The sequence below is a fragment of the Cavia porcellus genome, unplaced genomic scaffold (genome assembly GCF_034190915.1).
Source record: "Cavia porcellus strain 051 isolate PalLab524CR breed Dunkin Hartley unplaced genomic scaffold, mCavPor4.1 scaffold_30, whole genome shotgun sequence".
Classification (NCBI taxonomy): Eukaryota; Metazoa; Chordata; class Mammalia; order Rodentia; family Caviidae; genus Cavia; species Cavia porcellus.
This window is the reverse complement of record NW_026947513.1, coordinates 7,171,021-7,231,968: the sequence shown is the minus strand read 5'-3', so window position 1 is coordinate 7,231,968 and position 60,948 is coordinate 7,171,021. Positions and strand designations below refer to the sequence as shown.

Here is a 60,948-nt window from a genome sequence, read left to right as displayed (position 1 = left end):
TCATTTTTAAATTTGTACTTTGCATTATTTATACTTGGGTTTCTCATGTAAGGGAAGCCGTGCAATATTTAATCTTCTGTGTCTGATTTATTTCACTTAACATTATAGTATCCAGGTGCATCCAATTTCCTACAAATGACTCTAATTTATTCTTCCTGAAGGCAGAGTAGTACTCCACTGTGTGCATCTATACCGCATTTTTGAAATGGCAGAATCACGGAGGGCGGTGACTTAGCCTCGGCTGACACACCGCACAGGGACTCATTCTCCATTCTCACACACTCCTCAGTGCACCTCTTCACCAAGGGAAGACCAACAGCCAAGGAAACAACGGCCGTGATTTCCTGCAGCCCGAAGGAGTAGGATGCTGTTATTTGCACTGGGTGATGTTCCGATGACTTGCGTGGTGGTGTTTAATCCAGCACTGGTGCTCAGCAGGCAATCAGACTGCATCTGACACAGCCTGCTTTTCAACCGTTGGATGTACTCACTTGACTTTGGTAGTTGGTTAGCATTGCCTTGGTGACACTGATTAAAACTGCCAAATGTCTCATGGCATTTCTTAGGTGTCCTCATTAAAAAGAATAGAAATGTATTTGACTCATGGTCATGGGGGCTGGGAGTCCCAGTGTATGATGTAGGTGAGGGTCTGCATGCTGTGTGATAACACGGTAGAGGGCATCACATAGTGCACTAATGCTAGCTTGGATCTTCCTCTTCTTATAAAGCCACTAATACAGACATGGAGGCCCCATCCTTATGACCTCATCTAATCCTGATCACCTCCAAACGGCAGAGATGTATGGATTTGGGAGTAAAGTTTCCAACCCATGAACTTTAGGGTAGGAGAGGTACATTCAAATCATACCAAGTCCCCTCCTCCCCTTATTCCAATGCTTAGTTTGTCCCAAACAGCTCACAGAGTTTTGTATGTATGTGTGTTGGGGCGGGGGTGGAAATCCTGCTGAGTCCCAATAAAATGTTTGCAAATAGATCTGCTGTCTGTAGGGCTCACAAAGGCTACCGGCACCACAAAACTGCTAGCTGATTAAGCAGCCCAAGAAAAATGGTAACAATTACTGAAAACACTGCCTTGCTTGTACCTATCTTCCCTGTTCTGAGTCCCTACATGCATACAATTGATGCAGTCCTTTCTGATTACTCTTCCTTGCTCATTAAAGCATATCTTACTCAACTGTGCTTTTTTCCCCTTTGTTTTTGGATTTTTTGAGGCAGAGTCTCACTATGCAGTTCAGGCTGGATTTGAACTAACTGTGTAGCTGAGGCTGGCCTTGAATTCTCGATAATCTTTCTGTCTCAGCCTCCTGAGTACTGACTACAACTGTGCTTTTTTAGCCTAGTCCTTTTTACCCTATGCACTAGAATATATTGTTTTTGAGGCAGAAAAAAAAAACAGGTCCCTGTTATACAGCAAAACCCCATAGATATATAGTGTCAGCAAAGCATGTCCCTCACACACACAGTAAGAGGGGACACACTCAGCCTGTATTATGTGGTGTTTTCACACTTATCACACGTACCTTCAAATCTGAAGTCCATTCTTGCACACTGTGATTATCAAATGACATAGATGTTTTGATACTCAATTCAGTTGTTGGAAAGCTTCTTAGCATGTTTTGGATATGCAGTTCTTGGGCATGCAATTCTTTTTCAACTAGAAATTTTATAAACTGCCAATTACAGATAAAATATTTCATAAAAGTTTTATGCTATGAATATTGGGGACACCAGCAAAGACTCTGATTTCCTGTTTGGTGCTATAATGCAAGGATGCAGAGAAAAACTCCAAAACAAGATAAAATGAAATAGGGAACTGGAATAGTCAGCGGTGAGCCGACAAAGACCCCCAAACCGGCCAGATGCACAGCATCTCTTGGTTGTACAATCAGTAGAATGGGGTGAGGAGGCCCCTGAGGTTGCTGGGGGTAAGATGCTGACACAGGCAGGACCTATAAAGAAGAAACAAAACATTCTTACATCAAGAACAGAAGAGACCAGGAATAAGTCATGGTTATTGACTAACTCATTTTTTAAGTAAAATAAGCTACAATTCTGGGAAAAGAATTTGGCAAGGGTCACTTATGCTTGACTGCTGTGTTATCTCATAGAGAGCCTCACAGCTTTGGGGACCATATCTCTGGTCTCTGCTATGGCCATTGGCGGGGCCAAAGGATGTTAACCTGTGCTGAAGTGTTTCGTGAGTGACGTGGGTTTCAGCCTGACTTGCTTCTTAAAACAAGCCACGTGTTGGTTAACTCTTTACAGGCCACACTGCTGACAGCCAGCTCTGGGCATAGTTAATAGGGTGGACTCCTGTATATGTGTATAAATACAGAACTACCTCAGTTCAGGAAATTAATTCTTTCCACGATTCTAGTTGCAAACTTAATTGGACAAGAACTCAATCAAATTCAATGGTTAGGTTCGATGTTGACTTTATGGAGAAATTTGATTCAGCACTCATCCAATTCAGTTTGTGACCAGAATAATGGAAAGAAGTTCCTGAATCAAGATACTACTAGAATTGTTAGTATAAAATATACCACCATATATTATACTATAACTATAAAATTCATTATTGTATTTCAAGGCTGAGTAAGAAGAAAATAAAATACCTTGATGAGTTTTGTATTGATTACAGGATGAATTAAAATACCTTAGCTATATTATGGGCTCAGTTGTGTCCCATCAAATCCACATGGTGAAATTCTAACCCCAGGTAACTCAGAACAGCATTGCATTTGGAAATAGAGTGATGTCAAATGGAAGGCAGTAAGATGATCTCATCCCAGAGCACCAAGGGCTCGCAATCTAGGGTCCTTAGTAACTGTCTTCATCCAGGAGGACAGGAATCCTCAGTAAGCAGTCTTTACAGACTGGGACTCTTACTAAAACACCTAGAGAAGACAAAGACGCATTCAGAGAGAAGATGGTGTGTGAAGACAACGAACCCACCATTTCCAAGCCAATGAACCCCAAAGCTCACCACAAAACACCAGCAATGGGCGAGACACTGGAGCAGATTCTCCTTCTCAGCCTCAGAAGCAACCAATCTCACTGACACCTGCATCTCGGACTTGCAGCCTCGAGACCGGGGAACAATCCATTTCCAGTGCTTACGGCAGCCCCAGTGAGCTCATACATTAGGGTTAAATAAAAGACAGTCCTGAAGCTGTAATTGTTCTGTTTTCTTTTTAAAATTGTGGTTACAGAAAGTTTAAAATTACGCATACAGTCTGCATTTTACTTCTACTTGACAACTCTTTTTGCAGGAAAAAAATGTATGGTGTGGTAAGCATGTAAGACCACGAGATGTGCGCTCCTTGCAGGTGGTGTGATTTATACCTATCTGTCCTCCTCCGAAGCCCCGTGTGCTCACACTCACGGCTTGTGAAAGGTGGTTGAATCCTCTAGCTAAAAGTGCTGTGAGCAGATAGAGCCTGGTTGGAAGAGGCAGGTTCCCGAGGGTTGGCCTGGTCCCTTGGCTCTCTGCTTCCTGTCTGCCATGATGGGCGCGGCTTTCTGGCCCTGCACCCCTCTGCCATGCTGTTTTTCCTTGGGAGCCGGCTGACTGCACTGAAGCATGCGCCAAAATAAACTTCTCCTTCTTAAAGTTGTGGGCATCAGAAAAGTGACTAAGACTAGGGTTATCCCTGAGAAGTGATGCTTAGCCTGAGATCTGGAGATCCATTGAGGCTTAAGTGATGGAGCGGAGTGGGTAAGATTCAGAGGGGCAGAGAGCTCCAGGCAGAGGAAAGGACCTGTACAAATATTTAGGCAGAGTAAAGCATAGCTCTTGCCTGAGTGATCCCCAACCCCACACAATGTCGCAGTGACAACATGACAAAAGTTGCCCACATAAAATTTTCCACTGGCACAAAGTTCTTAAACTCCTGTAGTGTAAATGATTCCCTGCTATCCCACCCCTGGCTGCTGGGGGGCGCTATAGTACAGAATCATGGGCATGGCATTGAGAGGAAGAATCTAAAAAATGTCCACAGCTTAGAAGGAACACTGCGTACAACAAAGGGCTTAAGTAAGTAATTAATCTAATTATTTACTGACGTAAATAATTCAGGTGCACTTGGAAGATGAGCTGAGCTTGTCACCAAATTGAATGGTTTCAAGTTATGAAACATTCTCCAGTGACTGCAGGAGGGAATGTGCTCCCCTTCACTATCAGGGCGTCCTTTTCCTGCCAGGCAATGAAACCAGCTCTTGTAGGATTACTGGGGACCACAACCCCACAAGAATTGTAATGTCAGGCTGGCCAGACTCTATCTCTGTTCCCTGAAAAGGGTTCCCTCCTCCACCCCAGCACAGCGTGTGAGCCCAGCACTCTGGCTGAGAGCATGACCAAGCCTGAGCTCAGGAAGGTGACGGACGGAGTGAGAGGAAGAAGCAGGAGCGGGTTGACGTATTTCCGCCTGAGCCAAGCCTGCCTTCGTGTGACTGTCCCCTAGGGAGCTTCCTCATTTTCCCCGTGAGGTCCATCTCTGCAAGATTTAACAAAATATCTTGTCTTCAAGATGTTCTGGCTCCTCAAAATTAGCAGGTCCCAGGTCAGCCTGAGAAGACACCAACCCAAGGGTGTCTCAAGAACTCTACATGCACTGGAGCTTAATGCAGACCTTCCCTTAAGGCCCAGCATTCAGGAAAGCTTTCCCTGTGCGTCAGCCTTCACCTGCTCTGCAGTGCTGAGCGGTCCCCACAGTTGGCATAGCAGAGATGGCATAGCTCATTCATTTGCTTAGCATTTATATTCCCTGGGTCTCGAGTCTTCATTCATCTTCCTAGCAGGGTTTACTGGCCCGAACCTGGCAAGTGAGGGTTGTTGAATGGATATGCAGGATGGGCTGCCACTCTTCCAAGGGCAATGAAGCCTCAGTCCCTGCCCTCGAGTTTACCAGCTAGGCAGAGTTTTCCCAGCAGCTCTCAGACTGCCCCATGGCTAACAAAGTCGGGTCTGAAGTTTATCAGTGTCCTCTTTGGCTGGAGACAGTGTGACCAGGGGACCATGGAGAGACAGCTGGGACAGTCACAGTCAGAATGACAGAGAGGAGCTTGCCGCAGGACCTCCCATCCCTCCCAGCTCTTGGGAGCCCTTCATCCGTGCAGGAGAGGAAGTAGCCCTTCCCATTTCTGCTCAATCCCAACCTCGTTATCCCTGGGGCCTTGAGTGTCAGCAGGGGAGCTTCCTGTCACCTGGCCCTGGGAAATGGGTCAGCAGCCAGGACAGAGTGTGCCGTCCTCTAGCACTGGGAAGCTCTGCCAGAAGGGACCCCAGAGCAGCCACCCAGTGTCGTATAGAAACCAATCACACCTGGGCTCAGGGCCTTTGTAAAACAGGAACTGTAGCTGTTCAGTCTCTTAAGCAGGAGAAAGTGATCTGGTCCTACACTCCCACTGCCACCAAACCCTGGGGACCGTGATTCCCCAACCGCTCGGGCTCTGCTCCGACAGCCTGGGAGCTGCCTCCTCCAGTCCCTCTACTGAGAAGGCCCAGCTCTTCTGCTCCTACTTCCTGCCCATTTTACCCAGCGTCCACAGCACCACCGAGGCAAAGGCTCAGAGTCATGGGGCCTGGGGCTTCCAGGCCATGTGGGACCAGAGGCCCAGCGGCCTTCAGCTGACTCATCCAGAGCCCAGCAGTTGGTGCAGGACAGAGCCAGCTCAGGTGCTTCCTCTGCTCTCTGCTGCTTCTGTGCTCTCTCTTGTGTCCCTCGCTTCTTCCCGGCCCCTTCACGGGCCAGGGCCTCCTACGCAGCTTCTTAGATGGTGACCTTAGAAGAATTTCCATCGCAGCCTGTTCTCCGGCCTTTCTGCTCCATAGAGAAAGAACCTGGTGGATTCACCTGGAGTCTCCAGCTGGGAAAGGCCGGAGCCCTGCCCAGGATTCTTGGATTCCTCCGGGTTCGGTCCTCAGTGTCCCTCAGCTTGGCTCCTGCTCCAGGCCCACAGCCTTGGGGTGAGGCTGCTTGGTTGCTGTCACTTGTCCCGGGTATTCTGGGGGTTTTCTCACAGGCTGGGGCGTGCTGGCCGTGCCCGCGGCACAGTCCGCCCACTCTCTCCTCTCTGCCATCCTTCCCACTCCCCCTTGACTTCTCCACCCCTCTGCCTTCCCTGGAAAAACACCTGCTTTCTTCTGCCAAACAACCTTTGGGAGACGTTTCTAAACCCCTTTCTTTTCCTGAATGAATAAACCGGTCTCCACTTCCCAACCCAGCAATGGCCTCTTCACATGTCTGTTCAAAACCTCATCCTCTCCCCAGCCTCTTGTTAGCAGTACAAATTCAAATTTCCAAGTGGCACCTGGACATACCCACTGAGTGCCCACAAACAGCCAACTCAGAGACGCACCCCAAGCCTTCTTCCTCAGAGGCCCCCCTCTTCCTCATCCTTGTTCTGCTGGGTGCCTGCCCTGGCCCGTGGTGTTCCTGCTCTCAAATTTGCCCAGAATAGGATACAACAGAGGACTGAGAATGGGCTTTCAGATCACACAATCCAGTCCTGTCAGCTTCTGTCACTGCCCATGCAACCTTAAGCAAATTACTTAACTTCTCTGAGCCTTAGACCTGTGTGTTGAGGATAAGGACGCCTCCCAGAAGATCCATTTTAAGTCTTAGCTGAGATAAACTTAAAGAGCCCAGCGCATGATAGATATTAGAAAAGTGTTAGCTATCATTCTTGTTGTGCTTAGCAGTTGATAGCTTTCACAGCTGCTTTAGATCCTACACCTCCTTCATCGTCCAGCCCCAATGATAGCAGCCCTGGGAAGCCAGTCTTGACTCTGTGAATTAAGAAAAAAAAATCACTCTTTTTGTGTCTTTTCTTCGCCAGTGCTGGGGATCAAACCCACGACCCTACCTGTGGTAGGCAAATGCTCTGCCTCTGAGCTACATCCCCAGCCCTCTATTTTGCCTGTATGACGTTCTGGCTCTGTGATATCAACTCCTGCAAAGTAGTAAATTCATAAGAAAGAATCACTGCTCATAGACTCTTGGAAAGACATAAGGATTTTCTGAAACAAATTTTCCCGAATTCATCTCAGGTTTGGTCAATAGATCAAGTCCAATTGTCTTGATAAATTTCAATAGCAATTGTCTAACGGTTTTGACTTGGGTTGGTGACTCATACACATTTTTTTTTTTTTTTTTTTTTGTGGCTGAAATGCACACACTTACAGGCAGGGCTTAGCTCTCAGCTCTTTCTCAGGGTTTGATTGCCAGACTCAAAGAGTTCAGCAGTATTTACTGAAACCGCACTGTGGATATTTATAGAATGAACCAAAGAGCAATAAAAAAGTGGATTCAGTAAGAAAACTTTACCAACTCCCACGAACAAGTGGATTTCTAGGGAAAATCATGCTAACGTTCTCACGGGCCCAAAAAAGCCCAGAGACTCGGCACAGCCCTTCCTGACCTCCTGTTGGTTCAAGTTTGCAGACAGAGCCCAAACGTGGATTTCGTCTTTTGCAGCAGACCCTGTGGGTGGCACTGGGCTCTCTCCTCAGGAAAGGACCAGCCGTCCAGGATTGGGTAGGGTGCTTAGCTGATGTCTCCTGCTGTTAGCCCTTTCAAGCTGACATCCTTTTTCTCTGGGGACCCCGGGACTGTGACTGAGTGAGGGATAAGGAGGATAAGGCACAGCCAATTCCACCCCACATGGGGCTCTGCCACCAGGTGACCCTGCTGCAGCTCCCTGATGGGCAGGCAGAGACGTCACCTGGGGGTCTGCTTTGCTGTCTGTGGACTCCCCTGCCGATCCTGCGTCTCCTCTCCTTCTTTCTTAGGTGCTCCTCCCTAATAAGCCTTTCACATCTGACACCAGCTCAGCCTCTGCTTCCTGAGGATCCCAAACAGCCTGCCTCTGTGGGCCAGGGTTCCCTGGGGAACCTAGAAAGAGCCAGGGGGGTGGGTAGGGTGTATTCATGGTAGCTGAAGAGACCATCCCAGGCTGATGCACCAGGATCAACTTTGGCCATACCACTGGCATCAAAGACCTTTTTCAGTGACCTATTCATATCCCAGAAAGGACACTAGGACTCCTTTGTCTTTTTCTGGGGAGTCCAGCTGTAATTACATCTCCAAAATATTATAGTAAAATCGATCCGAGTGAATGCAATTCTCATAGCAAACTTTTCTGATTTCCCAAATGAATCTAAAACCAAAACATTATTGATGAATCCTATTATTCCTCTCAGAGGATAAAAAATAAAAATAAATAGTACTGTCTGGAATGATGCCTCAGGGAGCAGTCGAGGTGTGTTCTAGATGGTGAGGGCTGGAGCGGCTGGGGACAGTTTCTCCAGCTGGGCCTTTTCTGCTCCAGAGGCTTCGAGAATGAGCTCTGATCTCCAAGGGTGACTGTGCCTTTTCCTCTCTGCCCTTGTCAGCCTTCAATGGCTCTCTCCTGGTTGCTGAGGATTCTCACCTCCAGCCTGGTGTCACCTGCATGGGGACGGAGGACAGTAGAGGCTCCTATTCTGCCATTGTCCCTTGTACACCTGGCTGGTGCCTCCTGGGATGTGTAGACAGGATCACCGTGTACTTTCTGTGTCTCTGAAAGCCAAGACCCACCCCCTGAGGGTCCAAAGAATGGTCATATTTAATATTTCTCTTGGACAGATTCTACCACCCAAGATGCCTCTGAGAAGCTTGGGGTAAGACGGTGGTCGGAATGGCAGGGCTCCTGCCTTTTGGCACCTTGTGCATGGCAGGGAAACCTTCTTCCCCTCGCCCCATGTTCTTTAGAGAACCAGGGATGGAGGGGGAGAACCCTCTCCCTGGCAGTCTTTGGCATTTTGATATTAGCGGCCCTATCTGGGACAGTGATGTAACCTGTCCAAGCCTCAGTTTCTCCCTCTGAAATCTTTTTGCCCAGAGAAGCTAAGAAGGCCTTGTGAGCTATGAGTCTCCTGTGGCAATGTCAGATACTGTCATTGTCCCCTCAAGTGCTATGTCTCTTTCTAGGGAAGGTGAATGTCTCAGCAGTGCTCGGAGACTGAAATAGAAATGCCGAGAACTTATACATAACAGAGGGTCAGCTCTGTCTGCTACTCAGTAAAGTGGCCTGCTATGGACAAATGTGGGATTTACAGCTCTGCTGTCCTGTGACTGTGCCTGCGTGACGGCACTCCGGCCAACAGATGCGGCCTCTTGCCCTTCCTGAGTGATGGATCACTCACTCTCCTACCAAATCAGCAGTCTTTCCGAGCCACATAAATTCTAAGCTCCTACGTCATCTCAGAGCTCAAGAACAAAGAGACCTGAAGTCTACTTAAGGGACAAAAACGTATCTCAGTGCAGTGACAGCTAGCGAGAGCAAGCTTGTGCCCAGGGACAGGCTGAAGGCGGCAGGTGTCACCTTGTCCACCACTGGATTCCAGAGCCCGGGCCATGCAAATACTTGTTGAACAATTCAGCTCAGCTTTCCAGCTTTCAGATAACGGACGTGTTGGTAGCCATTGTTGATTTCCCTGTTGGCTGAATTCAAAGGCCTGTAATGCTTTCATTCTTTGGTTTTGATCAGTTTTATATTAGTTTGTCTTGTTTGAATTCATTATGTATGAAGATACAGACAACTATTTTGAAGAAAACAAGGGACATTATGGTAAAAACACTTTTGATTTCCTGTTGTCTTGTTTTGAAATCCTGTGTTGCTTGCATTTTTTTGTTCTTATCTACTTTGTTCTTTTTTATTTTGTTCTGTTCTCTTTAAAATAAAGAAATGTAAAAAAGATAAACAGATTCTGTGTTGGGGACGAACTGAGGCACAGGTGAGGCCAATCAGCCTCTTCTGACATAGAAGAGACATTTTACTGGCTACACTGTAAGCTTCTCTAGGAAATTTATCTTACCTACATCTATATCTATACCTACATTTGTATCAGTCTACACTTGTACCTGTATCTGTTTCCCCATAACAATATCTGCATCTATATCCTAGTGATTTATGGATCCCTGTGGTTCTCAGCAAACACGTGGAAGCTGAAAGAGTTTTGGCTCAGCTGGACACTGTAGCTGGAAAAGCCTCAGCCCGCACCAAGGAGCTCTATCTCCCCCACCCCTAGGAATCTACCCTCTGGCGCCAAACTGGTGCCAATGGGCTGCTTGTGCACCCCTAACCTAAGCTACATATAGGCCCCCACTCCACGTGTTCCACGGAGAGATCGCGGGGGGGGGGGGGATGCCGTGCCCAGGGGATGGGGGTGTCCCTCCCTGCATTCTCAAAATAAAGGTCATTTATATTTCATACTTCTTATCTTTTCAGCCACCTGCAGGTCCCCCACAGTTCTATCAGAGGCCAACTAACTCACCACTTGCTTAACTAACCTGTACTGCTCCTAAACAGTTTTCGCACTCTTCAGTTGATTTCATCCTAATAGCATGGTCTAGTCCCACTTTCAGAACAGGAAATCAAGGCCGGGGAGGTAAGTGATGAAACTCAGGACAAACCGGACTCTGGAACACATCCCATGCTGCCTGCTAAGCCACCTTCTCCTTCTGAGCAGCCCAGGAAAGGGAGGCGCTGGGGAGGCTCTGAAGATAAGCTCCACCCTCAACTCTTCCAGCAGAGCCAGGGGAGTGAAGAGGAGAATTCCACAGCAGGCACGCACGTGGCCACGGGAACCACTGGGCTATCTTTTGATTTCAGGAATTCTGCCTGGCGTCGCCCGCCTTAGCATTTGCATTAAACCTGAAAACTTTGTCAACACACAAGGGTACCTGGGAAGGAAGTCAAGTCCCAGCAAAGAAGCAGTCTGTGGGATGAATCGTGGGTTTATTTAAGCACTGCCTGCAAAACACATTTTGATGTGGGAGAGCTGAAGAGGGCGTAACATTACAGAATAACTCAAATGCTCTACAGCAAAAACTATAGAAAAAGTTATAAGCCACACTGAATTTGATTTAGCCTTGATTAAAATTAAGTGGAGACCAAAGGCCACAGTCTTCAGTAGCAAGAATCTTGAGAGGATATAAGACCTTTCGGAATGCAGAACATTGCATTAACCATGGTATGTGGATAAAAGAGGAGCTTAGAGGATATTTACCGACCCACTATTATAAATTTAAGTTAAATCTCTACTTATTTCATAATTTGTTCTCCTAAAATAGTCTGTTTGCCAAGAAGAACAAAGAGATTTCCCATAAAATTATTAAGTTGACTTGTAAACACGAGGCTGTGAATATTTGTTACATAGAGCACTGTGTTTATTTTAGGAGATTGGCTTTGCTCAGGCACCTACATTGTCTGTGACCTCAGCGAGGTACTGCTAACCCAATCTACCCAACTAAGAGACCGGGCACCTTCCCCAAGGACTGAGAATGTAGCTCAAGGCATTCGATTGTGTAGACATAAATAATGTGTAATATAAAGTGACTCATAAACCAGAGTGACATGAAAGTGACCCTAACTGATTAATACTTTAACAAAATACAGAATTCAGAACAAGTAGCAGAAAGCAGGTGACAAGGATGACAACATACAGTAAACTCAGATAAAACAGAAAATTAATAAAGATAGAAACAAAGAGTAGAGAAAATCAACAATAGCATAACTTGGTTCCTTTAGAAAACTAATAAAATTCACAAAACTCTGGAAGTTATTATTTAAGAGAAAAACAGAAAGGACAAAATTAGGAATACAAGATTTCAAAGTTTTTTAAACACAAGGAAGAAGAAGGGTACCATGAATCGAGGATAGAGGGAAAAGCACCTGGAGAGGTATAGCTGGGGACACTGGCTTTGAGTTTTCCTACTTTTTAATTTTGGTGGTGTTAGCTGAATGGATTCATTGAAATCTGTTTGCTCACAATAGACCAAAACCCATATCAAGACTAATTAAATAAATAAAGCCCACATGGAAACTAAAGACTAGTTATACGAGTATGGATTATTTCAGATAACCAAAACAGTTGAATATGTGGCTTGATTTGTGTCCTAAACAATTAGGATCCCTCTCCCATAAGGAAAGGGGTGGACCTTTTTTTGGATCTGAAGGAAAATAAAGTGACTCATTTCCATGGCAAAATATTTGAGAAAATCAACTTAGAGGAAGAAAGACTTTTGTCTCATTGTTGTCTATGGTTTGTTGACTCCAAAGCAGAAATATCATGGAGGAAGGGAAAGTGGAGGAAAGGTAGGTGGAGGTAAGTTGCTCACCTCATAGTGATGTAGGAAGGAGAGGGAGAAAGCGAGAGAGAAAGAGAGTGAGAGAGAGAGAGAGAGAGAGAGAGAGACAGAGAGAGAGAGAGAGAGAGAGAGAGAGACAGAGAGAGAGAGAGAGACAGAGACAGAGACAGAGACAGAGAGGATATGCCTCCACTTCCTGAGTTTCTGTTATCTCCCAATGCCATAAAATTAGATCTCATCAGTAGATCAATTCCCAATCACTTTCCAAAAAGCCCTACTTCAGAAAAGAGAGGCTGGCCCTCTTCTCTGTATGAAATTCTGAGATATTTGGGGAACATTTCAGATCCAAACTGTAACAGTGTTCTCAGGCACACAGTAACACAGCTTCTAGGCCGGAGGAAAAGAGTCTGCTTCCCAATATTTCAAGAAAAAGGCTCTTTCTAGGGGTTTTATTAACTCTGATTGCTCAGCTTTGGGTGGTGCATTCATCCCTGAACCAGGCTCTGTGGCTGGGAGGTGGAATATTCTGGAATATTCTAGTCTAGACAACTGGTACAATCAAAGATCAAGGCATTCATGAGAAGAGCCACATGGACTGAATGTTGGAGTTGTAACTCCCTCCAACATAAAATCATGCCCCATTGCCAAGAGAAGCGGCAGCTGACATGGGGTGATGAGACCCCCACAGAGGCCCATTACACTGGTGGGGAGGAAGAGGTGACACAGGGCACCAGGAACTGTGGCCAGGTCCTGAGTGCCTTTTGTTTGATGATGGAAGCTGAGTCAGAGAGCCACAGGCAGCCCTTCAAAAGCAACTGAATTCAAGAGACAAATTGGGCAGATTTGGAGTGAGTTCCAGACGCTGATACTCACTGAGTTTCTGAAGAAGGACCATGATGGGAAGCCAGAAACATCTACATGTGACCAGCAGCCAACCGCAAGAGTGGCACACTGGGGTGATGTGGTCAAAGGGATTGGTGAACTCTTTGGGAAAAGAAAAAGGACAAGACTTCCATTTAAAAAAAATCCCAGACACCCAATTTATAGCCACTCAAACCAAATACCTTTGCGGTTTGGGTGAAGTTTGGTTCAGTTATTACAATAAGCAGCAAGCCAGATGCACGTGACGTTAGGAGAGCTTTCCAGAGCTTTCCAAAGCTGTGAGAGGCCCACAGAGGGTGGGTGGAGTGCCCTGGAGAGCAGAGGAGGTGATTAACAGTACGGTGGGGCTTCTGATGTCCGCACGAGATTTATAGTTTGGTTTAGGACTTGAAGATTGTTTGTGATCTAAAAATGAATCCTCAAACTGCAGTGTTCTTAGATTCACATTCTTCAGTAGCATCTCTGCCACGCCTTGCGGACTGTACCTGAGATACTTTCTTCCTATTTCTGGTCTGTCACTCACCTATCCAGTCACCCAACCTTCCTCACACCGGGGCTTCGCATAGGGTGTGAGCCTTTCCTTCACACCCCATCTCCTCCCGACTGTCCCAACTGCTCATTCAGCTTGCCAACTCAGGTGGATGCCTCAGGGCATCCAAAGTCACTATCTCCAATTTCAAACTCTTGATACCACCTCTCACCAAACCCTCTTCTCTTCTAGAGTTCTCATCTTATGGAACGGCACCTCCACCACCCACTGGATGTAGCCAAGCCAGGAGACATCCTGGATATTTCATATGACTTCTCCTAAAACCAGCCTATTGGTGAGTTCACTGCTCTCTCCCTTAAAGTGCATCTGGAGTCCACACCTCCCTGCTGCATCTCAGCAGAGTCCCAGCCGCCACCTTTGCTCTCCAGCACTAGCTCAAACTTTTCTCTACTTGGGAGTCAGAAAATTGTGCCATTATGTCTCTTCTCTTGATAGTCCTTCCACAGTTCTTTGTGATATTTAGGATGACAGATGGGCTCCTTGCCTTGGCTTTCCAAGTCCTGCACATTTTGGCTGCTTCCCACCTTTGGATCTCATCTCCCCCTCATTCCCTGTGGTCTGACCACACTGGCCTTCAATGGGATCCCAAAAAGCACTAATTCTTTTTTCCAGCTGAGGACTTTGCACATGCTGGGCTTTCTGCCTGTACTGTCCCTTCCTTGCCCTCTGTCCCTCCATTGGCCTCCTTTCACTGGCCTGGGTCCATCTCTGCTATGGTTGTGTCTGGATGTCCCCCCAAAACCTAATGCAGTCATGGAGGCACTTTTCCAAAGCAGGCTTCTAGAGTTTGTGCTTGATTCATGGTCCAATGCTGGGATTATGGGTGTGAGTGCTATACTCCCTTGGGAGGGTAGCTTGCAGACAGTATAAGGGGCAGAAAGAGTCTGTGCATGCTCCTCCCTCTTTGCTCTGGTTATTTTTGCTGTCTTCTACCACCATTAACTGTTGCCCTCTGCCACCCCAGCCTGCCTTGGAGCCAGCTGAGTACGGAGTGAAACTTCTACAAACTGTGAGCTAAATAAACCTTTCCTTCCTTCAATTTGGGTGTCAGGTATTTTGTCTCAGCAATGAGAGAAAAGTAACCAGGACAATCTCCCTTCAAAGCTCTCAGGAAAGTCCTCAGCCAGACTGTCAGTCCCTCCCTACACCGGGTCCCCCCTCTCTTCCTTCATTGTTTGTATCACACACTTACCTGTGCACCCTTTTACTCAATGTCTGTAGCCAGTGAAGATGAGGACCCTGTCTGTCTTCACTGCTGCTTTAGTACTGATGTTAGTACCTCACAGACTCTCAGACATTGATAGATACTGACCTGGGAACTGACAGGCATCCTGAGCCATTGGCACAGCCAGAGAAATCCCACTGGAGGCCCAAGGGCCACTCTGTCTACACCATTTTGTCCTCTGTAGGAATGCGGGTTCATATCCTCAGGCTCAGCTTGAGTAAGTAAATCTGAACGAGGAGTTTCATATTTTCAAAAATACTTGCTATTTCCTGGAAACAGATTGTGTCTCTCTGATTATCTATTAAGGTTTTTTTCTAAGCTGCTGAAGATCTTGGAACCAAACCAAAGTCATCTGCATTTCCATTTTTGTATCTTAATTTATAAACTGCGCCTTATAATTTACAAGCACTCACTTACTTAGTGTCTTTAACGGAGTCGAAACAAATACCAGCTCTGCCAGCTCTGCCACCCAGCCTTCTCTCTGCACTGTGCTCAGGCACGGGCTGTAGCTCGGAGGGGTAAGGACAATCATGATGACAAGTCACATTTATTTAGGGATGAGAGAGAAGGTCTGTGTGTCCCAGGTGATAGAGTGGAACCAAGCAGCTAGAGATGGATGACAAGAAGGTTTTTGTTGGCACAGGCTCCCAAATTCCCCGTGCCAAGGGTCTTTCCAGTGACACTCTGAGTGGGATCATTCTTTGCTGTGTGCTCCTCCAGGATATTTAGCAGCATCTTTGGCTGTACCCATTAGCTGCTAGCAGCTCTCTCTCTACTGACAACAACAACATCTTTAGCTGTGGCCAAGTGCTCCGGGAATCACCCCTGATGGACAGCCAGAGCCCTAGACTGCCTTGACCTTGATGTAAATGGAGGAACCAGGGTCTGGAAAATCCCATTTCACAGTTAGGGAAACGGAGGCTCGGAGAAGTCAAATTTGCTCACAATTACACAGCAGTGAGCAGCAGGCTGGGATGTAACCCAGACCTACTCTTTTGGGCATCAAAGGGACCTTGCTCCCCTGGTCCCCTTACCTCACTCCAGAGCTTCCTGGCTCAGGGCCAGCAGGAGTGCTGCATCTGAGTGCCTCACCTCCAGCCCTGTGTGAAGAATGGCCCTGCCCTCTTCCGGCAGACTTCTCCCTGCAACCAAGCACCTGTCTCTGGCTCTCCCCAGGCTCAGTGGCCAGTTCTGGAGTATAAGCCACCCAGGAGGGTCCTGTGTGACACGGGGTGAAGGGAAAATATCTCTGAGCTCAATGTTCCCATCCAAAAAATGGGAAAACCCACTTGGGCACAGGAGTAAATGATGATGCTCACAGCCCACCGGCCATCCATGTCCAGTGTTGGGGAAATGGTGACCTCAGTGTCTGGCTCCCGCTGCGAAGTTGCCTCCAAGCTTACTTTTGATCCTGAGCCTCTTTTGATCAGTCTGGAGCCAAGCAGGCTGCTCGAGGGTGTCTGTCTAGCTTGCCTGGTGGCTCCTGGAAGGTCAGGCCTATTGCCTTGTTCCCTCCCACAGTGGCCAGCATGGCCTTTCCCTCCAGATTGCTGATGAAGATATTGCAGCCAAACCTATGACGCTGATGAGCTCTGCGGTCTAAGATTTGGCAGGGCCCTGGCTCTCTGGCTCTATCTGACATCAGGATGGGTTTTCCAGGTGTGCAGTGGGCTGACCCAGCCCGTGACTCCTCACTCTGGGCAGTACCAACTTTTAGCTGTCCTTCTGCTTTGTCATCTCCCTTTATATCCCCGCCGCACGTTTCCTTGTAATATTCCGGCTCATTAGGACAAACTCACGGAGTAGAAAAGGGGCTCGGAGGGCTGCCTATCAGTCCCCCTGCTAGGCTCGGGTCCTCACCCTGCCCAGGCCCCCAGGTCAGGCAGCATGCTTCCTGGGCTCCATGGCCTCACCAGGAAGGTAAGGACAGGATCTAAGATATGACGAATCACGCGGTGGCCACATGCATGGCGCCCGCCCTCGAGGTCCGGTAACAATTTGTCTCCCCCCTCGTTTAATCCGGGTGGGTGGGGTGGCCAGCAAGCCATCACACTGAGTTAGGGAAAACTTTCACAGGCTTTTGGGCAAGAAGGAGGGCCCAGAATAACAGGGGCGCGCACAGCTGTGGCGGCAGCTTAGCGATTCTACCTGCTTCAGCCGGACGAGGGGCTGATTTCGGGAACCCCGGGGGCTGTGGGACTGGGAGCCAGACCCCACGCCCCGCTGCTGGGCGCGGGCGCCTGGCAGCCTGTACCTGCCTCTCCTCTTTGCAATTAAGGCTGCTGAGCAACGTGGACTCAGGGCACAGTGCCCTCCCCAGGGATCCAGCAGTCTCCCTGCCCTTACTTTTTTGGGGGTCACTTCGACCCCTGCTCTAGGAGCCCTGCGTCTCCCCAAGCTTCTCCGCAGCCCGCGCAGGGACTGCGGGCATCGGATCCCGCGGGGCTCCCCCGGTGGGGGTGGGGGTCTCGTCTCGGCCGGCCCCTCCCTCTCCCGAGGTCTTGCAACTTTTCCCGGGGGTGGGGCGGGACCCCTCCCGCGCGGGGCGGGCTGCGGGCGCGAGCGCTGATGTCAGGCCGGCGCGGGTGCGGCGGGCCGGGCGCGCTGGGGGGGCGCCGCGTGGGGGTGGCGGCCAGCATGCTGCTCGGCTGCGGCTCGGCCTCCCACACCCGCGGCGCCCGCGTCCTCGCCAGCAGCGGCGGCGGCCGAGCAGCGAGCGGCGGCTGCATCTGCAGCGGCGGCGGGTCCGAGCGCGCGGCGCGGCGGCGGCGGGGCGCGGGGCCGGGGCGGGGACCGGGGACCCGGCATGGCGCTGCGGAGAGGCGGCGGCGGGGCGCTGGGGCTGCTGCTCCTGCTGGGCGCCGCGTGCCTGGTCCCGCGGAGCGCGCAGGTGAGGCGGCTGGCGCGCTGCCCCGCCACTTGCAGCTGCACCAAGGAGTCCATCATCTGCGTGGGCTCCTCCTGGGTGCCCAGGATCGTGCCGGGCGACATCAGCTCCCTGTGAGTGGGACCCCTCCAGCCCCCGCCCCGCCCCGCCCCACCTCACCCCACCCTGCGCCCGCCCGCCCGCCCGCCGCCTGGGAGTTGCCCCTAGCGCCCGGGCAGCGCCCCGACCACATCCTGGGTCCCTGGCTTTGCGTTGGGGTGGGGGCGCGCTACGGGACGGGGCATGGTGAAGGCTAGCTCCCGGAGAGGATAGAGGGACCCAGGTCCCTGTGACAATGTTTCCCCAAGTGTGGACCGCAGGCCACCTATATCAGACCCACCCTGGGCATTGGTGCCAGTGCAGAATCAGGGCCCATGGAGAGATAGGCGCCCTGGACTCCGAGGGTCTGCACTTGGCATCGTTGGGGTGCGTTAAAGTTTGAGAGGCACTGTATTTATGGGGTGGGTGGTTGTGTAGGGGCACGGGCGGGAGTAACGCAACATGACCGGGTTGATCACAACCGCAAATGGCGAGGCCTCACTGCCCTCCTGTCCATGGGGCGAGGTTAGCGCTGTGGCCACCTCCCGACCTCTCAACACTGCAGGCTGGGAAACGCCTGGGCTGAGGTGCAGCTCTGAAAGTGGAGGGATGTCCCACGTGGCCTGGAAGAGGTGGGCACTGTGGGCTTGGCAGAGATTTGAGGAATGCAGGGTGCCCAGCTAACTGCCAAGTGCAGGAAGTCAGCCCGACTTCTTGCCCTGAGTTCAAGAGGGCTTCTCATCGCCTTCCCCCAGCTGCCATGCTGTGGGCTGCTCTTTGGGCTCTGGAGTAACTGATAGAAAAGGCTTCCCTCGCCTTTCTGTCCAGCTGCTGACGGGTGCTTTCAACTTGGCCTCATGCTACCACTCAGGCCAAGTGGCTAGTGGCAAAGTGACTGTGGAAAGGGTTGTTGGGCCACCCCTGTACTGCCTGGACACACGAGCACTGCCAGGATGACTGTCTTGCTCCTGGCAGAGGCACTGGGATACCCACTGTGTCATACAGCAGGGAGTCCCGTGGATGATGCTGTTTGTACCTTCTGGATAAGACAGTCCTTGTGCCCATCCCAGGCAAGGCAGGGGCCTGGGCCCAGGAGAGAGGGTTGTGTGTGCATTTATAGGAAGTCAGGAGAGTCTGGCTGGAGGGGCAGGTGGAGGGCCTGTTTGCCTCTTACTCTTGGCAATTCAGGTGGGGTGGAGGTTTCCAGAAATTAGAATTCCCCTTGTTACATCCTTTAGACCAGAAGCTGCTAAATCAATCTGCATGTTAACGGAAATAATGTATCCAAGTCCTGCTGTGGCCAGAAAGGATAGGGATCCCGGGGGCAGAAACACAGCCAAGCCTCTGGCCCGGAGTTGACCACTTTTATCTGGCAGATGGCATCGCTTCCCACCGCATGGCTAAGTTGAAGTATCTTTGAGTTTCCCCCAAGGCTTTCACGGTGCATTTAATCAGAAGTGCTCAGAGTGTCTTTCAGAGATGTGCTTCTAAGGGGAATGCTTAATCCAACCCCAGAGTGTCATCGGCCAACATTAACTCTGGGTCTGCACAAACAGAATCTTGGGCAGAGGTGAATTAATTATCCATTTGCAGCCGGGGGCCTCCTGTAGTTAAGCAAAGGGAGGAGGGGATTGATTTAAGCTGCCTGAGCTCATGTCTGAAAGGAGCCAGACAGATGGTCAACTCTCTATTGTCCAGACCAGTTTTTCTGTAGATCAAGCGCATGGAACTTGGCTTGCCCCTGTCACTTCTCCCCCTGGGGAGATGGGACCAGCTGTGTGCATGCCCACTTCACCACCATCACCAAGGGAAGAAGAGCATGGTGTGCAGGATGGGGGCAGGCTGTCACCCACCGGCCTGGTACTTCCTGAAAGAGACCTAGGCCTTGTTTCGTCCCTCTCTTGCCTGTAGGAGCCTTGTCAATGGAACATTTTCAGAAATCAAGGACCGAATGTTTTCCCACCTGCCTTCCCTACAGCTGCTGTGAGTATGGACATTCTCTCTGTGAGGTGGGAGTCCTTATGAGGTAGTCTCTGTCTCTTTTGTGTCAGCCTTCCTAAAACATGAAGCTCCCCGAGCGGACAGTGGCCACTCTTAGTGCTAAGCTGCCCTACAGTGTCCCCGGCAAAGTATTGAGACCCCTCACTCCGGTTTCTTGACTGGTGTGGTACCTGGCTTCTTTGAATACCTGGTTACTCCCAGATGCAGTACCTGGGCTGATATTTGCATGGATCATGGCCAGAACTTCATCTCAGTGGACTGTCCCCAAGCCTTTCACTTTAAAAGAAGTTCACATATTAAAATCTTAGCATTCTTCTGAATGTAAGAACATGTCTAGTTTGTTGAGTACTTAAGAGTCAGGCAGCACACTGTGTGCTTAGGCCCTTCGAAGAAGATACTTTTATTTTCCTATTTGACATACAGGGAAATGGAGGCTCAGAGGAGTTCATTACCCTGCCCCAAATCACAGTGCCAGGGTTCTAACCTTGGTCCCAACCCACACTCACAGCTCTTCCAAGTCACCACGGTGGGTCCCCATGTACCCTGTAATCCAGGTCAGTTAATGTGTGCCAATGGGCAGAGAAGTCCATCTAAATAAACAGTGTTCATGCTTTTGTTCTTGAAGCATTATATGCTTACTTTTAACATTATACTTTTTAAAATTAACATTGACATTAAAATTAACATTGTACATTTTAAAATGTGAAATCTCTCTGAATTACAATATTATAATAAATTTTCTACATAGTGGTATGAATAGAAACACAATTTTAGATATTCTTTATTCAAACAAAGTGGTTACGATATAGATAAATTTCTACCAAAAGGACTTAAGTAGTTACTCAAAAAGAAAATTGCTAGGGATAGAATCTTTTGATTCTTAAACTTTTAGAATCTTAAACTTTTAAAATTTATTTCTCATGGGAATGTATATATGATAGGAAATTCTTTTGTTCCAGCTGTGTAACTTTGATCAAATCACTTTAACTTCTGTGGGCCCAAATTTCTCTAAAAATCAAATTGGATTAGATTCTTTTCGGTCTCTAATTCCATGATTGGGTGTGCATCAGAAAGCCTGCACTGACTGGTTCTTTGTGCCTAGCAACAGAATGTTTTCAAATAACAGTTATCAGTTCATACTGACTGAGACGCCAGGGGATGAAGGGATGGAGTGTTGGAGGTGACCAGAAAAAAGTCGCTTAAAAGGAGTCCACTCATCACTCTCTCCATCTGCAGCCTGTGAGAATCAGGTTGGGGCCCACAGTGCTCAAAGGCTGAGCCCCTGTTTGCCCATAGATCAAAACATTGCAAAAGAAAGAGAGATGGCTCTAGGTAGCCCAAGCTCCACGCCCTTACATGGAACTCTGTCTTCTTTTCAGATTGCTGAATTCTAACTCATTTACGGTGATCCGCGATGATGCGTTCGCTGGACTTTTTCATCTTGAATACCTGTAAGTGTCAAGGCTTGTCTATGTGCTGAGCCCCTGCATCTCAACGGAGCTGCTGGATGCCATCCTGCCTGGGATAGCGTCTCTGGGGTGCTCAAGAGTGGAGAAAACCCCTTTCCCTTTTCAGCTCTGACCTCTGATCGTACACTTGCTTGTAAACATGGGGGAGCAGGAGGAGGCTGGAGACAAGGAAAAATACTCATTCATTCTCTGAGATTTATTTTGTCATGTAGTAAGCAAATTGGAAACTGCATTGGATATTTTTACCTCTCATAACTAGGCATGGATTTGCTGATGAGCCAGAAATAGAGCAGAACCGTTCTAAGGGCTACTTATTTTTAAACAAAGTTTCCCTCTTTGGGGTACAACTGCACGCTTTCACCAGCTGCCCCACACCCTGTTGCAGTCTCTCATGTAAGTCCTGCCGAGGGTGTAATTGTATTTTACTTTCTCTTTAAAAAAACACCCCTTCCCCAAAGAAAGAAAACGCGGTTTCTCCTTCTTCAGATGCACTGCTTTCTGAGGATGAGCTGTGTCCTCACTGGGATTTCTGCCTTTTCTCACTCACTTTGTGTGTTTTCCCCTTTAAGTTCTTACATCCCTCCTTGTATTTTTGGATTTCTAATAATGTCAGTCCTTCAGTCAGATATGATTTCCTTACTTAGCAGTCAGTGGGCTTTTAAAAGCCCCACCTCTGCTTTCTTATCTGCAGTCAACAGGTAAACATTTATTTCAGACATGTGCTAGTTTAAGGAGACTCACTGCTGATTTTGGGTTGAGGAACGATGCTGCTGGACTTCCCTGTGGAGCAGAGGTCACGCGTGAACTCTCAGGGTCCAGCGCGCTGGTAGGCAGAATACGGGGAGAGGGACAGACCCAGCTAGGCTCCATCAGAACACATCAAAAGTGGTGGAGGGAGCGGGGCTAAGGCTCTGAGTTTTCTCCGATGAGCAGTTCATCTTCCTGCTCAGGTTGGTGGGGAGGAAGTGAATCGGTTCATGCTCAGGTCTAGTACTAGAAAGCTGCCAGATCTTTTAGAATAAGTTACCAGAAAGTGCTCAGTGCAGAAACCAAGAAACAGATGGCTCTTCCGTGGTATTGCGGAGGTGCCAAAGCCCTCCCCCAGAGCCCCCTTTGCATCTGATGCACCTTCATACTGCCAATGAAAACTGAGCTCTCTGTGGCCCTTAGGGGAGCCCTGGTGCATTCTCCTCATATCTTTCTCACAAAGAGTTTAAAGCACACCAGTGTTGTTGCAAGATTCCTTATGCAAGCAAGCCCTGTGCCATTTTAGCCAGAGGAAGGGTCAGCCCCTGTCAAGTTTATGATCCGTCCTGCCTCTTGGTCAGGCAGAGGTAGTGAGAGAACCCCTGCTGTGTCCCTGTTTGCTTTGAGATTAGACTGTGTAGGACATGAGGAGCTGAAGGTCATAGAGGCCAAGCATAATGGGATTGTCCCTCAGAACAGTATGACAGCGGCCTTCCCTGAAGGACCAGGCCACTAACTGAAGCATGAATAGCCAGGCGCTGGGCAGCGGTGTCTGGTCGCTTTTCAGTCCTGCAGAGCTGGGAGAAGTTCTGGCCTTGTCCAGAGCATTCCTCCCACTGCCGCCCCAGGGAGTCTTACTAGGACGCCACCCTGAGTTGGAACACTTACACTTCCAAGCAGCCTCTGGAAGGAGCGTGGGGACGCTCTCCGCTCTCACACACGCACTGTAACCCACGTGCAGTTTCGTCTTCAGAGATTTTGACATCCTGAATGCTTTTAGATTTGACTCCAAAAGCATACCTGTGTCCTTTCTTAGAGGTATTGAGTAGAGGCAACTCACTGGATTTGTACTATTCTTTCCCTTAGGTTCATTGAAGGGAACAAAATAGAAACCATTTCAAGAAATGCCTTTCGCGGCCTGCGTGACCTGACTCACCTGTAAGTCCTAAAACACCACTGTAGACCCGAGAGATGTGGAGTAAGATTTGCCTCCTGGAGCATCGTCCTCCTTTAGATTTCTGCACCGTTTCGTTCCCTGAAGGGAGCTCACTGCCAGGTTGCCCAAGGGAGTTTTGTGCTGCGCTGAGACGCTGCTGTGGGATGGGCACACCAGGGTGTTCTTATTTTCTCAGTGCTCCAGGTCTGGTGCTGGGACCACGGGCTCTGGGCTGCCAGGGCCTTGAGGCTGGTGGCAGAGATGGGAAGGCAGGTGGCAACCAAACCTTGTGCCCACTTGGTGCCAGGCTCAGGGCCGGGTCCCTGGGTGAACCTTCTTCTCTTACTTCTGTGATCTTCTGTGAGTCCCTGTTTTACAGATTTGAGAACTGAGGTTTAAGTGACCCACTGAGGAATGTAAAATGGAGGATCTGAACCAGGATGAGGTGGAATAGAGACATTTTCATGATTTTTCTCATTTGAATGCAAATCACTTTTTCTTTTATGTTGGATTAATCCTCGCCTTCTGCTAAGCTCTCTGGTTCCTTAATAGCTTTCTGGAGACAAAAAAGAATTAAACAAATTGATTTGATTTGGCATATCAGAGTGAAGCAAGTGCACACTTAGCGACTACATAGAACTAGAAAAAACAGTGGCTGTGTTTATAGAAATGCAAACACAGTGCTCATCTCGGTAGGAACAGTTCCTTAGCCAGGAGCCAGGTTCCACATGCGTGATAGGTTTTGTGTTTCTGAGTAAGGTGACAAGTCTCTCCGCAGCCTGCCTGCCTCTAGTGAGTGGGGACTGGGAACACGCAAGAGCTGTGCTTGTGGGTGCTGGGCAGAGGCGGTGGTGCCTTGCGTGTATCCCTGGCTCCTCCAGTGTGGACCTTGTCATCTACCCCTGTACCAGGCTAGGGTGAGTGAGCGGGCCCAGCCAGCCTCTGGGTGGCCACCAAGTGCTGCCTGAGCTGGAGTCCAGCAGTGAGGAGACGAAGGTACCAAGGTGGAGATCAGACATCCACATCCTCACAGTCCAGACTGGAGGCTGTCAGAATGCCGGCGATGTGGTTCAGGGGTTTCCTTTCTTCCAATGAAAGCTTTGGCTGTTTTTCATATTCAGCCTACATGCCAAGTCCCTGTGTTCCTTAGAGACTGAAACTATGGGCTTTGGAATCCTATAGACCTGCATTCCAATCTCTAGGCCATCAATTATTGATATTACTTTGCTGAGCGCTGATTTCCTCATGCTTAAAATTGGGTTGCTATACATAATGGGTTAATGCTACTTGCTTACAAAGCATCTAACCCATTCCCTGTGGTAAATGCTCAAAGTACGGCTGGCATCGTTGGGATCATGGTCATCAATAACAACGTTCCCTCCCTCTCTCATTAAGAGGCCTCGATTTTTCCATGCACTGCTGAGTGGCCTTGGGAGTTTGACTGGCCAGATACACTCTGCCACGCGCACACTTGTGGGTGTCTGGAGGGGGGCAGCCGAAGCTGGAGAGGATTAGCAGTCTCTGGCAGATTAGGAACTTCAGGCACACACAGCCCATGTGCCTGGCTGAGTTAGCCCAGATAGCAACTTTCCTTTGCCCAGTCGCTACTGTCCCGCTGTCAGGAGCAGGGTGTGAGTGGTAGGTGCTGGGCATAGATACTTGCATATGTATGCGCATGGGTACATGGACTATACACATGTGTGCATGTCTGTGTGTGTGTGCATGTGTGTTATTTCATGGGTTATCATGTGGGCAAGAGGTACTTCCTTCTCTGAGTGACACCCAGATAGCACAAATACTGATGCACCTGGGTTCAGAGTGCCCTGGAGGAGGGGCAGGCTCCTGGGAGCCACTCTCCAGCCACTCTCAGAGGCCAGGGTCGCATCCTTTGCTTGCCTGTGATGCTATTTCTTCTGCCCTCCAGTCTTCTGGAATCTGCTTTTCCTTCATCCCAGGTTAGGTCAGTGTCCTCCACCAGGCCATTCCTGACCTCTTTTGTCCCCTCTTCTCCATGCTGCTTTCTCTCCCCCACAGTGTGGCAACTCCCTGAGGGCAGGCTCCTTGCAGATATCTCATTAGCTCTGCTCCCCTCCCCTAGCGGGTGCTAAGCCAGCTGGTTCACTTTCAGATTCGCTGGTCTGCTTATAGGCTCCTTACTGAGCTGGACTTTCCCAGGTCCTCTACAGATCTGATGACTTTTAAAGCTGGTTCTTCGAGGCTGGTGATATATTTAGCAAATAAAGCCTTTTAAAAATACTGTTCAAAGAATGAACTGATCTTCTTCTATTTTGTTGTTGTTGAACATTTAAATAAAGAGGAGATATCCACCTAACAGTTCACTCCTGGGCTTCTTGGAGTCCCTACCTGGCATTTGCATGTTTAATTTACATGTCTGATCTTTTAATGAACTTTTAACATCTACAGATTCACACACCTAGAAACAGACCAGGTACAAAGCATGGAAGGAGGGAGCTCTGGCCATCTGTAACTAAAATCTAGGACATTGTTTTCTAGCCATCCTATAAAACCCAAGGGACAGGGAGCTGTTAAATAGTTTTAGAAATGAAGTAAGTACCGTGATTTTGTAGACAAAATGAGAGAGCAGTTAAACACTTAGCGTGAGTGGGCCGGATAACCCATCTCAGTAATTCTGCTTAGAACAACTGCGGAGCATTCTGCTTTCTGGCTTTCTGTGCGTACTTAGAACAACTGCTAAACATTCTGCTTTTTTTCTCTTGGCTTTAGCCATTCTGTGTGTTTTGTCACTTCAATATAGTAGCTTCCAACTAGCTAAGATTTCTAGCTAAATAATTAACCTTTAATTAGCTTAATGCTTTTTGTGTTTTGCTTTCCAGAAAAAGCTACCACCAGCCAGAAAAAAATCAAAACAAACACGCCTTTTTGCAAATTTTGAAAAGTAACTTGCAGACTAAGTTCATACTATATATTTAGCCTATTTTCCACATTTAAAATGTACAAATAAATCGTTTAGAAAAATAAATGATAGTTTAGTCCATTTGCAGTTACCAAGTGGGAAGGGGCATTATTCAGAGACTGTAAGTCTTGCCATGTTCAGTTGGTACCTTGAAGCAAGAATGTTTGGATTTCAAACTTCCCACTCTGCCCAGCTGACTGGCTCTAAGGAGGGCACACGTTTCTGTAACCATGGTGCTACGAGCAACTAATTTCATACATATTTTTAAAAGGTTGTCACTGAATTGCCCACATGTTTATCATTTGTATGTTTTGCCATCTGTATTCATATAAATAAAAGAAAATAGACGTAGGCACCAGTTTCTGGGCTGACTCATGTCAGTGCGTGGTGCTCGGGGAAGTCACAGACTCCATGTGTACCATTTCCACACCTAGCGTCCACCTACAACTGCCCTGCACCATGGACCTTCATCCTCGGCAGAGGATGCTGCAGAATCCTGAATCCTCAGGAGCTGATGCTGTTCATGCTGCTCAGCTTCCTGGACGTGCAGTGTGGACCAGGGCATCTTGGGAAGATCTTCAACTCTGAGATCACACACACCAAATGGTTTCTCATCAACCTTTGTTAATGAGAAAATGAAACTGATCATAACCAGTCATTTTAAACATTCCTGTTCATTGAGATGTGATCATAATATCCTTGAGGGTTAAAATTGAGAGGCTTTATGTAAAAGTGTATTTACGAAATCCTTTTTAAAACCATGATAGAAGTCACACAGATGGGTCACTATGGAGGTTTCTGGGACAAGACTTGCATCATTCTCACTTTGATGCTTAATTCATTTGTCCAGCGAGCATTACTGAGAAGTAAGCACTGTTCTGAGGACAGGGATAAAGCTACGGACAAACACAAGAATCCCTGTCCTCATGTAGCTTATGTACAGCTGATACACAGATAACTGGGCTGCCTGCTGGGCCAGCTGGCGTCTTCCGGTGGAGCTCAGCAGAGAAGGGCAGAGAGCTGTGCAGAGGTCAGGGAAGGTGGTGATAGATGAGGACAAACCTAAAAGCCGTGATGGAGTGAGCCAGGTGGCTATGAGGGGAAGAGTGTTCCAGGTGGGTGAACCAGTGCAGAGTTCTGAGGACCAGCAAAGAGGCCAGGGTGGTTGGATCTGAGTGTGGACGAGGTGGTCTCATGGGAGAGCAGGAACGGAGGCATCTAGACAGCACAAGATCTTGCACATCATCAACGGGACTTCAAAGGAAGCTGACTGAGGTTTGATGGATGTGTCTAAAGAGCTTGATAAATGCTTATTTTGAGGCAAAAAAGCTGACATTGTCATCCCATATCTATAATGTCATCTTGGTATAACTGATCTTAGGTCTTTCTTTCAGTATTGATGATCAGAGCCAGGAATTGAATCACATTTTGATGAGGAGGTGGAAAGTCCTGGTTTAAGCCATTGGCTGTATATAAAGGACTTCAGAGTGACCCAGCATGAAGATAATAACCACATTAAAATGTGACTTTCTGTTTCCAGGTCTTTGGCCAATAACCACATTAAAGCATTACCAAGAGACGTCTTTAGTGATTTAGACTCTCTGATTGAACTGTAAGTAATGAAATTAAGTTCGCGCGCGTGTGTGTGTGTGTGTGTGTGTGTGTCACAGGCCCCGGTTAATCATGTCTGTCAATCCCTTCTGCTGCTGCCCTGCATTTCTTTGATGCTGTAGCTAAAAGTCATTAACAAAGCAGTGCACACTGGGAAATGGCATGTCGTGGTGTTGTGCTGAGTTTTGCCATTTGATGATATATTTAGTACCGTGAGGCCATGGTTAATTAGACTTGCTGAGTGGGAGCCACCATACTCTGAGAGAGTGTCTGCTTTGTATTCTAGTTTTCATCACTTCTTATTGGACAGAGTTTAATAAGATCTCAAAAGGGTCAGGCATGTTGGGGGAAACTGTGCCTATCATGTCCTGTTTTGGTTTATGAGACCCCGTGTTTGGGAGTGTTCTTCCCTTATCCTCCCTCATTTCCACCCTGGCTTGGAGGGGCGTGGCATGGTATCTCTGAGGGCTCTCAGTATGCTATGGCTATTAAAACACAGGTCCGTTAAACACAGACAATGATAAGTATAGGAAATAGGATGCTTGAAATATAGTTTTTTAAATTCCACTTTGTGAGAGTTTTAAATATTTCAAGATGTTAATTTTGGTGTTTTGGTGTTCACTACCAAAACATGCCAGGTGTGTCAGTTTCTCTGTGCACATATTTGTGTTTTGTTTTAGAGATTTAAGGGGTAATAAATTCGAATGTGACTGCAAAGCAAAGTGGTTGTATTTGTGGTTGAAGATGACAAATTCCACTGTTTCCGACGTGCTGTGCATCAGCCCACCAGAATATCAGGAGAAGAAGCTTAACGATGTGACCAGCTTCGACTATGAATGTACAACTACAGGTAATCAGCAGCCACGTGGTCAAAGATGATGGGAGAATCCCTGTTTTATTTGTAAATTGTCCGAAGAGTGTGGGGGAAAGTGAATGTAGACGTTTTCTACCCCAAGATTATTTTTGAAACAGTTTAAGCATTCTAAAAGAAACGAATGATGTGGTTAGGAAACTATCTCAACAGTTCAGAGGGATTTTTTACTTCACTGTCTTTGGCTTTGATTCTTTACAAAATTCGAATTTCTCTAAGGTTGTTTTTTTTGTACTAAGTATTGAACTCAGGACCTTGTGTTTGCCAGGCAGGCACTATGCTGCTGAGCTATGTCCCAAGTCCTCTAGGGTTTTGTTTATTTGTTTCTTAAGGTCAAAAGATAAGCTTGTGAACTTAACACAAGAACATCTTCTAATTAATCTCAGTTGCATGGAAAGTTAGTACAGAGAGGCCTAAATTATTTTGTTGTCACTGTTTTCTTGATTTAATAAGAGGTTGTTTATTGGAAATGAAAGGATTTTGCCCCCGAAGGGATACTGTAGCCCATGGGAGCCTGGGAGGCGGAACCAAGGGGCTCTATCTTGAGGTCACCTTTCCTGCCCCTAGGCAATTTACCTGTGGTGCCAAGTGGATACCAATAGGCTACCAGTGCATCAGTAATGCCCCTTAGGCACCACCCCAAACCTAAGCTACATGTATGCCCCCACACCACATGTCAGGTGGAGAGAATGCCAGACCCCGGAGGTCATGCAGTCTCTCCACATTCTTAATTTTATTTCATACTTTTTATTTCATTTTATTTATTTCGTACTTTTTATCTTTTTAGCTGTGCCAAAAATTCTATCAGGAAATTTTATGCCAGACTTTAAAAATCTATAAATTGCTTTCATAGATCTAAGTGAGAAGAGAGAATAGGCAAATTATAACCAATGGCAAAGTAGAAAAATGTAAGTTGGCAATCATTTATCAAAAGAAAAAAACTGATGTTGGAAAAAATGTAAGGAAGTTTGGTTCTGTTCTTCTGGCATCTGCCTCAGGGCTTCAGGTTATGCACGTTCAGGTAACAGAATAAAATTAAAACGCCAGTGCTTGAACTGTCAGTGCATGTGAAGGGCAGGTCAATATCTCCATATGAAAGCTCGGCGAAGTTTCTCCAGCTTCTAAAGCCAGGTTTTAAAGGAGAGAGGATCAGTCCACAGCATGAAACCTGCTTTCTAGCTGTTCGTGAAAATAAACATTTAGACTGAGCGTTGATATCTACATAGCCTCAAGGCATGTCAGGAGAACAGCAGGGATAGGAAGTCAGAAGTTACAGCAACTCAAAAGACATAAAAATCCCAAGAACAAAATCATATTTAGGCCGGATCCTGCTGCCACCTTTCAAACAAATAAACAAAATCCCACAAACAGACAGTGATTGCTAGCTGTCTTTGTTTGACAGTAAAGGACCCCACACATTCTGTTCTTTTCTAGAAAACTTGAAATCTCACAGAAGTGCCCTTGTCTTTCATCACCCAATAGGGGTTTATTCAACTGTGTAATTGGCAGGTGCCCTTTGGCCAGCTGAGGCCACTAGGAGGTTATTTATTGTACTGTAGAGGCCAGTGCAATAAATCAGAGGTCATAATGAGTGGCATTTGACCAAAAGGTGGCATCTGAGACCATTTGATGTTAAATGCTAGCCCTGAGCTCTCTGGGCACCTCTCTGACCTTTTCTCTTGTCTTTCTAGAGAGTTCTCCAAACTCCACAGGACACTAGCCACCTCCATTGTCCTGTTCACACCTGGCAGTCATGTGTGAAAGCATTGTCAGGTGCCTCTGGGACTGAGAATTGTTATCAGAAAGGAGATGGTTGGGGAATGAGGCAGCCAGCTCTGCAGCCCACAATCCGTGGTGTGTGTGAGCTCTGTGTTGTCTTTGCTAGCACGTTTCCTCCTCAGGTGAGGAAAGTGAGCGCCAGGCTTGCTGGTGAGAGAGCAGTGATGAAGCTGTCTTTGCAGTTGCTTTGCAGCTCTTGGACTTGGTAGCCCTTGCTCTGGGTTCTCCCGTCAGAAAAACATAGCGCCACAGAGCGTGACCAGCCCCCAGGTACGGTCACTGCCGTGTAGGTAGGAGATCAACGCACTGAGTCTTTGAGCTCCTCCCTGGCCAGAGGAAAGGAGTGAGGACAGAGGAAGCGGAAAGCCAGATCCAAGCCTTAGGGTCTGCTTATCCTTGCGTGGTGGGAAGGAGCACGTTGTCCCAGGGCACTGTTTTCTCCTAGCTCAGCTTTTCAGGAAAGAAGTACATTTCTTCAGGTAGCTCTCTCCTTGTTTTGTCCAGAGATTTATCCCTTTCCTTGGCAAAGCGAATAATTAATACCACTCGGCCATCACTGAGCTTCGTCTGCTCTTCAGATGAATAAGTTTCTCCCCATCTCCAGTCTATTTTTAACCACCCCAAAATCCCTGTTACCTGCGGATGATTCCCTGTGTTAGGTGGATAATTCACTAAATTCCTTAGAGGGAGCGAATTTTGCATCCTAATTGTCCTGTTAGCTCCCCTATTTCGAGGCTGATGAAAATGCAAAGAGAAATAATGCATTAGTGTGCACTTTCTCTCCCCATAGGATCGGCATCATGTATAATTTATTTTCTGCCAGTGCTATAAATAGCTATGTAAAAATCTGTTGGTTTCAGGGGGAGAAAGGCCTAAATCGTGAGACCCACTGACATCATGAACTCGCTTCAGGGTGCGTGGAAGTGGCGGCTCTTTGGGTCAGGAACGCCATAAATATTTTAACACTAGTCATATTGATGTCATATCGGTATGTGTATTCTTTGAGCTCTTTCCACAATGAAAGTGCTTTTGCAGTCTGGGAATGGCAAGTTAAGGTGGATGAAGGAGAAGATTTAAATTCCTCTGGTCCCTTTCTTGTTAAAGCACACACGCATATGCATCCATCAGTGTCTCTCTGCCTTTTTCTTATTTTCCTTCTTCTGTTTGTCCTTCTCTTTCTCCTGTGGTGGGGGTGGGAACTTTAAGAATTTGATTTGCCTTTCAAGTGATTTACAATCTTTGTTATGTCAGATAGTAGTATACAGGAAATATTACGGAACCATTGTTTTGGAAAGATAGGACATCTGAAAGGTAGATTTGGAAATCGCTCTGTATTCTGGCATTTTTTTCTTCTTGGAGTTTTTCACTAAGAATGGAAACTTTTTGGTTTGTGCTTTAAACAGCCTGTTTGTTAAAGCAATTGCTCGCATTTCTGAGAACTCAGAATGCAGTTGGGAGACTAATGGGAATGAGGAGGTGCCTGAGTTATGGCCATCGAGGGAGTGTTCAGTACCTTTGGCAGACTTGGATGAGATGAGTGCAACCGGAGACGGAGAGGAACAGTTTATAGCCATCCGGGCTGTAATTAAAAGAGCGCAGCTGTGTTCTCTGAGCTCTTTCTATGGCCAGGAAAGGAGCGCGTGGGCCCCCCACCTCCCGCTCCTTTGTCTGCTTGCTTGTGCCCACGTGGTCTGCAGTGCTCACTCTGCCGGGCCGGTGGCAGTGCACAGAGGGTCACTTTTTCTGTTCTTAGTTTTTGACTGATAGACACTGTTATTTTTAGGGGATGTGTCCAAGGATCTGGCTGGGGGCCTCTGGGACCCTCTGGAGGTCTTCAAGCAGGCGGTTTAGTGCCGTCCTTGTTGCATATGTGGCACCATGGAGATGGAGTGGTGTCCGGGCCAGCGGTCCCCAGCCTTTTTGGCACCAGGGATTGGTTTCATGGAAGACAGTTTTTCCAAGGATGGGGGTGTAGGTAGGGAATCAGAGGAGTCTAGAAGCCAGATCCCTGGTGTGCACAGTTCATGCAGGGGTCACACTCCCATGAGAATCCAGTGCTCTGCTGATCTCACAGGAGGCAGAGCTGAGGCTGTGATGCAATCTGAGGGAGAGGCCCTGAACTCAGATGAAGCTTAGCTCACTCGCCCTCCGCCCTCCGCTCCCCCTCTGCCCTCTCCTCTCTTGTGCAAGCTGGTTTTTAACGGACCACATTCTGGCACCAGTCTGTGGCTGGGGTTGGAGACCCCTCAGTAGGCAGACACAGAACTGTATTTAGTCTCCACAGCAACCTCAGGCCATAGGTGCTTTTCCATCCTTACCCATGAGGAACCCGAGGCTCCATCTCCTTGGCCAGAGTCACATAACTGACCCTGGAAGGCCAACTCCCTGAACCTGGTCTGCCTTGGCTCAAAGCCCCAGCTCTTGGCCATGATATGTGGCCCTCTGCTGAAGTGCGGGAGCCACTGATCCAGGAGAGTCACTTGGCCTTCCATCTTTTGTCAGCCACTGACCTGCTGGACTGGAGAGGCAGCTTCCTGTTGGTTCCCAGTGACCTAGCCCACTTCTCCACCTCCCTGCCCCTGGGTAATCCCTTAGCCAACTTGCCGTCCATTGGCATTCTGTAGACTGGGTAGGCAGATTACCCCATTTGCTAAGCTAGAAAGTGTTTATTAGGTACCTACTCTGCAGCCAGAATGGGGCCTGGCCACCTCTTGAAGTTTATGTGGATAGAGGTCCACTTTGTGTTAGGCTAAGTGCTAGCTTCTGCACCCAGAGTTGTCTAATGCACAGACAGGTTAAGTCACTTGCCCAGGGTCATTCAGCAAGAAGGTGGCTGCTCAGCTTAGCATATCGTCTTAGGCACTATGAAAGTCTCTGCAGAAGATGGGCTAGGGCAGAAAGGGCGCTGTCCTGTTTTGGACCTCAATTCTATGTTTATTTATGTGCTCAAACTTGAGGTAGGCACCTCCACCCCCACAACCTGCTTGGTCCCGCCAGCTTGCTCAGGGCGGGGGTATCCTGGTCTCCTACTGAATGTGCAAAGTGAGACTGGGAGGGGAGGGGAGGGGACCAGCCAGGGGGTCTGGAGGTAGGGAGTGCCCTTTGGCCATCTGCCTTCAGGCATGGTGCTCTTTCCTTGGCCTCTCATAAACCCATTCTCTCAACCTTAATCTCCTCCTCCTGCCTTTCCCACCCCTGCCTCACCCTTTCCACTGCACCCCTGCCTGGCAGCTGGCACCTCCTCTCCTGCTTCCATTCCTGCTGTGGTCTCCTGCCTTTACTCACTGCTCTGCCACCCCCTTGGGTGACATCTTTGATCAGGCTTCCCAGTTAGCATTTATTTCTCGTATGACTGCATAGCAGCTGTGGGAGGCTCAGAGAGGGCCAGGACCCAGACCTGAGTGCAGGGAGCCCTTGGTTCAGGAGGAAAACCTGCAGGCGGAGTGGCCATGGCCAGGTGCTCACCCTCTCTGAGTACCGTACATCAGCTCAAGGCTCTAAGATTTCCCTCTCCTTCCAAACTGGACTCTGCTGTTACTGTTTGGCGTCACAGTGAATAGTAAGATTTAAGTACAATATGCAGTGATGAGCCCGGTGAGTTTCATGGGTTGGGCTGGTCAGCGCAGCCTTGCAGAGGACATGGAACTTGGGTGGGGACAGCGCAGACCTGGCTGGGAAAGAGCTGGACAGAGTGAGGACTCCTCTTGGAAAGGACTTTCCTCACCGGACCCATGTTTGGCCTCACTGTGTTACCAAGGAGTAATGCACATTGAAGCATCTGTGTCCAGGAGAATAACTTTTATTTTCTAGCCTTGATTAGTGTGATTCTTGTGAAAGAGACTCCTTCTTTTTTAGATTTCTCTATTCTTTCTTTCTTCTGGGGGTCAGGTTGTTCTGTCCTTGGTACTCAATTGTGTGTCCCTACCAAGATCTAACCCAGCAAGTTGGCTGTAGCTCAGCAGGGCCAGACAGATGAGAAGCGCAGACTTCTGGGCACTCGGGAGAGGAAGCCGTGGACCACAAGGCTTGGACACCCAGTCCATCTCCTTCCCTGCTCGCTGCGCACCCTGCTGTACCTGAGGCGTGGCTCCTCAACACCGCGCCAAGTCTAGTGCCCTGCAGTAAGCACACTTAGCTTCACTGCCCCCTCAGGCTTCCTGAGCCTCTAGCCTCCAGAGAGCCAGCTGGGTTTCCAGAGGTCTGGGAGCGCCTTGGGAAGTGCAGTGTTCGGTCTGCACCTGTGGGGGCGCTGTTTCCCATCACGTGTGTGCAGAGCAGGGCGCAGGATCCCTGCTGGTCAAGAAACCAGTCAGACCTCAAGCAGCACTAAGCAGACTGCGTTCCTGTAGGGGCCACTCAGAGAGGGCTGGAAAGCCGTTTCCCAAACTCACTGGACTATGCGGCCCTGCATCCCAGAGTGATTGAGAATAGCTCCGTGTCCTTGGAAAGCCAGGCCAGGCCTGGCCTCACCAAATTTGCTTAAAATGTTGATTCTTTTTTCAAACATTCAAAGTTGCTTACCCATAGGAAGCTGTGCGTTCACTAGGTTGTGCAAGCTAGAACCCTCCTGAGACCTCTGGGGTACCATCATCCTGCGTCTTTTGGAGTCTGCCCTCCTCCTCCTCCCCCCTCCTCTCTGGTATCCATGGTGAAAAGCACAGAAAGGGGGTGGGAGCTGATGATCAGTACGAGACATTTTATGAATGCTGTTTGTTTTTAAACACCCACCCCCAGATTTCGTGGTTCACCAGACTTTGCCCTACCAGTCGGTGTCAGTGGACACATTCAACTCCAAGAACGATGTGTATGTGGCCATCGCGCAGCCCAGCATGGAGAACTGCATGGTACTGGAGTGGGACCACATCGAAATGAACTTCCGGAGCTATGACAACATCACAGGTGTGTCGTGCTGTCCTCAGATGCACTGACCTGGTTTAGCCTCCCGTCAAGAACACCAGTGCCTCTGTCATATGGAGGGAGAGCTGGGTGCCCCGAGATGGCTGGAGGTGGAGACCGTGTTCCAGCCCACCCTCACGGTCACTCCAGTATGTTCCGGGCTGGGTCGGTTATTGGTGACAGCAGCATGTAGGAGGTGATCCTGTTTATTGTTGGGGAGCCCTTTAGCAACCAGGTGGCATGGGGCTCTGGTGGGAGATGGGAAGCATCTTCTAAAAGCAGCAACAGATCACACTGAGAAATCCATGGTCTTTCACAGTTCTGGAGGCCTGTCTGCCTCAGCTTCTTAGCAGGGTAACCTAGCCTTAGACTTTTGCTGATTATTAACTATTGCCCTGAGACAAGCCCAGCTAGGTGGTGCCTATCTGTAAGCATTCTGGGTGGCTGAGGCAGAAAGATTCCCAATTCCAGCCCAGCCTGAGCAACTTAGTGAGACTTTATCTCAAAGTAAAAATATTTATTTTTCAAAATTTATTTTATTTTTTTATTTTAAAGATAGTAAAATCCAACAAAGCCAAACAGAACAAAGCCAATCAAAACAAAGCAAAAAAATTGGTAGAGAACTTCAAAGCAGGATACTAGGAAAACAATAGCTACCATAGTGTATCTTATTATCTTCACAACAGTTGTCCATTCCATCAGGTATAGCGAAATCAAACCAAATCCAAACAGAATAAAACCAATCAAAACAGAGTATAAAATAAATAATCAGAATAAAGCAAAACAATGAGAACAACATTGGATTTCAAAGACAAGACAGAAGGAAATCCCGTTTGCTGTGTCGCATACCATCATCCTCCCAAGAGGTGCTCAGACCTCTGGCTCCAGGTCAGCATAATCAACCCAATCATACAAGCATTTGGTTGCTTTATATGCCTTAGTTGCTATCAACTCAGGCTGACTTCTGAACCCACTGGTTGCTTACAGGGCGTGTGTGTGTGTGTGTGTGTGTGTGTGTGTGTGTGTGTGTTTGATTCTCAGTCTGCATGCTAGGGAGGCGCTATCTGAATTTTCTCTTCCTGGAACCCACTCTGCTTGCACGGCTTACCAGAAAGGTAGGAGGGTAGCTGGCTTCTTGTTGGGTCCTCACAGTCCCAGCATGGCTGATTCTCGGAAGGTGCTGACTTTTCTATTTCTCAAAGTAAAAGTATGTAAAAAGGCCTTCACTGTAGCTCAGTGCAAGGTCCCTGAATTTAATCCCAACTACCACAAACAAAACAAAACAAACAAACAACCTCAAAAACTAACACACAAGCACGTACACATACACGCGCACACGCCCCGTCCCACACTATGTAGCTCATTCTTGCCAGATCTCAGCGATTGCTGATTTCCTTTAATAAGTGTGTATAAAATGAGAATAAATAGACCCCTAAATTCAGGTCTTTTAAATGCTTCTTTCAATGCTGTTGTGAACCCCAAAGTCTTATTGATACTAACAACAGACTGCTTCCTTGCTTTTTAAATAAGTAGAGAAAATTCAAATCAAAGTAATTTTTTAGAGACTTCTCAGTTTTAAAGTGTAATCTAAAACAAATGCTAACTTTATAAACAGTGCCATGCCAGCCTACTTACTGCCTGTGGCAGGGTTCCCCTTGAGGCTCCGTGTGTCCCAGGCAGTGTGGAGTCTGGGTGGAAGTCCTCGGGCTGTCTCGGGCAGGAGGTGCAGGCACCAGAGAGCCCATCTCAGCTGGGAGGGAGGAGCTGCCATGAGCCTCGTCTGCCACCCGAGCATGTGGAGGCTTGGAAGATGCCGTTTCAGACAAGCGGTGCTGTAGCCATACCCAGCGTGCCAGGAGCAGCTGCTCAGAGTGCAGACTCCAGCCAAGGGCTCTGGAGAACCTCTGGGGAAACGGTGGCCCTGGGACAGTGGTGGCTAACCTCTGGCATGCGCCACGGCTGGCTGTTTGTTATCATTAAAAGCTCTGAAAGGTTCGCCATCACTGCCCTTGGACCTCAAGCCTCCTGGTAAAGGAACGAGGGTGGTGAAGGAGGGACTCTCTACATCCTAACAGTATTTTGCTTCCTCTTTTGTGCCCTCAAGAGACAGTGAAGGGGACGGGGGCTCTCCTGTCACGTCTCCTCCCCAAAGTGAGGGCAGGAGCAGCCTGCAGCTCTGCTGTAGGAGGGGGAGTTCTGGGGCCATGCTGCTTCCCTTCTCCTCTTCTTCCCTTCCTTCTCCTCCTCTCCCCTCTTCTTCTCCCTTCCTCTCCCCTCCTGTTCCTTCCTTCCCTCCTGCCTCTCATTCTTTCCTCCCCTTCTTCTTTTTTCCTTACCTTTCTTCTTTTTTGTGGTACTGGAGATCAAACCCCAAGGTCCCCTAACACTGAGCTACATCCCCACCCCTTTATAGTTTTTCTTCTGAGACGGTCTTGACAGGGTACCCAGACCTGCCTTCAGTCTGTGATCTTCCTGCCTCAGTGGCCCGAGTAGCAAATGTGTGTGTGTGTGTGTGTGTGTGTGTGTGTGTGTGTGTGTGCAGGGGGCCAGGGTGGAGCTGGGTGCAGGTTTATCTCATTGGCAACTCCGCCTGCCCCTGACTGGGGGCTGCTTGCCCACAGGTAGAAGACAGCCCCTCTTCTGTGCTCTAGGAGGTGTGCATGGTGCCCCGGGCCTGGTGTCCTGCCTGTGACATGGGGGTGGATGTGCCTCCCGGGACTTGGTGAGGATCCTGAGCACCCAGCACAACCTTATCGGAGATGAGGCCTCTGCTCCTTCAGGGACAGACCTGTGATCTGTGCTGTGCCATTCTGCTCCTCCCCTGTCCAACGAAGGGACAGCCCTTATAATGCTGTGTAGCTGGTGGCCCCCAAGTTCTCTCATCCATCCATGTGTTCATCCATCCATCCATCTATCCATTTGTTCATTTACAAAAGTTACCTGGGTACTTAGTTTGAGCCAGGAGTATTATAGGTGCAAAACAGTGAACAAATCTGATAAAAAACAAAACAAAACAAACACCTCTGCCTTTAAGGAGGCTGTCGGAAATAGTTGTGATGTATCAAAAGTCCTAGTGGGCAACATGCTAAGGAGGCCTTAGTTGATGTTTTAGGGTCAATCTCAACTTCTGCAGCTTTCATAAGCACAGAGACACAGGGGCGGGTGGAGGCCCCAGAGGGAAGCAAGGAGGGGCGACACGGGCGTCATGGAGGAGGAGGGAGTGTGATGGCCTGGAGCCTGCAGTCCAGCATGGCATGAGAGGGAGCCTGCATCTCGGGGTAAAGCAGGGCAGCCTTGGAGCCACTTGCCTTGAACCAGAGAGGAGGATCCTGAGGCTCCGGCCCTCCCCGGGCTGTGTGCTCCTTGTACATCACTTTGGCCACTGGGCCATGTCAGAGTTGCAAGGCAGGGCAGGGTTTTCTCAGTGCTCCCAAAATGGGCTCCAAGGAGTCAGAGGGGCACCTGCCCTCCTTCAGGGGTCCTGGTAACCATGGTGCAAAGGGGTGGCTCCTGCTGTCTGTCTTCTCCAGGGCCTGGTCGTGTTCATGCTGAAGCTGGCTCTGCCTTCTTGTTCTCGCTGCGTCTCTTCTCACCTCCCCTAGTGTTAGTTGATTTTGTTTGCCTTGTGATTTCTGCATGCTGTATATATTCCAACACACACACACACACACACACACACACACACACGCATGCACACACGCACATGCTCTATGATCTTTGCTGCCACTGATGACTCCATAGCTAAACACGCTTACCTGAACAGAGGTATTAGGAAATGTCCTCAAGACAGGAACTGTGTCTGTCTCCTGTGGCACTGGGCTCGGACAGGCCGCTCTCTCGGACTCTTCCAGGCAGTGTGGTCTCCACAGTATGGAGGCTGCCCAGGAGGAGACAGGAGCTCGAGCTTTCAGTTGGTGCTGGCAGGGCAGAAATCTTGGCAGCTTTTCAAGAGCAGTTTGGCAGTTTATGTCCAAAACCCTTAAAAATATGCACACTTGCCCCAGCAATTCTTACATTTAACAACACAGCCAGATGGCTTCAAAACATGTTATTTAACAACATGTTAAAGGAAACTTGCTATTTAACAATAATGAAAAACTAGGACTAACTGTAATGACCAACAGTAGGGGATTAATTAAATAAAATATGGTGCATCCCTGCAGTGGAATAGTGTGTAAGAAAAAAAAGAATCTAGTTGTAGAAGATTCCGTAACTTGGGATGAATGCTGTCAACAAGAGTACTCAAGTGAAAGAAGAAAGGAGGCTCTAATGAAGAACGGTATAGTCTGAGCCTCGTTTAAAAACAAAGAAGTGGTGGACGGGAGATGTTTACAGGGGTTAATCTGCAAGTACTTTTTAAAAACAACCTCCCCCCACCAAAAAAAAAAAAAACCGCAAAAAAGAAAAAACTCCCACTAAAGCATTTTTAATTTTGTGCAAACATTAAACAAAAATATCAGGATATTGTTATTTCATGTTTTCAGTGTAGATGGTTTTATTTTCTTCCTTTTGGTACTTTGGTGGTGAAGCATAGACTGTAACCGGAACCAGACGATCTGGATTTGAATTCCACAAATACTCCTGTGTGACTTTGTCTGCGCTGCTTAATGGCTCATGCTCATTTTCATCTTCTGTGAAATGGAAATGATGATAAGAATCACAGCTTAGGGGCTGGGGATTAGCTCAGCTGCATAAGCGCCTGCTTGCAAACGCAAGGTCATGAGTTCGATCCCTGGCACATTGCAGCTTCCTCTGATGCTGGCTGTAAAGACTCCGTGAGGAGTACCAGTGAGAGCTCTCGGAGCAGTGCTTGCTCCTCAGGACTTGCTATCAGTTTTAGCTATTGTTATTGTCACATTCTGCTTTGGTGAACGTGTAACATTTTATACTCAGAAAAACAATGTCATAGTTTGTGTTACACAAAGGAAACGGGTTAGATTCTTGGAGGGAGTCTAGAATGGAAACGGAAAAGGAAATGTCACTCCGAAAGCGGTCCATTGTTTGCTCCAAGGGTCAATCCTCAGGGCAGAGACTGGATCATTATCCTTGTAATTCACACACCAGGCTCACTTGGGTCAAATTGGTAAACTAAGAGGAAGAAATAACTTTCGATGGAATGATCTAGAAGGAAGTCAGTCATCTTGGAGATGTGGGTGGTTCTCTTACTTGCTGATTGGCCCCAATGGGACCTGGTTCAAATGCTCAGTGTGGGACAGGATGTTAGGGGAGACCCGGACAAGCGCCAGCACTGAGCGCTGCCCGCTTTCCCCGCAGAGTCCCGTTCGGTCTGCTGAGCTAGGTGACTGAGTGTTGTCAGTGTGCAGGGCCAGGCTCCTGCAGTGATCAGGACAGTCACTTCCCTTCCTCCCACTGTTGTTAACCACCCCGTGTGCTGTGGTCACTCTATCCCAAGGACACCTACCATGAGCTCGTCATTCAGTCTTTAATGTTAGCAGACAGAAGCATCCATTCTATCAGACCCTCGAGGGACTTGGGCACAGAAAGCCAGGCCACCGGGCATGAGGTGGAGCTCACAAGCTGCTCCTGGGTTTTGAACGAAAGCTGCCTGATGTGGCATCGTGAGGCTGAGCACTGTTCTGAAATCAGCAGAGGCCAGACCTGCTGACCCCTGAGGCTTCCTTCTCTCCTGTGCTGGGCCCTGATCTCTGCCGGCTCACCCCCTTCCCCACCTGCAGCTGCCTGGGTAATTGCGTCATTGTGTCCTAGGAAAGCAGGAAGTGGTTCTTCTTTTTAAGCATTTAAATTATATATATAATATATAATATATATATATATATATATATATATATATAGACATATAGATATATTCCTCATCTAGGGTTGTTTTGAGATGTGTGTACATCATGGGAAAGGTCAGTTGAGCTCATTAACACACATTTATTGACCAACATGGAGAGATTTTCCAGCACTTTCTGAGGTTGCCAGTTTCCTGAATTGTGCGCCTGACTCGAATGACCTTAGAGCTCCTGACAGTCTCTTGCCCATGTCTGAGGAGACACACTTTAAAAAGATTTTTGGAAAAAATTTTAAATGACCGTAAAGTACACTTGACATAAGTTTACTGTCTTAACCATCTTTGGTGCATTGTTTGGTCGCGTTGGGAACAAACAGCCACATTGCTGTACAGCTGATCTCCAGAACTCTTTTCACTCTACTCATTGGGCAGCAGCTCCTCATGCTCCCTCCACCAGCCCCTGGCAGCCATCATGGCTCGGTACTTCCATGTATTTCATGTAAATGGAATCATGTGGTATTTGTCCTTTTGCGGCAGTATATTTCACTTAGCACATTGCCTGCAGGTTCTTCCATCTGGTAGATGTATCAGAATTTTGTTCCTTTTCAAGGCTAAATAATATTCCCTTATGTGTATCTACCACATTTTCTTTATTCATTTGCCCATCCATGGACATGTGGGTTGCTTCCACCTCTGGAAGCTATTATAAATAATAATGCCATGAATGCAAGTTTTTCTGTGTTATGGGACTGCTGTAACTGAATACCATGGTCTGGATGGCTTCCAAATGACAGAAATTTACATCTCACAGTTCTTGAGGCTAAAAGTCAAAGGTCAAGACATCAGCAGACTTGGTATCTGGTGAGAGGGCCCCAGTTTTCCCATGAGAGGGCAGAAAGGACTCTTTGGGATCTGTTGTAAGGGCACAAATCCCATTCACGGGGGTCTGCATTTGTGACCCAGACACCTCTCAGAATTCCACTTCCTCAACCCTGTTGCCCTGGAGATTAGTTCACGGTAAGAACTGTAGCACCTGGTTCACAGGAATCCTTTTGAGTCCTTGCTGTCGGTTCCTTGGGAGTGAAAGTGCTGGGTCACACGGCGATTCTGTTTAATTTTTCAAGGAGCCACCATACTGTTGCCACCGACAGTTCCAGAGGTGCTTGTCCACGGCAGCCACGCTAACCCCTGTCTTTCTCTTGGAGTGCAGGCCAGTCCATCGTGGGCTGCAAAGCCATCCTCATTGATGACCAGGTCTTTGTGGTGGTGGCCCAGCTCTTCGGCGGCTCTCACATTTACAAATACGATGAGAACTGGACCAAGTTTGTCAAATTCCAAGACATCGAAGTGTCTCGCATCTCCAAGCCCAACGACATCGAGCTGTTTCAGATCGATGACGAGACGTTCTTCATCATCGCAGACAGCTCTAAGGCAGGGCTCTCGACCGTCTACAAATGGAACAGCAAAGGCTTCTACTCGTACCAGTCCCTGCACGAGTGGTTCCGAGACACAGACGCAGAGTTCGTTGATATCGACGGGAAATCACATCTCATCTTGTCCAGCCGCTCCCAGGTGCCCATCATCCTCCAGTGGAACAAGAGCGCTAAGAAGTTCGTCCCCCACGGCGACATCCCCAACATGGAGGACGTGCTGGCTGTAAAGAGCTTCCGAATGGAGAACACCCTGTACTTGTCGCTCACCCGGTTCATCGGGGACTCGCGGGTCATGAGGTGGAACAGTAAGCAATTCGTGGAGGTGCAGGCGCTGCCGTCCCGCGGCGCCATGACTCTGCAGCCCTTTTCTTTTAAAGATAATCACTACCTGGCCCTGGGGAGTGATTACACGTTCTCGCAGATATACCAGTGGGATAAAGAGAAGCAGCTGTTCAAAAAGTTCAAGGAGATTTATGTGCAGGCCCCTCGCTCCTTCACGGCCGTCTCCACCGACAGGAGAGATTTCTTTTTTGCATCCAGTTTCAAAGGGAAAACAAAGATTTTTGAACACATAATTGTTGACTTGAGCTTGTAAAAGTGTGATGGGTGAAATTGCAAAAGACCATGTAGCATTAGCTCTCACACGAGAGGCCCAAGAAGAATAAAATAATAAAATAACGTAAGCCAGGCTCAGAGCTCTGAAATTCAACTTTAAATGCACTGGGGAAATACTTAGATGTTTTCAAACTTTTAGGACTCCCATTTTAATCTGGGATTGCACTGACTGGCTAACTGCATGACATGCCCATTCTATCATTTAAAAAGGCACCTGGTAGCCTGTGATTTCTGAGAAGGTGCAGCATTTACTCCTACCATCTAGAAAGTAATGTGCTTTTTCTTTCTTTTTAGTGAGGAAGGAGAAAAATGGATAAGATGGGGTAGCTCTTTTAATGAAATAATAATAATAAATAAATAAACCAATCCAAACCTATGGACCCTTCTCATTCCATTTTAACAGCCTCTTGGGTAAGAACTGATAAAGCCAAAGTCAGCTGAAAATATTTGCTGATGAGTAGTTTAAAAATCTCAGCACGCAGCAGTGCTATTCTGAGTCATCCTGATTTCCTGAAAGTAACACCCAACCTTCCAGAACGTTCTGTAATACCAGAGTCGCCCCTTTTGGGTTGGCTCATGTGGATAAATGCTCACCGTGGGTGTGTTAACAGCTTAATCTTTGACATTGCTCTCTCCTCCACAAGGAAAACACTCCGGCGACACATGTCTAGGCCAGCATGGGCTCCGGGCTCAGCAGTGAGACAGAAGAATGTTTGCCTCTCTGCGCGCTTCAAAGCTGGCCCTTGCGGTGGCCTGAGCAATAGCGCCTGTTTGATGCGCTCTGTGACTCATCTGCTTCTCGGAACCCATCCTTTGTGTTTGTGGGTAACCAGCAGACAGGCCAAAGCCCGAACAGTGCTTTTTGTTCTGTCTTTCAGATAGGTGGGACAGGTATTTCTATCTGATGTGCGTTTGGTAGGATTTTTTCAAGTGAGATTTCACAGAGTCAAAAGGGAACTTTACTTACACAGAGCACAATGTGCTTTGAAACCCAGAGGTGGCCCTTTGATTTATGCATGTCTTTGCCCTCTGGACAACTTAACATTTCAAGTAATTGAATAGCACTAATGCTAAGCCTGCCTACCTGCCTACCTCCTCCTGGCACGGTTCTGCTTCGTGGAGTTGTTGGTGTTGCTGTGGTAGCACTGACGGTGCTGGGAACGCCAAATCCAGATCAGCTTCCCACGATGGGGGCGCCTTCCTCTCCGTATCCTAGAACCAGGCGCTCCACAGCCTCCTGTTGGTGGCAGGGGATTGTGTCCAGGCCAGGGATTGCTGGATCTGCATGAGCTGAATGCCACCTACCACATCTGTGCTGAGAGGGGCTCCAAGGCTGAGGGTAAGGACGCCCACTGGCTCTGGTTTTGCAGAAGGTTCCCAGTGGATGCTCTGCCTCGGTAGCTTGTTCTTTTCAGGAAACATGAAGCAAATATTGTAGGGGTAGCTCCTTAGGAATGACGCGGCAGATTTCATCTTGCCATGAAAGTGGCACCATCGCCGGGGATTTAGCTTAGTGGCTTAAGTGCCTGCCTGGCAAGCACAAGGTCCTGAGTTTGATCCCTGGTACCAAAAAAAAAAAAAAAAAAAAAAAAAAAAAAAAAAAGCATTTCTGAAAGTGGCACCATCACACTGGACTGTAGTATTTGTTTTGATGATTACTGGCCACATGGTAAGTAGGCAGCTATTTTGCCATGAGTGTGAATGTGTTTGTTGTTTCCCAACTTTAAACAATGCAGAGCAGGCAATAAATGGCACTCTTAGAATGATGTGTTGGTGTCCGGTCAGCACCCTGGGGTACATTCGGGCACCGCGGGCTGAGGCTTCCAGTCCAAGGACACCAGAGATTACTGAGCTCACTCACCCACACTCAGTTACCACTCTTCACAAAATACCAAGCAAAACAGAGTTTGTTTTCATTGTTTTAAATGCACAAACCGCTCTTTCTTTGCATCCTCTCCCTCCCTTGGTTTATTTGAATTGGTGACAAGTGCCCACATCTTCACACTGGAGGCTGAAAGCAGGACATCTCTGCCATCCCTGCAGGGATAGAGGCAGGAACTCTGTTCTCCCTGGTGCTCCCTCAGACTTGCTGGGGGGCTAAATCCAAAGGGGACCCTGAAACAGCTCTAGCTCTGTACCATGTGGAAATGATGTTCATGATTCTAGCTGCCTGTAGAATAGGCAACTGGGGTGTTTCCACACTTTTGCCTCCATGAAGCAACGCATCAACTTCTCAGTGGTACCTAAAGAGTGAAGTTAGGGACTTCACTCCGCACCCACCATGCTGTAACCATTGCTTAGAATCTGGAGAAGCAGGAAGGACAGGGTTCTTGGCTTTGGTGCTGGTGGTGGGGTTCTAGAATCCAGAAGTGACATTTAGGGGTGAAAGAAAGATTTCAAGTTGGCAGTAGGGTGAGCACAGGAGAGGTGGGTAATACAATCAGCAATAATCAGATTTTCTTCCTCTTTTTAAAGACATTTATGTAAGACTGGAGCCTGGGAAGAGATGTTTGTTCTGTCCAACTTAACAAAGGAGTGTAGATGTTTTTGGCACAAGGAGGCAGGAGCTTTGCTTCATTAATCTTACTGCTCCATCCTGAGGCTCCCTGAAGTTTTAGGCAGTTTCTGCAAGAAGCTCTCTCCCAGTAATAATGTAAAACATAAACCCCAACCGAACCATGATGACAAAAGAGAGCAGAGAAGCATGTGGGACGGTCCCCGTGGAGATCTGGGGTGGGAGGGCTGTCTTGCTCTTTCCTGGCACCCATTGTTGGGCACCTGCTCAGCCTGTCCTTTAGGATCACATATAATTAGGCCCTGGACTCAGCCCTCCACTGGCTGTGAGCTTGAAGGCCACCGCCAGAAGCAAGCACTTGTCCTCCACCTCCACAAGGCCAGGAGCACATCCTCTATCAACTCTAGAAAGAGCTAGGAGGGAAGAGCACTGTGTTCCAGGCTGGGAATTAGATCACCTCACATTTCTGCAAAGCTGAATGCTTTCCCGTGTTCCTTTGTGCTCATCTCATTTGTCCTAAGTAGTTCTTCAGTTTATCGGAGGGAGAGTGTTCTAATTTCAAGGAGGATGGAAACCCATGGACTCTAACGGAATCACCTGCCTAGGGTTATCTAGTCACATGCAGCAGCTAGAACTTCCCCTCTGAACAGCAGGCATTGTGTCCTCTTTCTGTGACACTCTGTTGTCCACTGTTAGAGAAAGATTTTCATTGTCATCCTACTTCTGAGCACAGTGGCACCTTGAAATAAAATAAAAAATGTAACAAAACGTGCATAGCCAGAAGGAAAACCAGCTGAATAGGCACCACTCAGTCAACTGGCCCATTTCATGACAAATAGGCCTTCTGGGACTGCTGTGGCACTCAGGAAACTCTTCCAAGAATTTCAGGTAATTTTCTATTGTTCAAAGAGGATTTCTAGCTGGCACTGTCCACCCTCCTCCCACATAGCTATGGGAAATATGGATGGATACTAAGGTTTGCATATATCTGTTTCTTGTCACGGTGTTCACCAGAAAAACAAGAAGAATTTGGTAAGCGAGAAATTAAAACCCAAATGCACAAGCGATGATGAATTGATCCGGGCCCACATCGGCCTGCAGGGAGCACGTGGAGCAGGACAGTGTTGCATTTTTCTTTTTCATGAAGTGAGAGATTGGGTATTTTTAGCAAGGAAATCAGTGTGGGATGCCAGGGGTTTGGCTGCCAGAAACCGGCATGATGGAAAGTTCTCTGGCCCAGGGTATAATGAAAGAGAGAAGGAGGTTTGAAGGTGTGTGTCCCTTTGCAAGCCACTTAGAGAAAATGGCCTTAGCAGGCTGCTCAAGTCTTTTGCAGAGGTACCATTTGCAGCTTCCAGCAAAGTCCCTCAGACAGTGGCCACAGCTCTCTGTTCACTGGAATGCAGTGCAGGAAAGCTAGGTGCACTGAGAAAGATGGACCGGAATCAAAGCTCCATGGAAAGCGAAGAGGCAGAAATGCAGGCAGATGACTGGGACAGAAGCTGTGCTGGGAAAGCAGAAATTAACCTGGAAGCAAGGAAAAACTTTACTACAGCCAGGCGAGCAGAGTGTAGGATGACCAGGCAAATTAACAACATCCCGATGATTATGGGAATAACCCACTGTGCTGCGTATTCAAATAAGAATTCTGCCTCGAGGCTGTTGAGTTCTGAATCGAGGGTCTCTTCTTACTGTAGTCCATTGCGTGTATCAGAAGCCACTTTTTTTCTATTAAAAAACTATGCATTCCCTATCCATTCCTTTGACTATCAGGAATGTATAAGAACTGTGATAAAATAGGCAAACATTCCATTTGGTATTGTTGTTATGTATTTTAAATGCATAACTTAGGTAAAATAAGAATAGTTTGTATGTGTATTAAAAGTTTTGTAGTATTTAGACAACCACAGATGCATTTGAAGGCCATATATATATATATATATATGATAGTCTCTCAATTCCGTATGTTCTGTAAGCCTGTGAATAAAAGATAATTCATGCCCAATGTAGCACTGATCTCTGGTCTGCTTGAATACTTGGGTCTTAGAGGTAGAGGGACACCCCTACCTCTAAGGTTATGGGATGGCAATATTTTTGTGGTTCACTCCTGCTCAAATGGGAGATGGGTACCATAAAGGCCTTTGGCTCCTTCACTTGCAAGCTAGAAAGCCATGGAAGAACTTCACATATGCCTTCCCAGTCTGGGGCTCCTAGTCCTGATAGTTGACAAAGAACTTGGACTTCTTCGCATGTCTTCTGATCCCGAGAACATGGCGCTAGGAGGAGAGATTGCTAGACCTCCATGATGGGTTTGACCCTTGACCTCTTCAGGGCAGGACTTCTGGCCCATGACTGGGATCTAAGCTGGCACTTAGTAGGTGTGCAGGAAAGGTTTGCTTCTCATGTCTTAATCTGAGACCCACTGGGTAGAGTTGGGAGAAGGAAGCATTGAGACCATGCATTGCATATGACGTGTGCTTGCTGTGTAGCAGGGGCTCTGCTGTGCTGTGTGGCTGTTTAAAAAGCATAAGAGAGAGTCCTGGTCCTCATGTGACTTACAATCCAGTTAAGGAAGTTGTAATTGCATGAAGCTGTAAGCAGCAATACAAGAAGCAATTCCGCACTGGAGAGGACCGTGTAACTCACTGAGCACTTGTTTGGGTGATAACCAGGTATTTAATGTCTTGCTGGCCTGGCGTGCGTTAGTTTTTTATGGTAATTTTATGAAGCCCTGCTCACGGTTCTCAGGGCTGAAGTCAGGCATGGGCCAGTTGGGTTTTCTGCTCAGGGTCCACTTGGCTGCCACCAGGTGGCACATGAAGTGTCAGACTGAGCTCATCATCGGCTGGAGGCTGGGTGAGGGGAAGAGCTGCTTTCCAGCCCATTCCGGATGTTGGTAGGATGCATGTCCTTGTGATTGTGACACTGAGGCCCCTGTTGTCTTTCTGTACAGGCCAGGGCCCTCTTTCAGCTCCCAGAGCCACCTGGGTTCCTTGCTGTGTGGCCTTCTCCATAGGTCCTTTGATTATTTTGCTGCTGGCTCCTTCAGGCCTCCCAAAAGTTCCATTATCTTTACCCCATTCTATTAGCTCAAAGCAGGTCACAGATTCTGCCGTAGCTCAGGGGAAGGAGAGCTTCCAAGGACTTGATTCATGGAAGTTGGGAAGTCACTTATGGTGTGCCTACTGCAGGCACCAGGCCAAGAGATTGGACACCCTGCTGCCCAGAACAGGCCAAGAAATTGGACACCCTAACCATCGACAATTATTCACCTGGAAGCAGGAGACTGGGAGCTGTGAGCACAGGGAATAAATCAGTCCCTAGCAGGAAGGTCACTGCAGGCCAGGGGCAGTACCCATTTGTCCAGTAGAGAGGAGAGGGCCTAGTTTCTTTTGATCGTTGTCACTTTTCTGGTCACTGGAACAGTATACCTGACACTCGCAATTAAAAGGAGAGACTTATTTTGATTTACATTTCGGTCCATAGTTAGCTGGGTCCAGGGCCAGACAGGGTATGACAGGGTACTAGCAGCCCACCTCATGGCAGACAGGAATCAAGGGAGGAGCTGGGCGGGAACTATAACCTTCCCGGTCACATCCCCCCCCCCCCCACCATGACCTGGCTCTTCCAGACAAGCCCCACCTCCACAAGCAGGCCAGCAAGTACCCCAGAATCCAATCATCTTCCAGAGGTCCGGCCTTTGATCACATGAGGGCTTCAGAGGACACCTAGATATGAACTATAACAATTTCCATTCTTGTTTTACCATGAAATCATTGTTTACGTTTGTGAGGAGGTACAGAAAAGAACTACTGGTTCAAAACTGCAGCCAGGAGCTAGCTAGTAAGGCTGAGTCAGAACCTAGTATCTCCACGTGTTTTGCCTTGGACCTTGAGGGCTCTATGTAGGCTGTGGAGCCCCGATAAGGCAGGGGGCTTCCTTTATTTCCGAGAGCACTAATGGGAGTCCACCTGCCTGAGAAGAATTGGAGGCATGGTCATGAGTCACCTTCATTGATCACCTGTCCCTGCAATTGGCTTCTTATCTGTCTTCCAGACAGGGCAGCCTTTTACTAACCAGTATCTAATTGGCACAAATGACTTTTCCCAACAAATTGGTAGCAGAGGTGAGAAGAAAGGCCTTGGACGAACCCTGCCTCCTGGCCTCTGGTCCAAGCAACCTCTTGTTAAACGTGAACTTTTGTCCCTGCCTGCAGCCAGACACCAGACAACGGGCAGGAGGACTGACAGGGATTGAGATGCTGCCCTGGATTCCCCCGCGTGGGCTGCATCTCTGTCAGCCCGAGAGCTTGCCCTTGGGCACACCTCCGGAGTCCACCCCAGGAGACTTCTAGAAGACAGGAGCAAAGTACAGCAAAGCTCCCTGCACGTTCCAAGAGACAACGGTTAGGGCAGAGAGAAGCAGGGCTGGCTCACTGTGCCCGTCTCGTGCCAGCCGTCTCTCCTCAAATGCTGCAGAGCTCAGAGCCGTGTGCCCTCTTACAGGGCTGAGCGATTCCAGCTTGTGCCGCCAGCTTGGTCATTTGTGCCATGTCCTCCTTTGCTCAAAGGATTACTGCGGGCCAGAGGGCCTGGTTTAGTAGCGCTGGGCTTCTCTCTGGATGCTGCCCTGGCCTGGATTTACCCCTCCCGCTCTGAGTCACCCCCAGTCTCCTGAGTCTGCTTCTCCTCACTCGTCTGTGAGTTCTTGACACATTACAACTCTAAAAATATATTTTTTTTCTATTTCAAGGCTACACCTTTTGCTTGTCCCTTTGGGTTGTGGCATTTTGTTTCGTGAGTCATGTGAAAATCCAAATCGACTTTTTCATTTGATTCCCCCTTAGCTAACTCCAAGTTCAAATTATGTGAACACTGTGTTCAACATTCTCTTCCTGAGGAGTCTTCAGGAAGATACAGATGCATTTAACAAGCTTGAAAAACAGTGTTTGTTTTTGCTTTTTGCGATTTTACACATGGTGGAATTTCTCAGGGCAAGTGAACGGAACCTGGGTAAATAATATGACGCTCATGATCCAAATTCCCCACTGTTTCATCTGGCTTAATGAAACGACCCCCAACCACATGGTAAATACAAGCAATTCTGATCTTGTCTGCATCCCTGAGAGAAGAGGAAAGCCTCTTCCTAACTTCCCGCATGCGCCTTCTGAAATCCAGTGTCCCCAGGTTTCCAGCCCCCAGTCACTGGCATTCGGCAGCAGCCCAGAGACTGCAGGCTCGCTTCTCCCTGAGACCCACCCGTCACCGTCCATCCAAGGCTGCCCTGCCTGTTTCTTCACAGCCATCTCCGTGAGCAGGCGACATAGGGGATGTGCAGACATTCACGTATTAATCCCACTAGTGCCCAGGCAGGGAATTTTAAGTTTTGTCTGTTTCTGCTTCTCCCCTTCTGTTCCATGGTGTCTGTATGTGTGTGTGCGTGTGTGTGCGTGTGTGTGTGTGTGTGTGTGTGTGTGTGTGTGTGTGGCTTAAAAGTGGCTCATGGACTCTTCAGTGCCCCTCCTTACAAAAGCGGAGCCTGATTTCTTGTCCCTAGAGGGCGAGCTGCACCTTGCTTCTAGGAAGTAGAATGTGGCGGAAGTGTTGGGGTGTGGGTTCCCAGTATAGGTCTTAAATGGTATTTAGGCATCTTTCCTTTTCAGGCTTTGATACTAAGTGTGAGGAAGGCCAGCCATCCTGGCTGCTGAGAGGGCCACAAGGGAGGAATAAGGCCTCTTGCCAACAACTAGCACCCCATGAGGAAGCCATCTTGGATGTGAACATGGTGCCATCTTGGATGTGGACATGTCAACCCCTGCCAAGCTTTCAGATGACCACAAATCTGGCTAGTGGCTTCACTGTAACTGATGAACAATTTTATGCTACTGAGCCACTCCTAGATTCCTGATCCATAGAAACTTCATGAAATAATAAGCATTTATTTTCTTAAGCTGTTGAGCTTTAGAAGAACATTATGTAGTAATGGACAGCTGATATACCACCATGTTTATTGGCTTGTAGGAGTGACATTGCCACCAAATAAATCCATTAGTTTGAGGAGGTTTAGAAATGAGCACATATACATGTCACACCATGCCACTCTCTGTCACCATCACACACCAGGCATATGCACACACATTTAGGGAGAGATGTCACTTCCAGAAATAATAAGTGCAGGTTGCTGTGTGCCTCACGAGTAAGCAACCATACTGAAATCAAAGTGAGAAAATCTTCAGTTTAACTAGAAAATCAGGAGAGATTTTAAAAGGGCATTTCAGCAGAGTCTACCCTGGATACAGAGGAGGAGAATAATCGTCTCAACTTCCTCAGTCACCCCCAGGGACTTGTCTTAGTGAGAATATGGTCTTCTGGCCTCTGTTTGAGGGTTGGGGCCAGACCTGAGGAGATGAGGACACTTTGAAGAAGTGTTATGGCTTATATCTAAATGTCCCCCAAGACTCTCATGTGCACCAAGGCAGGGCTTTTGAAAGGTGATTGAAATGTGGGGGTGCCTTGCTCTGAGGAGGTGGTGGCTGTTTGGAGGTGGGTCATTGGGGCTGTGATCTGGAAGGGTCTCTCTCCCTCCTTGGCTCCTGCCCTCTCTCTCTCTCTGCTTCCTGATCACCATGATGTGAGCATCTTTCCTTGGCCAGACCCTTCCACCACGACTTCCTGCCATGGATTGCCTTGGATCCAGACATCCGGAGGCTAAGAACACGAGCCAAAGTAAGCCTCCCTCCTTTAACTTGGGGGTGTCAGCTCTTTTGTCCTACTGCTGAGAAAGTGACTATGACAACACCTAAGATAAACTGTCCACTCCTGGGTGGGAGGTGGCCTGCAGTCCCTGCTCCTTCTGAATACAATGCCCCTTCTTGAAAAGGGGAAACACCAGCATTTCACCTTTATTCCTGATAAGGGACCCATCGTGGATTTTCTAACAGTAACCCCCCCCCAAACAAATCTGGTCACAGGCTTATGACACAGAACAGCAAGGGCACCTTGTGCTGAGCAGGCGGACCAGATGGGCTTCAGCATGTCCAGTTGCTCCCTGGTCATGTCAAGACATCTCAATTTGTTGGGGTTGGAGAAAGTGAGGTGCAAAGAAAGGGGCCACAAACACCAAGTGCCCAGGGTGGGCTCCGTGCCTGGCGAAGGAAATAGCACAGAAGAACCTTTTCCAGCCAACTGCTTAGGACACAGAGATGCTTCGTTCGCCTTGAGCAGCACAGTGAAGCTCAGGCTTCCTGTCTCCTAGCTCTACTTACAAGTTCTGCCCAGAGACCAGGGGAATATATTTTTAACCACTCAGAAAAAAACCCTTTTTGATATGAAACAGGTCAGAGAAAGGAAATCGGGCAGCACCGAGAGAGGACGCTTCTGCTGTTGAGGGCTGGTCAGCGCAGCCCGCGCTCCTGCTCTGCTGTTCAGGCCCTGTTTTATCAGCTGTGCACATTGCGTAGCCCTAATGATAGTGCAATACAGTGTCATTCTGGGTCCTGAAAGAAGCAGGTCAGCTTTACATCCCTTTCAATAACGGGAAGTCAGGAGAATTTTCTGGTCCTTGGTATCCTCAGCCAAGTGGAGTATCTGCTCCACTTACTGGAGATGCCGCCCCTCCCGCTGCGCTCCAGGCCCGCACGTTCTGCTGAGCTGGCCTTTCCTCTCCTCTGTTGACTGCCACGGCATTTGCATTTTCTGTCACAATAAATAACCCAGTAAAACCCTCCGATGAGTAGGTTCTAGCCCTGGCTTTTTCTAAGCACGGAATCATAGACAGTGATTTATAGTCACGAAAGCCAAGAGGAAAGGAAAAGTGGACGCTCATAAAGGGAAAATGAGTGAGATCAAACCGATGCACGCTGAACTCAGAGGAAATTAAAGGCGTGAACATGGCCTTGGATTTGCAGGAACCGCAGAGATCACGGGTGCAGTAGGAGGCCATGGCTGGAGGAAGCTCCCAGTCCAGGGACTGTGTCCAGCTGTGTCACCACTGTCCTCAGGATGCCTGCACCAAAGGGCTCCTTAGTTCTGGTATGCTGAAAGGGATCTTATAGAAGGAGGGGTTGGCACTTGCAGGGTGCCAGGTGCTGGGAAGAGTGTCACCATCCCCATGTATTCTCTCGATGTTTTTGTCTGTTTTTTTTTTTTTTTGTTTTTTGTTTTTTGTTTTTTTTTTTTGTGACAGACTCTTGCTTTATAGCCCAGGCTGGCCCTCCTGAGTGCTGGGCTTACAACAGTGTACAACTGCACCCATCCTGTTCTCTCTGTGCAGCAGACATGTTCATGTTCCCAGTATACGATCCCAAAATGGAGGCACAAGGAGGTTGAGGGCTTCCCTGGGCCACTCAGCTAACCAGTGGCCAAACTAGGAAAACGTGCCCAGGGAAAACTTGATCAAGTTAGCAGCTACAGCACAAACACTAAAATTCATCTCCGGAACAGGGTCACCAGATGACATGCAGGATGCGCAGTGAAATTCGAATTTCGGTAAGCATTGCATACATATTTTTTTTTTTTTTTTGTCTTTTTCATTTTTATCGGTACCAGGGATCGAACTCACGACTGCCTGTCTGCAAGGCAGGCGCTTATGCCGCTGAGCTAAATCCCCAGCCCCCTGCATACATATTTTAGTATAAGGACGGCCCCCGAGTACGTGAGTGGTGGTTCTCCCGTCCGGAGCCCACACTGTGAATCTTTGTGCTGTGCCAGACTGTTTTCAGGGTTCTCAATGTAGCCAGGGAAAGTGAGCTTATGCACGCTGTGGTTGGCAGCTTTGTGTGGTTTACGCCTCATCTAGAAGTTGGCGTCCAACCCTAAGCCACACTCAGGGTCACGATTATCAACTCATTTTACAGAAGGCTCACATCGCTTGCCGAAGGTGGGAGAAAATAGTAACCACGTTAGCGGCCCTTGTCCAGCGCCAGGTGCCTTGTCCAGTCAGGTGAGCGGCCTTGTCCAGCCAGGTGAGCGGCCCTTGTCCAGCACCACGTGCGATTCCAAACTTGTCAGTCCTGTTACGCTGGTCTGCATAAATTCTGTGAAGAGGCCTGGGTCCAGCCTCATCCCAGGTCACAGGCACTGTGACAGGAGAGGCTAAGGCACTTGTCTGGACCTAAACAGCCAGCAGGGGGAGGAGCCGGACTGAACCTGGGAAACTGACGCTGGGCCAAACACCACTTCGGAGCCCACATTTTCCAGTAATCCCACTCCACAGAAGCACAAAGGAACGGGGAGGGTCCCCAGGGCCAGCTCTTTTTGGGTCCTGCTTTCCTGTATCTCTTACTAACAGTACCTGATGTGGGCCTCTCCTTGTGCACCAGCCCTCCATGTTCTCTGGTGCCCAGAACACGAGCGACCAGACCTGAGTCTAGAACCATGGTTGAAGGCCTGAAATCCTTGGGAGCCTCTGGCTCTGCCACCCTCGTGTTCTCAGCAGGAGGCCAAGGCCCAGAGGTGGAGTCCTGCCAGCGGTCGCAGGCCTGGGACCCCTGCCTATGCTTTGTCTTTTAGTGGAAGATGCTGCATACGCTACCTCCAGTCTGCAGCTGCAACCTTCTCAATCTGCGAGATCAAGCTCGTGAAAGCCCATGACCTTACGACTCACTGAAGCTCAGCAAGGGGCTCTCTGAAGCTCCTGGAGCCCCCCTCAGTGTGCTGACCTGTGGTCACACCTCCCTGTCACCCTGGTCTTCCTATTCCCTGCAGTAAGAGCCTTAAAGCAAAATGTGGGCACCTTGAGGGAGACAGCACAAAGATTTGCTTTATGGCAGACACTGTTAGCTGATAGGCAGCGTGCTGTGTTTTTCTGGGAGAAATTCCCTCCCTTCCTCTTCTCTTCCTTCTGCAAATCTTTAGTTAGGGTCTCCTACATGTTATACATGGTAAACACTGGGTATTTGTTATGATTGATATATTGTGTCAATTTGACAAGTTTAGAAGTTCAACTAAGAGATTCAGCAGGGAGCTGGACTCCTTACCTTGTAAATATCCTCATGCTGTGCAAGAAAAGGGTACAGAGGTGGTGTGAGTGTACATCTGACCTGAGGGTGGAGTAACTTGCATACGGTACAAGGGAAGAGAGAAGGTTTGTTTTCCCCTCCCCAGCTTTTTGCCTTGGTGCAATGCCACCCTGACTTGGAGCCAGCTGATTATGGACTGAAACCTCTACAAACTGTAAGAAAAATAAACCTTTCCTTCCTTCATTTGAGGTGCTGGGTATTTTATCCCAGCAACAAGAGAAAGGTAACCAAGACATTATTTAATGTCTTCCCAAAGAACCACAGGACCTATCTGTGTGGAACTATTTTTGTATTATTTTGTAATATTTTCTCTCACTCAGAAACTAGTGGTCTCCAGAGGATTTGGGTCATATCTCAAATGTGATGGGCAGCACCATGGTTTGTAACTGTGGAAGATCAACTTTTGAGAAGCTAAACAAAATCATGAAACTTCTCAGTGGAAAAGTAACTTAATGAAAACAATGAAAAATACGTCTAGAATCTGATTAGCTCTATCCTGGTTCAAGTTTCTCCTGTCTCTTGTTTTGATCGTTGCAGAGGCTGCCTGATGATTCCTTGGCTGATTTCTTGATCCAGTTAAAATGTAAGTAAGAGAAAAGTCAGGGCTTCCCACCATTCACAGAGCCAGTGTTCGATCCTTACAGAGAGCTGCCGAGGATACACACACATGCACACACACACACACACACACACACACCCATGCCCTCATTGCCCAGCCTCTCTACCCTGCTTACTTGGCCCCAGCCACTTTGGCCTTGTCCTTGCTATTACCAAATATTCCCTGGGGGTGGACAACCAGGTGACAAAATGAACCGGGACCCTGAATGGCCCTCGGGAGCACAGCTGCCCCATGGCCTGGGCCAGGCATCTCCAGTTCTCTGCCCAAAGGCCACACACAGGTGTGGATATCCAGCAGTGCAGACCCTGGGATTATAAGCTTTTAACATTGTTATGTGTTTTCAGCAATATTTTTCATGAGTCAGTTGCACAATGCTCAAGCATGGGCCAAAATAAGAGAGCACAGAGCCAAGTCCACCGCCTGCTCCGACACAGAGTGGGTCAAATAAAAAATATATAAAAATTTTATAATAAAAATTATTTTTTAGAAAAATTCTTATTAGTGATATACATTATCAATATTGTGTGTTTTATATACATCCCTAGACAGTTCCTCTTTGCTCGGTGTGGCCAGGCAAGCCAACAGGGCAGTCCCTTTCCAGACTGTTAATCAGGAGACCAGTCAGCTGTCCTTCGGACTCTGTTATGGTATACCCTACACTGTGCTCCATCCAAGCATTGGCAGACTAAGGCCCCTGAGCTCTGTCTGTTTTTATAAAGTTTTATTGGAACACAGCCACCCACCACAGTCATCTCCTGCCAGTGGCTCCTCTGCACTCAAGCATAGAGCTGCCTAACCAGCAAAGCCTTATTTGTTTGATCCCTTGTTATAGAAAACGTTTGGTGGTCTGTAAACAAGATATACTTGCTCTTGTCATTTCTCATGTGAAGACAAGAAAGCTCTCAAACAAAGCAGCTTATTCAAGCGGCAAGTGACAGTTCACTGGATTCAAACACAGAACTGTTCGATTCTCAAGTTCAGATCAAACAGCAGCTGAGATTGGCAAGGCTAAGAAATGAAATCGGCATTAACTTACTTGACTTTCACATCGCTGTGTTTCTGAATTTTCCCTCGAATTTACCAGCTGTTTTTCATGGATCTCGTCACACGGAGTAGTGAGTAAGCCCCGCCTGTCAAGCTAGGCAATCTCAGAAGGTCACTCGGGCTGCTGTGACCACATGCATGCTCAGTCTTCCGGAGGCTTGGAGTCCTTGTGGTGGTGAGGGTGGCGGTGGCAGGTCCTTGAGTGTTTGCAGGCTCTTCTGGTACAGCCTGTCCCCTCCCTGGCCCTGATTCCAGCTCTGACATGGGACCACTGAGGTCAAGTTGATCCTATCCATTGGTACTAAGTGATTTTAGACAAGTACCTCAGTTTCCTGTCCTGCAAGTTGGGGGTCTCAATAGTACCTGCCTGGCAAGCCTACTTTAAGGGTGACATAGGAGAGAATGAATGGAAAGCACTTGGAACAATGCTTCACATTTAGTAAGTGTTTAATACACAGCAAATACCAGGTTTTGGACAGGACTCATCTCTTGGTTTTGGCCTCTTCTCTGGCTCCTAGAACTTCCCTGCTGTGGGTTCTTCCCTCTGTAGGCCTCTCTGCCAGCCCTCTCAGCATCCCCAGATCACCTGCATGCTGAGTTCCAGCAAGGCAGAAGTGCTGTGTCTGCTGTTCCGTCAGCACCATGGCGCCGTATTGCAAGGGCCACCTGGTGAGACTCTCTTGGCCACTCGAAGCTTTGATTTGCAACACACACAGGCCCTATCAGTGACTCTGCGGAGTCCTTGGCCTCCCTGACCTCTGGAGCTCACCTCTCACACCCAGGAACTTAGCCAACTTGCTACTTGGCTACTTTTCCTCTCATACCCTCCTGGATCGGAAGAACACAGACATGCCATTCCTCCTGAACCATTCCGCGGCTTCCTCCTCTGTCTCTTGGTGAAACTCTAGGAGCTAGACAGCCACGCTCCAGTACAGTAAAGAAGCTAAGGGGGTTCAGAGAATCCTTTGTTGAGGATGTCTGGCTGTCAAGCTGTTGTCTTGCTAAAGAGGTCGAGGTAGCTTAGAGACTCCTGCTGATTAATGGTCTCTGTCTTCAGGATAGGACCTGCCCCATCCTTCCCCGGGGGCAAATGGGAATTATTATTATCCCTTAGGAGAAGCACTCTGGCAGATCCACTAGGTGGGGGTATTGCAGAAGGCAACTGAGCACCAGATGTCTGGTTGGCCTAAATGTCCTCAAGGTCCTTCTTTGCTGAGGGCACAGGAGCTGGTACCCTGGCTAATGGAGAGCTAAAGACAACCCTGACTCTGCAGCCTGGGGCCAGGCTTCTGGGTTTTCCTGTTGCCCCAACCTCTCAACTCCCAGACTGGGTGCTCTGTCAAGTAGGTACAGCCTTGAGCACTGGCCGATGCCCCATCCCACAGCCCTGTCACTAGGGTCGTGAGATACACTCACATCACACTCATGCTTCCTGGGCTTGGCCCTGGGGCCAGCAACCAGGAATGAGGTGGGTTGAAGGAACACCCAGGTCCTTGTTCTTACCCGCTCAGTGTCACGTGCTAATGCCTCAGGGATTGTCACCCAATGTGGGGGCATGTGGAACACAGCCTGCCTTAACCTATGTACTGCCACAGTGCACCTGGGAGCTCTTCAGAGGGTCAGGCAGAGCCCCTCAGGGGGCCTCACACAGGTCTCCAATGAAGCCCATGTGATGACCAACTGGAGAAGACAAGCAGTGTACATTAAGGCACTGAGGACGCAGGAAGCCAGCCGCAGTTTTAAATACAAGCCACAAATTAAAATTCAATTATGCAGGTGTCACAGGCTGTATTTTTCAACTTTGGCTACAGCAATATCTCCCACCTCAAGGCTCAAGTCTGAGCGGGCTTCGAGTTCCATCATAGCCAACCAAATGCTGCAGAAGCAGGTCGTTACTTCCAGAGCTGCGTCACCAAAGGTGTCCTAACTTTCCATGCAGTGAGCCAAATGTCCGCAAGCTCAGCAGCTCACCTTGACTCTCTCTGTCGCATACTTCCTGTGGGCCTGAAGTTCGGCCATGGTGGAGCTGCATTCTCAGCTCAGGGTCTCCCATGGAGGCAGCTGGGGAGCTGGCTGAGCTGTGTTCATCTAGGTCCCAGCGGAGGACGAGTCCACTCCCACACACCCTCAGAGCTGTGCAGAGCTCCCGCCCGGGACTTCCTTCACCCTGCAGAAGGCAAATGTGTGGGGGCAGTGTGGCCTGATAGGACTGAACACCAAGCCTTCCTGTCCTCCCAGCTCCAGGGCCTGCAGGGGGAGGTCCAGGTGCCAGCGAGGTTACTTTGCTCTTCCTCGGGCCTTGGCTTTCAAGCGTGTCTTCCAGCCGTGTCTCCACGCCGTCTTTCCCCGTGTGCACTCTCTGGAGTCCCTCCCTGCGTCTCTCATGATGACCCAGTCACATCTGATTAGGGCCCTCCCACCAGACTCACTTCAACTCAGTCACTTCTTTCAATACCCTACCTCCAAAAACAGTCTTGTGCTGCGTTTCCAGGGGCTAGGGGTTTAAACTCTGGGCTTGGGAATGGGATAGGGTTCTGCCCATCACAGCAAGGAGTAGAGGTCTCACTGGCTTCTTTTTAGGGGTACACTGGGAGGTGACGGAACACAGCCGAGATGACGGTGGACAGGGATCCTGGAGTCTCAGAGGACTCCACTGCACAAAGGAGACGGCGTCTAACTGGCTTGCTGGGATTGTCACCCGGCACTCTGGGCCCTGAGACCCAGGCAGCCTCTGCAGGGAGACCTGGAGAGACCCTGCTGCTGCACAGAGAGCCATCGGGGCGCCCGCCTCCCCGGCTGCTCCAGGCTTCTGGCTGACTGTGCGGAAGGACTCCTGGCACTTCCTGAATTCCCGGCCAGCAGAAACCTGGGAGGGAACCCAGCAATGTAAGCCTCTCCACTGGGGTCCTTCCTTCCGCATCGGTGGGGCCAAGAACCGTGGGAACCAGGTGGGAGGCCGTTCCGAGGGCGCGGCTTTGCCAGGCAGGCAGAGTCCTTGCTGGCAACCTGCTGCCCTCCCTCCTGCGCCCTCTTTCCTCACTTAACTTCTTCCTTCCCTCTGACTGCAGGATCACACGCTACGCGTGTAGCTATCTGCTTTCCGTGGCTGCCAGCTCCCCAAATCAAAGCCCAGTTGCTGCCCAGTACAATCTTAACTTTCTTTCTTTCTTTCTTTCTTTCTTTCTTTCTTTCTTTCTTTCTTTCTTTCTTTCTTTCTTTCTGTTTCTTTCTCTCTCTCTCTCTCTCTCTCTCTCTCTCTCTCTCTCTCTCTCTCTTTTTCTTTCTCTCTGTACTGGAAATTGAATTTAGCGCCTTGTGCTTGCTAGGCAGATGCTGCACCACTGAGCTATATCCCCAGACTGAAATTCTGTGATTTGTTCTTTTTTCTTTTCTCTTCCTTTTTGATCTTGTTTTTGAGACAGTTTCACTATGCAGGCTGGCTTTCAGCTCACTTTGTTGCCCAGGTTGGCCTTGAACTCACAATAATCCTCCTGCCTCAGCCTCCAGAGAGCCTGGATTACCGCTGTGCGCTACCATGACCAACTTTCTTTCCATTGTTGATGGCTGACCTAAAGCTGGAGAGAGACCAGGACAGAAAACAGGCACAGGCACAGCTAGAGCAGCACGGTTCACAACAGCTAAACCTCAAAAGCAGCCTATGTGTCCATCGTCAGATGACTGGGTAAAGAAAATGTAGTATTTATGCA

At 48.5% G+C, this 60,948-nt stretch overlaps 1 protein-coding gene across 1 annotated transcript; it reads left to right on the top strand.

Moving 5' to 3' along the window:
* The first annotated feature begins 17,595 nt into the window (after nt 1-17,595).
* Nucleotides 17,596-43,421, top strand: Lgi2 (leucine rich repeat LGI family member 2). The gene is made up of 8 exons (XM_003467406.5): nt 17,596-17,812; nt 19,689-19,760; nt 21,158-21,229; nt 23,081-23,152; nt 27,626-27,697; nt 28,377-28,546; nt 35,081-35,245; nt 42,208-43,421. The coding sequence occupies exons 1-8, from the start codon at nt 17,619-17,621 to the stop codon at nt 43,023-43,025; spliced, it is 1,635 nt and encodes a 544-aa protein (XP_003467454.1). The 5' UTR covers nt 17,596-17,618; the 3' UTR covers nt 43,026-43,421.
* The last annotated feature ends 17,527 nt before the right edge of the window (nt 43,422-60,948 follow it).

Excerpts from the sequence above, each read along its gene's own strand:
- Lgi2 (XM_003467406.5), top strand. The coding sequence starts at position 17,619 with ATGGCGCTGCGGAGAGGCGGCGGCGGGGCGCTGGGGCTGCTGCTCCTG. Across the intron at positions 19,761-21,157 it reads CTGCCTTCCCTACAGCTGCT|ATTGCTGAATTCTAACTCAT; the intron begins GTGAGTATGGAC and ends TCTTCTTTTCAG. Across the intron at positions 35,246-42,207 it reads GAGCTATGACAACATCACAG|GCCAGTCCATCGTGGGCTGC; the intron begins GTGTGTCGTGCT and ends CTTGGAGTGCAG.